The sequence below is a fragment of the Rhagoletis zephyria genome, unplaced genomic scaffold, assembly GCF_001687245.7.
Source record: "Rhagoletis zephyria isolate East Lansing unplaced genomic scaffold, Rhagoletis_zephyria_1.1 Rzeph_scaffold_00871, whole genome shotgun sequence".
Taxonomy (NCBI): Eukaryota; Metazoa; Arthropoda; class Insecta; order Diptera; family Tephritidae; genus Rhagoletis; species Rhagoletis zephyria.
Window position 1 is genome coordinate 74,346 of NW_016157955.1, and position 51,225 is coordinate 125,570.

General features: G+C 33.1%; 2 protein-coding genes across 3 annotated transcripts in view; both read right to left on the bottom strand.

The window, feature by feature from the left end:
* Window positions 1–732: 732 nt before the first annotated feature.
* Cpr62Bb (Cuticular protein 62Bb) lies at window positions 733–13,716 on the bottom strand. Of its 2 annotated transcripts, XM_017614630.1 has the most exons (6): window positions 13,655–13,716; window positions 13,344–13,533; window positions 11,867–11,963; window positions 11,544–11,747; window positions 10,859–11,035; window positions 1,385–1,452 (listed from the first exon to the last, which is right to left on the bottom strand). In XM_017614630.1, the coding sequence occupies exons 2-5, from the start codon at window positions 13,431–13,433 to the stop codon at window positions 10,899–10,901; spliced, it is 528 nt and encodes a 175-aa protein (XP_017470119.1). In that variant the 5' UTR covers window positions 13,434–13,533; window positions 13,655–13,716; the 3' UTR covers window positions 1,385–1,452; window positions 10,859–10,898. The 2 variants fall into 2 exon arrangements, with proteins under 2 accessions (XP_017470118.1, XP_017470119.1); XM_017614629.1 differs by lacking the exon at window positions 10,859–11,035 and having other exon boundaries at window positions 733–1,452.
* A 36,025-nt stretch (window positions 13,717–49,741) lies between these two features.
* Cpr62Bc (Cuticular protein 62Bc) overlaps window positions 49,742–51,225 on the bottom strand; it is a 7,930-nt gene continuing 6,446 nt past the window's right edge. The window contains exon 3 of the mRNA XM_017614631.1: window positions 49,742–50,508. Within this exon, the coding sequence (XP_017470120.1) occupies window positions 50,140–50,508 (369 nt within the window). The 3' untranslated portion in view covers window positions 49,742–50,139. The remainder of the gene's footprint in view (window positions 50,509–51,225) is intronic.

Genomic DNA, 51,225 nt, shown 5'->3' on the forward strand with positions numbered 1-51,225 from the left:
AAAAATGGCCTCGAGCTCATTATAAAATTGTTGAATATAATTGTTAAATGGCCAAAAAAATAACAAAAAACAAAGAAAGAGTATAAAGATAAAAACAAAGATAAAGGAAAACAGAATAACATACATAAATGTAATTGGAACGAACAGGATAGAGGTAGGAGTCTAGATAGAAAAAAGACAAAAAGTAAATGTAACCTTAAGCAAAAGTAGATGTATGTTTGTATATATGTATATTGGTTATGAGATAAACTGGATATGTAACGTAAGTTTCACCATTCCAGTGTGGCCGAGGCGCACTTACTTTTTATGCTTTACCCTCTAAAATCTTCTCTAATAAAAGCAAGTATAAAATTTTTTTACTGAATGGCAGGCTTATCATTAGGCTATTACGAAAAAAAAAACCTGTTAATAAAACATAATTGAAATTTTTGATTTTTTGCTAACCTGAACTCGTACCGATTTATGATTAAAGCTTTAACTCTGCACAACTTCGGGTCAGAACGAAAAATATAAATTATATATTACAGCCACATTTTGTTTTCGATTTCATACGCGGTATTGCATTTCGCGGTTATTATTGTTTTTGTTGGTACAAATGTTACGGTTACCATGTTTCAATTTTGTACATTTTACATATTACATATTGCGTATACGCGGTGATGTGCTAAGTATATTTAGGTATTTCCAGGATCCAGCGGAAAATTTCAATAATATCGTGTTAAAACTCATTAATTTTTGAGTATTTATTTTATGTTTTATTTGTTACAAATAAAAAATTACAAAAATGCTACAACGTAAATCATCTTCTTCGCTTACATACATACGTTCATATAAATAGTTTTTTTTTTTTTTTACAAGAATGGTGGACAACATTTTAAATCGAATGCAGTGTGTATTATTTGTTAATTAACTTGCAACTAAGTAAATATTTGAATCGATAATTATCATATGCACATAAAAATTTGCAACAATATTGGATACTTAAAGCTTGCTCACAATTTATATTGTACAACAACCAATAAAACAAATTACATTAAAAGCAATACAGACTTATAAGCTAATTTGATGGATAGTAGCGTTTTATAGTAGTTTCAGTTAAAAAATATGTGTGTATTAAAAGCATTGGCGATTAAGTGGAAGACAGGCAGTTTAGAAAACGGAAGGAGGACATGAAGAGTCTATGATGGTTAGCGTAAACTTAACGCCATCCCTTTAATGATGCTGGGAGAGTTGTACTCTGCTCTAAAATGCTGGCTGCGTGCATTTCGTTCTTTCAGTAGTGGCCACCATAATGACCTCCATGGTGTCCACCGTAGTGTCCTTCGTAGTGGCCATTATAACCGGCGCCGCCACCATAGTGACCACTGTATTGCGGCACATATTCATACTGAGCACCGTGACCGTAATCATCGTAATCGTAATGGATGGGTGCAGGGACGTATGGTTTGGGAACTGAAAGTAAAAAAAAGAAGTTAAATTTTTTGTAGTAAGTTTGAGAAAATGTTTGATGTTTGCTACACTCGTAGTTTGGATATGTATGTATACATCATGATTCAATAACTAAAGGTTTGCTCACTAGTGACATTCGAGTTTTGAAACTCCCTTAACTCCCTGACAAAAGCTTAGCACACACACACACGAACCCACACAGTGCCTTGCTAAGGGAGCCGAATTTGTTAAGAGGGAGAGAGCCTTCTGAGCAGGCCTTTTATTTTTGAATCATGTGTGTACATGTGTTTTATTTATATATATCCTATAAAACTTCGGACTTATTTTATAGTGGAAAAAGTTGTAACCCGTTATGAGCTCAAAGAAAGAGTCAGAACAGAGCATATTTTCCTTCACAGTAGGGCATTCCAATACGAGTCCAAGTTAGTAGTCATATTAGAGTCTGAAATATGACGCTTTTCTGAGTCTTAAAAAAATATTCTTTATAATTCTGATTATTGATAAACTTCTTTGTGAACTTTGTTACTTTTGTTCAACTCTGAATTTATGACACCAAAAGAGTCCGAAATGAGTCAGTTTGTTTGACTTGTCTCTTAATCATATTTATAACGAAAGAAATACTCATTTTAGACTCATAAATTCTAAACACTCAGAAAATGTTTAAAGGGTATGTACATACAAAAGTAATTGTATATACGAATTCTTGGATGTACATAATTACTAAGTTCAAGAAATTTGTTTACCAACTTCAAACTTTTTGCTGTTTGATGTACAAATAGATATGCTATTGAAATGCGCAAATGTCAATATTATTTGGTTACTTCAAGTTTTACATACATACATTTCTATGCACACAAATACTTTGCGCGAATTTGTCCCACTTTTTTTTAGCTCAGTTCAGTTACACTCGATTTGGCCTATTATTAGTTGAAATTTATTTGCCTATTTTTTTCAATTGCATGTATTTTTTGCTGCCGTAAATGTGCATTACTTTACAAATTTATGGATGGTTCGTTTGTCAATTGCTTACATTGCGCAGTCAAAATATCAGTTGCTTCACAAAAACAACAATAATATGTTCGTTAAAACTAAAGCAATGTCATCAATATTAAAATAAACTCGAAGATAAACAACTTACATGGTAGCTTTCAGTTGCCGTAAACAGTTAGTGTGGTAAGAAGCATTTTATTGGTTGTTTTGCTTTTAATATTTTTCTTGTACGTTTGCAGAGAAAGAGGAAAGTTTTTTTTAACCAAATTTGACCATAATGGAGATTTTTTTTAGCGTCACTCACTTTTTGGCTTTAGTTAAGTACAGAATAATAGCCGTATATGTAAGTAGGATGCTCCTGATAACGTGTCGTTTTGAAATTAAGCCTTTCCAAAACCATTTAATTAATATCCGTATTGTAGTAGTTCATTTAATTTAATTGCATTTAATTATTTATCAGGTGGCAACATAGAGGATGTCGATGTCAATCTATAAGCAACCTTATTTATATACATATGTTTGTATATGGTTCAATCGAATTTAACTGTTCAAGCCGGCGGCAACCTTCTTTAAAACATTTTGGAAAGTGATCTTTCTTTGATCTATTTTACCTAATCGATAAAGGGAATTTAAGTTTTAAAACAGTGTGGTTAGAAATCCTTTAAAATCATTTCAATATTTTACAGAGAAATATTTTTGGCCCATGAAATTGCAGTCGCTATTGCATATGTATGTATATATGTACATTAGGGTGGCCCAACATCGCGCACGAACAGCTCAGTGGGTTGTTTAGTGCTTTTGTGCATTCTATTTGATGTTTTTCTGTAGGCTTGTGATACAAAATTTTGAAAAAATAGGGTTGCCAGATATTTGGAAATTTAAAATTATTTAAAGGTCAATAAAATATTTAAGTTTCTTCATCAAAACTAAAAGCGTTCGAAGATAACTAAAAACATTTTTGAACGGAGTTGCCACCTTTCAAAAAAAAAATAGAACAATTTGTATTAAAAATGTAAGCCTATTTGATACCACAGCATGGGTATCACACGAAAGGAGTATGTACACACACGCTTTGGACTAACATGTTTTTAAATAGGGTTGCCACCCATCTGTTAACTAAGATGAGGTAATTATGAAAGTTAAGTGAGATGCTGCAATATGCATTTTGCACATGCGATAGTTTGGCATGGTGCTAACTCTATCCAGAAATATGTTGGGGTCAAAGCTTTATTTTAATAAGTTTTGTTTGAAACTTATAATTTACTTAACCGCATGTGATTTAAAATTTTTTTATTATAGATAAATGGCAACACTATCCAAAAATATATGTGAATTGGAGTATATATTTTCAAAAACCTTTGCTAGGAGAGGATAAACCTTCCATTTTATACCCTTAATGTGGCATTAAGTTAGCTTAAATTTTTAATAACCGTTGTTTTATTTTTTGGAAAGGTGACAACCCCGTATACATATTTTTTTTAAATCTCTTCAACCGCTTTTAGTATTGATGAAGAAACTTAATTATTTTATTGAGCCTTTAAATAAATTTAAATTGTTAAGTGCATATCTGGCAACCCTATTTTTCAACATTTTTTACCACATACCCACAGAAATAATCGAGCAGAAAAATAAAATAAGCACATCTATTGAAATTTTCTTGAGTGATGTGGTTATGAAAGCATAAAATAACAAATTGTTGTACATAACAGATATGATCATCGTTTATTAAAACACACTTAGTAGATCTTTTAAGATAAATACGTATCATAGTGTTATTTCATGAAGTCTTTTGAAGGGTAATAGTCTTATTCGATCAAAGTATATTTATTTTTAACAATTTTATAGCAATTCTACGAAAAAATGTTTTTTTCCTATTTTTTTTGGGCCACCCCGATGTACATACATATACTATGCATATACATTTAATACATTATTACCAAAAAAATAATTTAGCAGCTTTTATATATTTTGGTGTGTATTAAGAATTTTTACAAAGCGGCGTTTCAGTGCAGTATGTATTTTATAATACAACAAATCGAAAGACTTAAGCGACGAACTTTTCAATACAAATATGTAACTGCATCTGTTCGGCTAATACGTAAGCAAATATTCAACGCCAACATTATACGATTTAGTGAATGAGACTATTCATACAGTCATACCTACTTGTTGCTATGCATGTGCAAGCTTATTTACAACAATAATAAAAAATGTACTATAATTATATGCCTTCATGATGTGTTGGCCTACATAAGAGTACATAAGCATATGCATGCAAAATATAAAAATTCCCATGCTACCGGGTGTAAAACCATAAAATGGACCCAACATTTCGTAGCGTATGGGGGAGTAAGTTTCAAAGATTGTTAAATGTAGCAACAAATGACAACAATACTACAATCATGTTGAGCAAAAGTTACACAGCACCAACAACAAATACAATAGCAAAAATGGAAATATGCCCTCATTTTGAATACAACACACTTGCTACAAAGAAAAGCAGCCATGTGTGCGGCAACAGGGCAACTTGAGATGAAATGTGGAAAACAATACTCCCATTTTTTAATCTGGGATTTCATGAATGACATCGCTGGCGTCACAATTGATTTATTTTGTGAATTTATTCCCCTCTCCATACTGAATAGTTACTGTAGTTGCGATTTGGCGTTTCTTAATTAAATATATGTATGAATGTATGTAGGTGTAAAGTAAGTGTTTAGTGCCTTTTTATTTGATGGTAATGACAGGGCAATATTATGAAAATGGTATGCAAATTTTGTTGTAAGGATACAGCGAGCAATAGGGCGATAATAATTTTGTGATTTTTTTACGTTATTGCGTGTTATATAAAATATGGCATCATTTGGTGTTACAAGTTTGAGACAACTGATACTATAATAACCTATGACTCCACTTTTTATTGGGATGTATAAGATACTTTCCATTTCAAGACAACCGGTCAGGCGCGGGCACGATTTTTAATTTTGATGAAATTGTAGTTTATTGTTATTGGTCCACATAATGACACCCGTATTTTTATTTTGCTCGAAAAAAATTGTTGGCCGACTTTAAGCTATTTTGTTTTTTAGATAAAAATCGATATCTGGGCAATTTTTTTCCAAATGCCCACAAATTTGTTAAAAATAATGGACTTCAACTATTTATATAAAATTTATTTTATTCCAAGAAAATAATAATAACAAATAATTATCACTCGTGTGAAAATTATTGACTACATGGTAGTAAGAATAGATATTACCACAAAAATATATTTTTTCTAAAAAAAAATCATATCTCCGGAAAAAAGTACCTACTAGGGATTCAGCTCGATTGTAGCTCAAAATGCATATTTTCTTGTGAAAAGAAATGAAAGAAAAGAAAATTAGGTTTTGCAAAATTTAATTTCGAAAAATTAAAAAAAGTTATCATGAACAGGTCTTGGTATCACTTTTTGGAAGCAATTAATAAAATATACGCACAATTTTCCATGGCTTAAAAAATAAATAAAAATACTTCTAAAGTGTAAAACCATTCTAATCATCACTTCAATGCAAAACGACGCAACTGGTACTAGTATGCGTGGAGCCGTATTAAGATTTATAAAATTTTAATTTTAATACTCTGCGGCACGCAAATTAACTGCTAAATCTTCTAAAATGTGAATAAATGGACGAAGTTGTCGACAAAAAAGCGTCAGTTATTTTTTTTACTAAAAATCTCTATACCAGCTTACTAAATTACGTACGCATTTCACTGCGAAATAGTTTACAGAAGATGGGTTTTAGTTGTTTTAATAGCCGGACTGGAACTCTTAGTGAATAATTCGATTTTGGTGTAAATTATTTCATACATATCGCACACGATCCTTAAAAGTAACAATTTGGCATTTTTGAAATTATGAACTAAAAATGTGCACAGAACCTTTCAGCAAATTGTTCAACAAATGTAATTGTTGTTGTAATTTATTGAAAAATCCTAAAGTAAAGTCCCATATGATTAGAATGTGCTGAGAAATAGTTTTTCGCATTTTCTGCCGACGGGTAATTTCGAGTTGTCCCTCTTATGAAGACGGTGTGCGATATGTAAATAAATACACTCCCTGTCATATTTAGTTACAAACGCTCCATATATTGACAAGTTTAACAATTTATCTTCGTTTTATTTTATTTTGGCTAATTTTTATAAAAATCTAGTTCATTCTTTAACAAATACCGAATAAACCTAAGTCCCAAACTATGTGCAACATTTGAAAAAAATTCAACAAACTTTCGTAAAAACTTCGAGCTTTTTAATTAGATTTCTTAGAAAGATTTTGAGAATGCAGTTTTGTAGCCCATTAAATTTTATTGCAATGAAGTGCAAATTTGAAGTACCTAGGATTTAGCGTTGATTATTGGAAATTTCTTTTGTTGACTTTTGTTGACAGTATGAGTCATTTTCTTCTACACGCAAAATTCTACTCCATAAATCGGAACTCAAAAATGGATATCGCCATTTAAAAGATCGTATTTAGTTTATTATAATTGCATTTTTAACGCAACTTGACACACTTTTCAAATATGAGATTTATTTATACGGTCTACGATATGTACATATTAAAGTTTTTGTTCTTCTAAAAGACTCCAGATATTTTTTAAGCGAATAAAAAAATTTGATTTTTGAATAATCTTCAGCGGTGCAACCTCTAAATATATTCAGCAGAAAATTTCCTGATACATATGTATGTATTTGTTGGGAAGAAAATAACCGCCAATTAGTGCTCTATTTTATTCATTTGTAAACAAGTGAAATAGTTCTTTATATTTCGATAATTTTTACCTTTAAGTGATTCTTTTGAAGTTTCCTAAGGAACTCTTAGCAAGTTTTTCGAGAAATGTCCGCGGGTTTGGAAATATTAAAATCTAAATTTACAAAACCATTTTGATTATTATTCCAAAATTTATACTCAGTGCTGTCTCACTTAATAGCAAGGTGAAGTGATTTAAAATTGTGATTACAATTTTATTCAGAAGAAAACCAATAGAAAAAAATAGATATGAAAAACCAAATTTAAAGTTAAATATCTCAGCATACCCATACCACATGACTACAAATATCTTTACACATATCGTAAGTATTATGTAAATTTTAAAGCCAAAGAATAAATGTGCCAGATGTCTTTTATTGTTCTGCCATTTGGTATATGGGTTGTGTGAAAAGATTTTGTTTGTGTACAAAAAAAAAATACATATATTCGTTTTTCATAGCTTTGCAGCAACTTAGGTTGCCACAATTTTTTAGCTTAGTACTCATGTTTTTTTATTTTGTAGTTACGCGTCCATTATTTAGTACCTTTGCGAATTGCTACTTGTTGCTAATTATAGATGGTTTCTGTTTTATTTTTATGCTAATATGGGAACTGAAAAGCTACGAGTTAATGGAAACAAAAAGATTATGTAGCATGAAGTAATAAGGGTATATGGCTGATACGTAGATAAGTAAGTATGTTTGTACATATGTATGTATGCACAACTGACTGCTAAGTCAATGGACAGGGTAGTAGACGATTAGCGCAGTGTGTGGTAATTTGCTAACTGGCGGCTTCAGTATGCACTTTTTAGTTTTCTAACTCTACCGACGATGCACCCGGCAATATCTAAATATCTAAGAATATTTTCATGAATGAAATCACTTTGCAAAGAAAAAAAGAAAATATAATTTTCTTCAGCGGATTAAAAGAGGCAGTAAAATCGGTATTGAATGAATAACTTAAATTGAATTTTAATAAAAATTTGAAGCAAGTTGGCTGAAAAATTAGCGAAGAGCGAATACATTGAGGCGTATGAATATGACTACATTAGCGATTACATTAACTATTCATACGGACTAATACATTAGTTTGGGTAGAGCGACTTTAAATAATTTGCTTTGACTTGCAATTCAGAGTTATTTGTCTTTTCCAAAGTATATTATTGAAATTTGTTCGCTGTCAAACAAATGTTTGGTTAATGTAGTTTCTTACACGCTAAAATCCTTATGTCCTGAAACGTTTTTACGATTTAAGGAATCTAGAGTATTTCCCCTAGGGAGTATATAAAAGTGCTTTAATATTAGAGGGACCAATTGTTTTAAGCCGCCTTCGCATGGTAGATGACTTTTCATAAGAAGCTTCTTCATGGCAAAGGTTTCAAACCCTCTCTTTCGCAAACAAAATTTAATAATTAACTCTCACTCTTTTTGTTCAATTTAAGCGTCGAACTTAAAATTTCTCACTCCATTCAAGAAGAAAACCAGCTAAGATACTAATTTACGACATTAAATAAAAGTTATTTTTAGATTTAGAAATATGAAAGAAAGAAATTTCATAACATTTTTTCGAATTTTCTAACTTTAGTATATAATCCGCATTATTTAAAAAAAATTTTTTTGTAATTTTTTGCTTTGCGAATAATAAAAGCAAAGTTTGCGTGTTATTTCGTGAATAGAAAAAACCTGTTACTTTTCGTGATTTTTCTGGTTTTTCTCGAGGCAGATTTCCAGATTTTCTCGTGACTTTTTTCGGTCCTTTCGGAATTTTTGTTGACTTGTTTTTCCAGAATTTCAAACCGTTTAGGATATTTGTTGACTTATTTTTGGACCTTTCCGAAATTCTTCGGGACAGTTCGGAATTTTTTGAAAACTTTTAATTTTGATGATGTATACAACCAAATTGTGATTGAAAACTCAGTGCGGCTCTCTTTTATAAAACGATAATATCAAAAAATATAAACAAACGATTCAAAATGCAAAAAAATTTTATTTTAATTTGACGTTATAGTATATGTCTTATGAAAGCACTGTTAAATTTAAATTTATGTTTATCTTATGTAACTTTGCATTTTATGAATGTTTAAAAAATGTCGAGCTCTCACCCCGAGAATAACTTAAGCGACATTTTTTCAAAACTATCTTTTGATGTGAGAAATGCATCTAGATGGTGTAAAATTTTGTTCGTTTAAAAACAAAATGTCGCCCATTTTATTTTCGCGGTAAAGCCTCGCTATCAAACTAAAATTTGCAGAAGACCTCCTCTGCGATGGATCAGGTTGAGAAACGATTGGCGTGCTTTATTGAACTTGATTGAATTTTCTTTCTATCCATTTACAGCGCCAATCAAGAAGAAGTAGAACCATCAATATTGGAGAAAAATCTGTTAAAATCGAAGTTCTTTCTAGAGGCAAAAAAAATATTATTAGTCGGCTGAGATCTGCGGTGACCAAAAAGAACTATAGGCATTTTTTTGCGAAGATATAAAATATTTTCCTAGTTTAGATATTAAAAAAGTTTGTAAGAAAAATGAGAATTAAAAAAAAATATTAAAAAAAAAACTTATATGTGCCTCATCAATTTGGCAAAGTCGGGATCCCATGCGAATTTATTGATTTGAAGTCAATTTTGAAACTTCACTGGCCAGGAGAAAAAAATTATTTGCTTTCAGATTCTTGCAAGTTATAAATATATGTACATATTTGCATTAACAACAAAATCAGTAGTATATTTTTTAAATTGATGGCCATTCTCTGGCAGTTAACTTTTACCTTGCTCCGAAAACAAATAGCTGCTATATGTGAGTTAACTTTCCGCTGTGAAAAAGGCCTCACTGCATTCTATTTCTTTTGAAAATATTGGTGTAAGTATTTAAGAAAAAAGTAAATTTAAATTGTTTTATTTTTAAAAGGTTCAAAGCAAAAAACATCATCGAAAAATAAAAATCGGCCGTGGAAAGACTCAGATGAAATCAGTTGTAGGTAATAAAAAAAACGTTGCCTTTTTATCAAGGAAACAAAATAAATTGATTTTTTTAAGGCTAAGGCAGAACTCGGTTTCTCGTTGTTCTCTTGCGTGAGTCAGAATACTGAACGACAGTAAAATTAATTATTGCGCACATCCGGTGTCTAGTTCAATTAGAACAGTCAATGAAGCAAATGCAAAGGTACCAATAATTGAATTGAAATGTATGTGTATGTGTCTGTATGTACGCTTGTTTTTATGAATGCAATTCGCTTAGAACAATGCACTTCAAAAAGCAATATAGAATATTGTGATGCTAAACCGCAGACATAAATATCATGCCATAATCTGGACTAAATCTTTGCATATTGCACCTGACTGGCTGACTAATTATTGTAATTGCTTTAGTAAGTAGTATTCTATGCAATTACTTATGAATGCAGTGTGGGAAAGTGTGTGAGTAATGCAAAAATCTGTCTCATTATGTAAGATGTCGGAGGTAAAAGTATGCATCTACTTAATTAGATTTTACATTTTACAATGGACGTATGTATGTACACAGATGCTGCTGTATTTATGCCTAAACATTGGATTGTCTATACTATACTTGTATGTATGAATGTATGTAAGTCTATGTACGAGTATGTATATTGTATTTTATGTGATTTACTTTGTTGTAGGTGTCTCAGTGCATTTGTACTCATCCCAAATTAGCAATAATAATTATGAGCATCGCAATCATCATCATAGTCTGCATAACCATCGTCTGGGCGAAATCTGAGCACTTGATTATTGTTGATGTGGGCGTGGCGGCGCAATAACTTCACCATGCGATATGTGTCAATGCCTGTGCAGGGAAAATTATGAGAGCGATGATGTTGTTGTTGTTATAATGCTATGTTATTGTTGTCATTGTTATTATGATATACAATACATAAGTCTTGCAGACAACAGAACGCAACCACAACTCTAAGATGCGAATTTGTTTGAGAAGAGTAAGTGCAAGAGAGGTAGAAGAAAGCCAACGTATTGTGACTTGATTTGAAATTTTGTATACAATACTGGAGAATTAGAGGTACATATGTACATAAGTGGATACATATTCAGTGAATAGATAAAATGCATTGCTACATATAAGGAAATGCGAAAGAGCAATTAATTTAAATGCAATAGGGAGAGTGTCAAATTCGCGGTTGCCAATGGTTCAGAAAGTCAACAAGGAAAAATATACAGGGGCCATATAGAGGAGCCATATCTATTTTTGGGATGCAAAAAATGTTAAATAGGTATTGCTTTGCAAAAAGTTCCATGTGGATTTTAAACAAATATATATGTATGTAAGTATGTGCACTTACCGTACGGCGCTGGTGCGGGTCCTATGGGCGCTGGCGCTACATGTTTCACCACTGCAGCCGGTTCGTAATGTGGTGCGGGAACGAGCGCTTGCGCATGTACTGTGGGCCCAGATTTAGTTACCACTGCGTTGAAACCATTTATCGCATCGGCAGTGTAGTCCACAGTGCGAATAGAGCCATCAGGTTCGACGAGCGAATATTGACCTATCGAAAAAGAGGATTTTGAACAAAAAAGTGTTTAAAATTTAAACAACTATTCACAAAAAAAACATGTTGAAAAATAGTATGGGAGAATCGTGATATTTAAATGCTAACGTTCATACCTTTGACAACGTCGCCATCGCGTGTTTCATGTTGTGACTTCACGTCGCCAGTTGTGTGATCGGCTACACCATAGTTGAAGGCGTATTTGGGATGGTTCTATCAAGAAGAAGAAGAATTTTGCGTTATGAAATATTTACTCTTATACCTTTGGCTATTCAAAAATTTTGATAATAACACAATTTTTGCTTCGTTATTTTAAAACCAAAACATCTTAGTTCGGCCTAAGATTAAACAAAAATAAAAAAAAATTTATTCAACTTGTATACTAAGGTGCTTCCTTAAACTAAAAAAACTCATGGATTTTGAACGAATTAGCTGCGCATTTTTTCCGTTTCTAACCCAAAATATTTAACAATAACCAAAAAAGTTATACAACTTTTATTTATACTGAGTATGTTTTGCTAAAGGAGGAAAAAAGTAGATAACGGTATTGTTCAATAAATTAAAAAAAATTATAAGTACAAAAAAAATAAATTTTAAAATTTCTATTATCAGAAAATATAAAAATATTTTATGCCCATCTTCAATACTTAAATAGATTCTATTTACAAATTTACTGAATAAATTTTAATTTGCTTGTTGAATTGGCTTCCGAGTTTTTTATTAGTGTCAAAAATATATTTTCATATACAGTACCGAACAAAAGTATTGGCACAGTGAACTTTTCGCAATATATACAAAGTTTTTTATTCTAATTTATTTTCGATATTTTTTTATAAAAAGATAGTTCATTTTACACCAAAAAACATAAAAATCAAATCTCTAAACTTTGTGCAAAATTCAGAAAAATTCAATAAATTTGCACACTGATATGTAACTTTCTACTCAGATCTTTTAGAAAAATCCTAAGTATTCAGTTTTATAGTCCATTCAATTTTAATATGACAAAGTGCAAGTTTGAAGGCGCTAGAAAATCGCGTTGATTTTTGGTAAATTTTTTCACGCAAGTTCTTCCATATAAATTATATTCGACAATTATTTTTTATATGGAGAAAATAAGCAACACCTTCCACTAAAAAAAATTGCCAAAATTCAACGCGATTTTCTAGCAACTTTAAAATTACATTTTGTCATATTTTTCTAAAAGATCTGAATAGAAAGTTAAAATTCAGTGTGCAATTTTATTGAATTTTTCTGAGTTTTGCACAAAGTTTAGAGATTTTATTTTTCTGATTTTTGGTGTAAAATGAACTATATTTTTATAAAAAATTATCGAAAATAAATCAGAATAAAAAACTTTGTATATATTGCGAAAAATTCACTATGCCAACACTTTTGTTCGTCACTGTACATTTAAATTTTGATTTATTATAACACGAAGGAATTTAATTTCTTAACCTTAGTTGGATATATAAATTAAATTAAGGCATATATTATTTATTATTATATATATATTTTTTTAATTTCATGTCCATGTCATGTACGCTATGCCACTGCGTATACGTAACAGTATTTCATAAATTTAGGCACACTCACATAATAATCCAGTGCATATCCTGGTCGGGCTAGTGCTGAGCTTGCGCATAACACAATCGTTAACACAATTATACACTTCAGGCTTGCCATCTCGATTATAATTCGTATTTTTTTTTTTTTAATGCAGGTTCACACCAAAATTGCACTTTTATGTTGTAAGGATAGCCTTTTGTGAACTTTTTAAGAGCTTCTAAAAATAAAAGAAACGTTTTGTTTTAATAAAATTTGCATTTACACAGTATGTAAATATCTATGTACATATCTATAATTTATATGAATTATTTTTGTTTAAATTTAGAAAATATTCGCACTTTTAGTATTTCGACGGCACCACTGATTTGCACACTGCTAAGTTGCCCGGAATACTGTGCCGATTCTAAGATCAAGTTTCCATTAAATACGCCAAACAAACGCACGACGGCAAAGAAAATGCGCCAAGTCGCAGCAGAAAGCTGTCGGCCACAGCATAGCGCCGCCGACAACGAAGTGTTGTGCACAGCCGCAAGCTACAGTTTTGGCGCTGCTCTCGGCGACGATTGCTGACTTTGACGTCGCGTCAATTTCTTATGGGCAACTTACGCGTGCGTTCTATTGTGTACTGTGCCGGTATTGCCGCTGGCTGAGGTAGTAGTACCAAGCGGCTTGCTTAGCTTACGCACCGCTGGCGGTGACCGTTTGTCAAGCGCTCAAGCGTGGCCATACGCTCTCAGTTTGGACGCAATTCTGCAGGCGCTCAACATCACCATTAGCATATGGTATTATTCACCTCGGTGGTATGGTGAATTATGCGGAGACTGTTTTTCTTGCAGTTTAGCTTCTGCGCTGGCTGCTTTTGCAATTTTGACATTGTTGTTGTGGCAACATTTATTGCGATACGCTAGCGGAAAGGAGTAAGGGAAGCGGTGGACATATGAGATCTATAAGACGTTGCTACATTGTTTATGAGCATGGTGATATTTCATCGCTGCCACTGCGTCGCTGCTGGCGCCGGCGCTGCTCTACATATATGCACTATATGCAACATTTTTAATGGCTTTATTTGTATGACAACATCGGCTGGGTCATCGCGCACATGTTCCTTAAGCCTGCTTGAGCGCGAACTTAAAGCTGAGGTTACTTATAAAATACACAGAAGCACAAACATATGTACAAAAGTAAGTATGTAAATACCTTAGTTATTTCGGTTGACATTGGAAAAGGTGGCACCATTTCATCGCCAGCGGTTGGTAATTGATTAATGTTAATTAAGCATTTGGGAGCAGATTTTTGTTTGGTATTGATGAGCAGAGAACTTCCCACAAAAGTTGAACAGAGACATCATTTATTTGGACATACGTACATATGTATGTACGTATTTATTTACATATGTAAATAATCTATTCAAATGTGGAAGATGGGGGATGACTTTGCAGGTCGTAAGCAACTGAATTTGTATTCTGATTTTGAAAGGGACAATAACTATTTTACACATTTGCTGAAAGAGGGTTACAATAAAAAATAAAACAAAAATTTAGTTAAGTATGAAGAAATAACCACCACCTGTTGCGTAAAAATGGCTTTACCGATTACCAGTAGCTCACTAGAACAAAATATTTATTAATTTTCACTATTTGCAGCTGTTTTTCTCGGGCTTTTGATTTTTTTTTTGGGCTTATGACACTTTTGCAGCAAATATGCGATATCCCGGATACCACAAACTCTAAATGTGAAGAACAATTGGTCTTAATAAGGAACTTATCGTCACTAGACACGGATAAAGACGCGCTAGTATTTTGATGGCGACAAAAGAACGCGTGAAAAAAATTTGACGTAAAAAGACGCGTACAAAAACTTCGGCGAAGAAAGAGGTGTCCAAGGCCTCTTTGGGGAATTTACATATAGTTACACATGCAAACAGAGTCGACCGTGAAAATAAATTCACGCGTCTTTCTCCGTCGTCAATTATTTTTAGAGCCTTTCTTCACTGAAGTTTTTTTATGCATCTTTTTTCGCGGTCAACTTTTGAACTCGCGTCTTTATTCGTGTCTATTGGCGATATATTCCAAAAGAGTTTTATATGACTCTGCATGTAGACAGATGGTTATTGTTTTCTCGTCCATTTCATGATGAGTGCAGGTCCTCCACTAATTTATGCTTTTAGATCTCAATATGTTTTCTTCATTCAGAGCTTCAGTTAGTTAATAGCTTTTTGTTGAGCAATTGGTCAACAAAAAGCAAATTTATATAGTTCTATAAAATTGAATTTTTTGAGAAATAGTGCATTTTCTTCCGATGTCGGATTTGTCTTTATTAAGATAATTAATGCTCTTCAGTGATGCGGGTTCGATCCCTGCTGATGGCTAGAAAAAGAAATCTGCTGAGGAGATGTGGTAATCTTCGATATCGCAGCTGTAGTTTCTACGGCTTGGACTTTGTTGCCTTTTCCAGTCTTCATCAAAAGAAAAAAAATCGTGGAGCAAAGCTCAATAACACTATTAAAAAAAAACTTTGTGTTTAATTTTCCTCTGTTGAAAGCGGAAATAATCTATGCAACGCTCTTCACATAGACTATTTTAATATACAAATTGATTTTATAAGCGCCTTTGCCAGATTGTTTTCATTGTGATTTTTTATATTAAATGTCACATTTTAAAAATTTTTTTATGATTTTAAGTGTTTAAATGAGGTTTTTTTCTCAAAAATACGATTTAATAAAGTAAAAAGAATTTCGCAGACGTGTAAATTTTGGCTGGGTAGCAGTCCCGATTTTACTGAAACATTCGTTGCGTTCATAAAATTAGGCAAAACATTTAGATTATTATTTACTTGGCCACTTCATTTCATAAAAGTTTTAAAAGTTTTATAATCTCATGTTGTGCACTACTATAAGTTCCTTATAAAACTTCCAACAAACAATTTATAAACTAATAAAAGAGCCACATTTTGCACTATAAAGCCCTTCCGGGTCCCTTTTGGTATTATAAGGGTTTTATTGACTGTTTAATAGAGCAAAATTGTTTAGCTTGCTTTTTAGTTTTGCTTGAGTAAACCACTATAAAACCCACATAAAACTTTGTGTGTCAAAAATCATCTATAGCATGCCCAAATATAATAGTACCTTTTTAGTGTTTTGTTAGTACCTTACTGTTGTTTGTGATGGAAGGCATTTTTAGAAAAATTACGATTTTTAGCTCTGTTTAATGCGAATAACTCTGGATATGCCATCTTGGTGGTTAATTACTTTTAATTAAGTTTGAGTGGAAATATTGATAACGCTTCTCATTTTAAGAATGAAGCTAATTTTAAAGTCTTTAAAGAAATTGTTATTTTTTGTTATATATACATATTGTATGTATTTAATATGTATATGCATATGTACATTAGAGTGATCGAATTTTTTTTTTCCAAAATTCATAAACGCTACTTCGAATCATTGTTATTTGCAATAAAAAAGGAAACGTATTTTTTATTTTGAAAAAAAAAGTTGTGTTAGAGGTCGCGCTGGTCGGTTTAAAGAACAATGAACATGTTAGAATGCTGCAGTATTATTGGAAAGCAGTTTCTCAATTACATAACTGTTTCGGGCAGTTAGAATATGCCTAACTAGTCCCCAAAATATGCTTTCGAAAAGAGGCTACTAAAATTAAAACGTTGATACTAAACGATTTACGCATTGTTATCTGTTGGTAATTAAGAATCTGTAGTTAGTTTTTCAAAATTCAAAATGGAGGATCCAAAATGGCGAATAATTTTTATTATTATTTTTTTTAATTATTGCATTTGTTCGAAACTCGGAACCTGGGAATTTTTGGGGTCGCTGATTAAGAATCCGATGAAAGTTTTTAAAATTCAAAATGACGGATGAATTTTGAAAATCTGACATCAAATTCGCAATCACCAACCCCAGAAGCCCACTGGTAATGAGCTTCAACCCTTGATAATGCTTAAAAACGTTCAGTATCAAAGTTTTAATTTTAGTAATTTTTTAGGAATTTGATCGCCATATTGGATCCGCAATTTTGAGTAAAAAAATTATAATTTGACTTGAAATTTTTTTTTTATATAACAGTTATTGACGAATTTTATTTATAAAAGTCACCAATTAAGATCAGACACCGACTTTTATCTTTTAGGTCATGCGTATAAAAGTCATTATTATTTTTCGTAGTTAAGAAGGTGTTGGAGAGCAATAGTTTACTACGACTTATACAAACGACCTTTATAAGTATGATTATAAAAATAAATCTCACTGACTCATTTATATTGATGACTTTTATAAGTAAATATCTTCAATAACTGCTATCTAAGACACACAGCTATTATCAGATTGTTTAGATAAAAATATAAAATAATTGTTATTTTGGATTTGTGAATTAAAAATCAGAAAAAATGTTAATAATTAAATAAAAAAAAAAAAAAATTTTATTTCTTTTATTTTTTTTTTTAAGTTGTAACTTATACGGTCCCTGATCTTACATATGTATACTTTCTTTCATCATTTAAGGGTATTTATCAGTTCACAAATTTTAAGCCATTTGTTTACTTCCAGTGATTCTCGCTTCCTCACACTTCAGAGAAAAAATGTACGCTCTCCTTCCCCGCCAATTGACCTTGAAAGCATTTCAGCAATACAGAAACCAAGTAGCGACAGTCAATGAAAAACTAGCCTTCTGACATGTGGTTACACTGGGCCAGTAGTTTATCAAACCCCAAGGGGTCATCAGTTTCCAACCACTCTGGAAGACCAACTGTGGGACGTGTTCACTCACAACAATAACAACAAGGTCAAGGTCGACGCGTAAACGAAAATTCCATTTTTTAATTAAGTTTCATGCTCTTTGTAAGGGAACAAAAGACTTAAGCAGCGAACTTCACTTGCGTTCGCTATAGCATGTGCTCGTAAAAGTGTTTATATGTATGTGCCTATGCCCGCTCTAGTTACTTTAATTCCTGAACGCGTATCTAATAAGATTAATGAAATGTCGAAGTTTACTTTCTAATTAACTGCTAATCAATTCGATTATGATGCAATGTAAACAATGACCCAATTCAATTACTTGTACTGTGAGTTACTCGTACTTCTAATCTAATTGAGCGTTAAAATTGCATGATTAATTTGAATTCTGACAGACTTGCAGCGACTTAATGGAAAGTGGAAATGTAAAGTAATTTACTAGCCTTTGTATGAGTGCATGTTTGTTTGCAAGCGATAAACATGTTAGTAAATAATTCATCTCATTTAGCAATAAACTGCCACAAAAATAGAAAGCAATACATTTTTTAAATTTATTTAAAATATCATACGAGACGCTATTAACGAGCATCAATTTAGTTCTAGTTTGTAAGTAGTAATAAGTTTTGCGGTTATATTTAATTTAAATTGCACTCTTAACTTTGGTTTCAGTAGAAGATATTTATATCTTCAGTCATACACGTATGTGCTTATGTGTACGTAAACGTTTGTATGTGCATTAGGTGGAATTCTTGTGGCTTTGCTTGCCAAGTTCGTTTTTAATTTAATATAGGGTTTACATATTATAGGTCTTCGCGGGCGCTCCTGTGCGGTTGATGATTTGCCTCCCACGGTGAGGGTTCAAGGTTTTAGTATCATGATACACCATTTGCGATAGTTTCTATGCCACCGATTGGTGGTGTGGCCTGGTGTGGTGTTGTTGTCAATGTCACCAGTAGTTCTCAATTATCCAAACTAACTAGATATTGGAAATAGTGTGAAGAACGTTGTAGCAAACATACCTTTTGTGTTGTGTAACAGAGTGGCGGAGTAGAAAATTAAGCTACAGCAGAAATTGTGCAGCCTTATATACATACTAAAAATAGGTATAGCTTTAATTATGAAATCAGTGAAGCCAAATTAGTTGGACGTATTTTGGATACCAAATAAAGCAGAAACAAATTTGTGAAGAATTCACACTTAGTGGGGTTTACCGATCTTAACTGCATAGGGAAAATCTCGAGCTTGTAGTAATGATGGTCTTTGGAATGAGAATACACCATCCGCTGAACCAGACCGACATTATAGACATACCGTTCGTCATCTCTCACCCCTTGAATCCCATTATCGTTGTTCGTAACAATTTAAAGGAGTCGTGATAGATATAGTCAAATATTTACGACAATGCTCCGAATGCAAAAGGAAATCTATTATGCCGTGGCTATGCGTTTGTCCATACGTAAATCTGTCCGCCAGTGTTCACGATAACTCGAGTAAAAATTGAGATATCTTAACGAGACTAGATACGTGTACTTTTTTCGGGCGTAGGATGGATGGTATCGAAAATAGGAAAAATCGGACATTAACCACGCGCACCTCCCATATAACGGTAGTTTGCAGAAATACGAAAACTGAGATATTTTAGTAACTACGGCAGCTTGTTCACTCAAAATAAATGTTTACAATGATCTTTAAGCCGAAAATAACTAAGAATATTATACATTTTTGAACAATGGGCGCAGCCCCGCACATTTATGATTACATGTGTATATCTCGGTAGCCGCTACACCAATATCACCCAAACTTGTGACAGTTGTGGGTCCTGGCAAAATATATTAAATAAACGGCTAAGCAAATTTAAAAATCGGACAATAATAACGCTTTAATCCTATACAATGGTAATTTAGAGAAATACAAAATCTTCAATAATTCCCATCGGTAATTCGTACTGCTTTTGGCGGGACAGTTCCAATTTGAATGAAATTGTCCCGCTGAATATTTTTTAAATGTCGGAAAGTATAAGTGTCCGGAGTTTTTATATATTTGTACCGATTAAACCCCGATTTTCAGTATTTTCTTTATTAAGATAATATGAGTCTGCCTGTACTCTGAACCAAAAACAATTTCCCCTTTATCTTTGATTATGTTTTATTCCGACTGTCGCTACATTGCGGTCTATCACTCTTGTCCGATTTTTTTTAAGGTTGTTACAATTAAGTTTTAATTAAATTTAAGTTATAAAAAATAATATTAATCTCGGTTCTAACAAATACGATATATTTAAGTCAAAATTTCAAACGTTGTCCAAAGTTAGCTAAGTTAGACAAAGTTTCATCAAAATGTTGAAAAAGCCCAATACAAGAATGGAAGTAAAGGTTAGTACGTACATAGATAAAGAAAAGACAAAAGTAAAAATAAAAAAAAACAAAGATGCGTAAGGATAAAGGCAAAAATGAAGATCAAAGTAAATATTAACACTTTACTTATATTAGGGCAAAGGTTAAGGGGAATATAAAGAAAAAGATGAGGAAGAGGATACCGATAAATGTGTAGATGAAGATAGAGGAGCAAAGATTAAAATAAAGGTAAATATAGAGAAAAGGATATGGATAGAGACATAGAGATTCAATCTAAAAACTATTTGGGATTTTAGAGATTTTCGCGATTCTCGGAATTCATCGATATGATAATCGATATTTTTATCGGTTTTGTTATCGATATTTTCATCGATTTTGCTATCGAAATTTTGATCGATTTTGCCTTCTATACCTTCGGAACTCACCGATATAATAATCGACATTTTTATCGATTTTGTTACAATATTTTTGACAATTTTGTTATCAATATTTTTTATCATATTGTTATTGGTTTGGCTATCGATATTTTATATCGAATTTGTTATCGATGTTTTTGATCGATTTTGTTATCGATATTGTTATCGACATTTTCTATAGATTTCTTATTCGATTTTGTTATCGGTTATCTATCGATTTTGTCATCCATAGTTTTATCGATTTTCTAACCGATTTTGCTACCGATAGATTTCGCTATCGAAGTTTTTTTCGAATTAGTCATCGATTTTGTTATCGATATTTTTATCGGTTTTGTTACCGATATTTTGTTGGATGTTACTATCGATTTTGTTATCTATAGAGTATAAAGATAAATAATGAGGATAAAGGCAAACAGAATAACTTTAATGTGTGTAATTAGAACGAACAGGGGCAAAGGTAGGGATCTAGAAAGAAGAGAAAAGATATAACTTTAAGCAAAATCTGAGATGTACTATGTAGATATCTGTGTTCATAGACTGGCTTTAGTATAAGGCGGGATTCGCAGCATACGATTGCGAACGACTCACTGGCGCCAAGCCGTTGAATTACTTTCAGCGAATAAACGTGCAAAAAATAGTTCCAATACTAGTAAGTCAATATTCTTATTAAGTCTCATCAAAAAATTCCTTGTCTTTTAAAGGATAAAGGGAATGCCGCATTATACTAAAGTCAGCTTCTCGACATAAGCTACTATACCATACGAACACAGATATTTAACGAGATAGATATTTCACGTAAGTTTCACTTCTCCAGTGTGGCCCAGGCGCGCTTACTTTTTTTCTAGTTAGTAAGCTGTATTTTTGTAAAAAAATTAAAAAAAAAATTTTAAACAAAGAAAAGTAGCCAAAATTTGCCAAATTTATATTCTCGCCACCGTATATATTGTGTTATAAATTCTTGCGTTCATTTTTCATGTTTTCTCTTTGATTTGTTCTGTATTAAAAGATGTTTTTTTTTTTATTCTAAAAACAAAATTGTATGTTCGGATTCGATGCTTTAGAAATGTCCGGATTTTTGTCCACAGAAATCTATTTAGTTACCGTAATTATAAACCCACGCAAAATTACTCTAGCTGTAATGATTGTAATAATTTATAGATAATCAATTTTATTTGGCAAAGGATAAAGTAGTAAAAACCAATAACTTTGCTTGAAATACCACTTTACATATTTTTACAAGCTTTGAATCTAATTTGAACCATCGCAGTTAGCTGGATGTGCAATTTATTCCTATATACTTACATATTTCCAATTTAAGGTAGCTAACAATGAGCAACACAAAAAAAGTCTATAAATAGAAGCGGACTTCGACACATTTAGATTTGCGGCCATAAAAACGCTGCAACTTAACAAATAATTATTATTGCGCGATATTCGCACGAAGTGCATGACTTGTAGAGCATTTACATTTGAAATCTATTGTAAACATTTTGAAAAAGAGTCCACTTATTTGCAGATTTTTCATTGTCAAATGCAAGTTGGAAATTTTTATTGATGAACAATTCAACTATGACACTCGGCAATGGGACGAGTAAATTGGCTGAACAATTTAAGTTTTGCAATTTGGCAGCTATCAAAATTTGTAATTGGAGTAACGTGGAAAGAGATGCGTGAATTGTAGTTTTATTATTTTCGAATCGCTTGCTAAATAAAAATTAGCTTTGTCAATTTGAGAAATGAATGATTGCGATTGGACCATTGGTAATTTGTGGGTTGAAATCAAAAATGTCTCAATCTCAATTTGTAAAATGTAATCACTGTTAGGCAATTACCTTAAGGTCAATGTATTTTAGCGAAAAAATAAAAGTGTGAAGACCGTGGGTGATTATGCTGCACGCAGCACATATGAGTGAGTGTATGTATATATATAAGTAGATATTATTGTTGCTCTTTTTGGGAAATACTTATGTATAATTTTGACCAATGAATGATCTGCGTGAGCTTGCAAAAAATAGTTCTTAATCCGATTTCCATTTCAATAGTTTAATTAAAATGTATGTATTACTTTGTTAGGCCAATTCAAGCGTTGGTAGCAATTTTTTATAGAGTTCTTAGCTATGATTCGTGGATTGAGCCAATTATTGAGCAAGTAAAAAATATTCCCAAAAAGGCCGCTGGCTAGCGCACTCGTTGTTGATTCCTAATATCATGACATAATACATTACATATATGCATATATTCAAAATAAAAAATTATACATATGACGTACACAATTCCACGGTGAAATATTTTGTTTGCAAAATCGAAAATTATTCGTAATTTATTTACAATATACAGTGCCTAAGTTTTTACCAGTAAACAAAGACTGTTTCTAAACACTAACAGAAAAATTATGAAAGTCGAACAAAAACTTGCCCACAATAAATGTTGAGGATTTTTTGGCAAAAAGTATGTATGTGTACGTAAGTACATATTTTGGTTTTTAATAAACAGATGGCGCAATATTTATAACCTAATCGCGCGTATGTACATATGTAAATACATACACACGTACATATGTTGATAGCGGTTAATGCGGATCTGTTTCTATTTTTTAGTAATCTATGTATGTCTAAACACATTATATACATATGTACATACATATATGTATGAACACATGTATGCATGAAGTGAAACAACACTTAGAAAAAGACCAATCCAAGAATAAAAGTAAAGATGAGTACGTACATAGATAAAGAACAGGATAAAGGCAAAGGTAAAAATAAAAACAAATACAAAGTTGCGTAAAGATAAAGGCAAAAATGAAGACCAAGGTAAATTTAAACACTTTACTTATAAAAGGGCAAAGGAGAAGGGGAATATGTATATGAAGAATATGATAAACATAAAAATAAAAAGAAAGATAACTATAGAGAAAAAGATGAGGATGAGGATACCGATAACAGTATAGATGAAGATAGAGGAAGAAAAATTAAAATAAAGGTAGTTTTAGAGAAAAGGATATAGATAGAGGCACAGAGACTTCATCTGGGAAGTATTTCGGCATTCTAGAGATTTTCGGGATCCTCGGGACTTATCGATATAATAATCGATATTTTGACGGTTTTGTGATCGATATTTTTATCGATTTTGTTATCGATATTATTTCTTAGTGTGTGATTTCGTTTTTGACTTGGATATGCTCTTAACCATACCACGTATTTTACGATTAAATTTAGCCTGCAGGTCGAAACGAAGGCGCTGGACTGCTCCTTTTTTTATAAACGGCAATTGTTGCATGAAAAAACAGCAAAATATCGACGGCAAAAAATTAAAAGAATAAACGGTAAGTTTTGGTTACATATTGTTGGTTATAAGAAAACTCTATGGTCTACATGGTCTGCATTCAGAGTCAAACAGTTCGAAATTTAGACGAAATTTTTGGATTTTTCTAAATGTGGTATAGCCATGGATAATAGCGAAATTTTTATGGCGCTAGCTCAATAACGCCTGGCGCCACCTGTGGTGTCAACGCACTAGCACAGCGCAATAGCGCAGTGTACACAGTGTATTTAACGTAAAATAATCTAAGATTAGAAATACATTCGGCCAAAGTAAACTGCACTCGTAAAAACACCGCTGTAAAGATTTTCTACCCTACTATGAGTTTGAGTAAGGTATAACTCAAAGTTAGTTCGTGTTGGGAAGAAAAATGTGAAAATGTTTTCAAAACTTCGCACCAAACTGACCTGTGCCAAATTTTCAGTGCCAATGCTCAACAGTTCAGCGGAAAGTAAAACGAGCATGAGCAACGAAATCATTGTTGTTATTGCACTCTTCCCTTTTCAAATGATAAACAGGCGTGAATAATTAATTAGTTACAGCTGGTTTTCGCACATTTGACAATTGCCGGAGCAGATCTAATAAAATAAAGTAGCTATAGTAATTGCCGAGTGATGACCGCAATAAGCAACCTGATGGGCAAACAGCTGACTACGAATGTGTGTTTATGTACATATGTATGTATGTCATTAAGTTGGTGTGTAGCAGTTACATATTTTCTGAGATTACAAAGCTGCTCGTCGGGGCGTTGCGTAGCTGTGCGACTTGAGGGGCTACATGCTTTTGATGACTTGTCTTACATGCGTTTTATTTACGAGATACACAATAGTTACATATCCAAATGTTGAAGCGCCTAGCGCTACTAATTCATACAATTAACCCTAGTTGCATAAGTAACTAATACACACATAGATTTTCACAAATTTTCAGTTATGTGTGTATATGTATATTTCTATGTTATATATGAACTTACTTTTCAACAGAAAGGTAATTCGTAACAGATTTATACATAGAGTTGATATAAGTATAGTATAGACATGCTTTATTCAAAAATGTTTTGTCAACGGCCCACACCTACGAGCGCTCAGTCAAGTCATAATTATTACATACCAACTCCTAGAAATGGGTTGTGCGCTAGGATTGCTACCCGCCTACTAGAAACCACTTCCACTATTTGTGGCATTTTTGGTATTTGTGGGCATGCACCTGGAATGTCCGGAAAGGGCCAACATTTGCATGTCTAACTCGACAAAAGACGCCCGGTAGAAAAAAAAATTAACTCATTGGTTACCAGTAAACATAGTAGAAAACGTGGTGGAGTCTGAACAAAATGTTGACATAAAATATTTTCCTGGTACACTTAGCGAATTTCGACCGTTCAAAAGAAAAAAGTTTTTAATCACTACCTAATTTGAAAGCTTACTCTGAGAGGATTTTAGGGTAGTGAAAATTTTTGACTCGGCGAGTTCTAGAAATAGTTAAAATATAAATAACATTTTCATTTAAAACTGGAATATTAATCGCAAAATATTGAGGTGTTCTGGATTAAGTGAAAACAGGAATATCTAGACCTGCCAGGGGGACACTTTAAAATTATTAGTGCTATTCGCCTCTTCTTACTTACATTTATGAACTGACGTATTTTTTATTAATGGGCGTTAAAACTGAAACGAGAAATAAAGTTCAACTAGAAAATGTGACATTTTAAACAATTTCCCGAAAAACAAATAACCAACTCACTGAAATTGTATTTTTTTTTACTGTCGCTTGTCGTTTTTATATTGCCCGCGACTTCCGAGTAATGCTTTGCGTCCTCTCTAGGAATCGTGACCCACTGTTTGAAAAACACTGTCTTAGAAAATTGTTATTGATTCTTGCATCAATATATATTTTTTTTTGAAAAAGAGGACAGAGCAGTAGGGCTGCCATACGTCCCGGTTTTCCGGACATGTCTTAGTTTTAGACTGTTTGTCCCGGTATCCCGGTTTTCACACATACTTCCACGTTTAACGCAAAAATGTAGCTTGTTTAATTTTTGTGGAATTTTACTTAGTATTAATATTTGCTACTACTCTGTAAATATACAATAGGGGTATTCACGATCCGGTGCATACTATCTAGCATGGTATATAGATAACATAAATAGCATGATTGTTGTTGTTTCTTGTGTTCAAACAACAACAGACAGTATGCACCGGATCGTGAATACCCGTAATATAACATCTTCGAGTTATAAGAGCAGAAGCACCTTCCATTTAATTTATGTCCTGTTAATTGTGCGTCTAATGGATTTTATATGGTTATGATTTTTCTACAATTTAAAAGTCTATGGTAGCCAACGATATGCCTTGTTTTAAAACAGCGTAAAAGCTGCATATTTTTGAAGAATTATAAAAAAAAACTCGCAAGGAGGCATAACTGTATTTTACTTTTCTACTAACTTAGGTGTTCTTGTTAAATGTTACCCTTCAATGTCCTCTTTTTAGTGTTGCTTCGGATAGGGCAATGAATTTGTAAGTACATATGTGTGTAGAAACGAAAATGCAGGTACTGCCAAATTATTGCAAATAGCCTCCCAATATTTATTAGAGAGGTAAGGTCCAAAAGAAAATCCAATTGCTTATCAAACAAAGTTTTTTTAAAACCATTCAGATTTCACTTGTGATAATCTGAAATATATATGAATGTAGGTCGAAACAAATGACAGTACTTGGTTTACTCAATACTAATTTTTGCTCGCTGATTTTGTATTCCATTATTTTTTTCTAATAAGCCAAAAAAAAAATTTTATACAAAATTTTACGTATAATTTCATTGTAAAATGCATGATTTTGACCCCAGTTTCAAAAATATTCAGAAATTATTTTGACTCGAATCATATTCGGCAAACACATAGATATGGCCAGATGTCCGGAACCGTGTACTTTTGCGTCACTCTCCTTCAAATAAATTTTCTTTAAGTAGTTAATTTTACTTTTTATGTAAAGCTTGGGCCATATTGATGACAAATTTTACGAGTTCTTTTAGCTTATATACTTTTTTTCATTTTAATAAGGTAATTTTAATTTTTATAAACGATCAAAGTTATTAACACAACAAACACTTTTGGTAACTTTGGTAATTTTTTATACCCTTGCGCACTTATGCACAAGGGTATTGCAACTTTGTTTACATAACGGTTGTTTGTAACAGCCAAATGAATCGAGATAGATATAGACAAATGTATACATAAACGCCCAGAATGAATAGAGAAATCGATTAAGCCATGTCTGTCTGTTCGTCCATCCATCCATGTAGACGATAACTCGGACAAAAATTAGATATCTCAACGAAATTCGGTACGTGGTTTGCCATTTTTCCAAGGTGCACCCTTCTCATATAACGGTATCTTCGAAAGATGCAAAAACTACGATATTTCAGAAAATATTGGATCCAAATTTGTGAAAATTAGTATGCTAAGTAGAATTTCGGTACAAAATAATAGTATTATGAATGATGAAATGCTGTATCCCAGTAGCCCCTTCACCAATCCTAACAGAATTCGGTACGAGCCTGGCTTAGGGCCCAGCTATAGGGATATTGGAAAAATATCGATGCATCGAAAATGTCGATGTTTTGCTTCAATGCATCGAAAATTTTCCACTCGATGTATAAATAGTCGATGTATCGATGTATCCACGTTTTTTGAAAACTGACATTTTTAGTACATTGAGCCGTCGTTCCAGTTTTTCAATTCCACAAAAAAGAGAAGTGACTTTGACTAACAACAGAAACGGTTCGAAAAAGTCCCGTAAGAAACATAATTAGCTCAATTTATTTCAAATTTTGTACAATTTTGCTAATAATATAATTTGTTGTGAAATATTATCTGAAAAATCCTATGCAAATTGATGCATTGATGTATGCCCTTCGATGCATCGAAAAATATCGAATCAAAGAAAAACATCGATGGATGTATTTTTGCCACTGGCATTCCCACCCAGCTATGAAATATGTTCAAAATCTTTGAAATCGGGCAATAACCGCGCCTACCTCCCACATTACGGTAATTTATAGAAACACGACTTTACTAAACGTAAGGCAACAGAACTTTTCACGTATGTTCCTACAAGAGGTTATTTTACTCATTTTCCATTGGAATATAATATAATTTCGAGGTGGGCTGGGAGGAATGATGACTTTTTCTCACAGCAGATTTCGTGCGGGTTTACGAATTAGGATTGTTTATGTTCATCCTACGTTTTTTTTATACATAAATGTATATATATGGGGCGTTCCATACCAAAACGGCCGAGGTTCATACTTCATGTGTTTCATTTGTTTCAATTCGATTTAATAGTTTTCCAAATATCTCGAGAACGGGCAAGGAAAAAATTTGTAAAAAATCTCACATACACACATCAAAATTCTCTATGTAAAGAAATATTAAATTTTTTTTTTTTGAAAAATTTTTGAAATACAAATTTTTTCTAAAAAAAATAGGTTTTGAAAATATGCCATCTCAAAAAACAATTGAAAAAAATCACAATGATAGCTCTGAGTATTGCGCAATATTTAAGTATAGTGTTATGGGGACCACTCTACAATAATTTGGGTTATGAATTTTTTTACACCGAAGTTCAGTAAAATGAGTACATTACAAATTTAAATTTATGCTGAGGGCATTTTGAACTTTTTTCTTATGGAAGAAAATGAGCAAAACCGTTTTGAAAGAAAATCACCAACAAATTAACGGCGGTTTTGCAATCGGTTAAAACTTGCACTTTATTATACTAAAATTGAATGGGCTATATAACTGAATACTCAAAAAAATTCAGAAAAAAATTTTTAATTTTGTAATGTATCCATTTTACTCAACTTCGGTGTACAAAAAATCATAACTCACATTATTGTAGAGTGCACCCCGTAATACTATACATAAATGTTGCGCAATACTCAGAGCTACCATTGGAATTTTTTAAAATTTTTTTTTGAGATGGCATATTTTCAAAAACTAATTTTTTTTATAAAAAAATTTGTGTTTGAAAAATTTAATATTTCTTTACATAGAGAATTTTGATGTGTTTCAAAAAATTTTTATGTGGAATATTAAAAAAAAAAATTAAATATCTCCTTTCATAGAGAATTTTGATGTGTGTAGGTGTGATTTTTTCAAATTTTTCCCTTGCCCCGTTCTCGAGATATTTGGAAAACTATTAAATCGGTTTGTTTTTGTTTTTGTGCTGTTAAGTTCTTTAAAAATTTATTAATCATTTATTGCATATTTATGTTTATGCATCAACCCTAAAAATGTTAAACAAATAAAACACATGAAGTGTGTGTGGAATACAGTCAGCTAAATGTTAATTACTTTCTAATGAAAAATGGTAAATACTAAATTAATTTTGTGATAAAATTATGGACATTGTGTGTGTTGTTTATCAATTGAAAACTAGTTTTCAATGATATTAAAATATTAGAATGGAATAATCAGAGAATAATTTTAGCGATAGCGTTTAACAGCTATTGAGTGTCTCAAATTACAAGTTTTAGGTTTGTGTTGACATTGCAGTTTTTTATACTTAACATCGCCGTGTCACTTATTCTATGGAAATAAAAACACATAATAGATACCTGTGCACAAGAAAATCTAAACGCTACTTTAATTGGACTGATTGTTATTCGAGTCTACTCAAGAATCGCTGACATTTATAGTGACTGCATTGTTGATGCACATGCGCTAGCTGACTTTGAAAATCGAAAGTCATGCAAAAATGCAAACGGAGTGACCAGCACGATCAGAAAACCTCTTGCAATGAGGAGCCAACAAGAGCATGATAACCGGTGCAGCGTATCTTCATCTGCGTCGAAAGTGGCTACCGTATGCGTACGACAATAATGTCATCAATTGCAAAGATATGTAAGTATCTGCATGCATATACCACATTAGGGTGTCCCCAAAAAAGTAAAGTCGGAATGCCATCAATTACATATACATATATGTATGTGGGTATGTGCATTAGGGTGGCAAAAACAGTCGAAATTTTATTGCTCTCACCCGCTACGATTGTTCTCTGTCGAAAAAATATACCCCAATTGTTTTTTTTAGATCAAAAAATATTTAGAAGTCGCTCAGAACTTTCCATATATTTTATACGGATAACAGCCAACTTTTCATAGAAATGGTATAGAATTCTTGAAAATGAATATTCTTTGATCAGAAAACTTCAGTTCTCTTCGGAAGACTTCCAGCAATAATACAAAATTATTTATTAAAAAATTTTTTAATACTAACGATTTTTATTTGTCCCCCAATTGCATTTTGTTGGGTTTTTGGCGGACCTATAAAATATTGCTACTATAAAGAAATGGTTAAATAAGCGATTGGGTACTATTATTTGGAGTCTCCTGAAAAAATATCTATTTTCAAGAATTTTATACCATATCTACAAAAAGTTGTTCCTAAAATACATGGAAAATTTTGAGCGCTTTGAGCGACCTCTAAATATTTTTTGATAAAAAAAAAAAAAGATATGGGGTATGTTTTTTTGGTGTAGAACAATACAAGGGGGTGCAGCATAAAAATTCCGACTTTAATTGTTCATATTAATTTTAGGACCACCCTAATGTACATATGCGCCAGTTGTGCTGTTTGAAGCTAAAAATACGATATATGTATTTTATTATTCACGGCATATATCATGTCTGCATTTACATTCTATGCAATAATTGATCTTCAAAGTCTAACAGTTTTTCTGAGTAGTAAAATCTAGTTTTATACATAGTTTTTTTTTTTACACTGAATGAAAACCAATTCAAATGGTTAACTACTCATTCATGTTCACACAAACACTTTATATTGAATAAAAGCTTATGCATACAGACTTACGCTGAGCTCCTAAGTACATACATTGTTTATCTATGTAAACATTAAGGTGGTCCTTAAAAAATCAAATGAACGATTTTTTTAATCCACCCCCAATCGATAGTACCACGGTTACAGATTTCTCATATAAATATAATTGGAGAAGGTTAAGGCGTGTCGCACAGGGGCGGCCAAAGTTCAGATTCCTCTATAGACTCAAAAAATCAAAATGATTTTTTTTACATTTAATACCCAAAATTTCTACTAGCATAGTCCAAGATATCACATATAAATTTTGGTCCCGATTGCCTCTATGTAATATCTTCGACTATAGTAGTATCGATTTCGGGTATTAGATGAAAAAAAATGTATTTTAACTTTTTTAATCTCCATAGAGGAATCTGAATTTTGTCCCCTGTGCGACACGCCTTATCCGTTTCCAATCGGGTCCAGAATTTTGTATGTGATATCTTCGACTATAGTAGCATCAATGTAAGGGTTGAGGCTTAGGAAATCGGATTTAAAAATTTGCCTGCTACATTTAAGGACTACCCTAATATTTTTGTACTCGCTAATCTCGAAAACTATTGAACGGATTTTGATGAGATTTTCTCTAATATACTCTATATCGATAGGATAGTGACTTTTTTATTACGAATTTTAATAGGCTGGCTCCGCGCAGTTCGTTAGATTACAAAAAATGAGGTGTCAAATAAAAGGGATTGGCACCTGTTAATAAAATTACTATATTCAATCATAATAAACATAGGCATCATAGTCCTACACTGTCATTGTCAAACGAAAAGACTTAGTCTCTAGATGTGCAAAAATTTATAAGCTTTTTTTGAGTAGGATTGCCACCTGATAAAATGTGCGGCCGCTGTGGTGTAGTGGTTGGCAGTAAAAACAGCTTCTCATAAAAATACAATCGCTGTTCGGAATCGGCGTAAAACTGTAGGTTCCTCCCCTTTGTGTGACAACATCAAGGCGCATGCTACAAATCGGAGAAGCTCGGTCAAACACTAACATATGTTTATACATTATCTCGAGAATTGCTACACATATTTGGACGAGATTTTGCTTAATATAATCCGTATCGTATTATCTTTAGTACATAGAATTTCTATAGAGTTGCCATCTCTCTAAAAAATTATAGGATCTGTTAGTTGAAGTACAAAATGTGAGATGTGAAATGAAGAGGCTTGGCCTATTGATGTTCATAATTTATTATATTTTGAATAGGGTTGCCGCCTGTCTAAAAAATTATAATGTCCGTTCGTTGCATTAGAGATCATTAGATTTGCAGCGCGTGTCGAAGCCTCGCGCATAGCAATTACATATTTCCTTAACTGGCCGTTGAAACCCTGATCTTCCCATTCTGCCCAAGAAATGCTTCGTTTGGGCCCTAAACAGTTAAGAAATTCTTACAAAATACATATATACAAAGTTAATAATCCCACATAGCTTTAACCACGTACACAAGTAGAAGTCCTAAAAAACAGTACATTCCTATTTCTTATTTTGAAATAAAGAAATATTTAGAGGTCGCTCAAAGCAATCAAAGTTTTCCATGTATTTTATATGAAATTTATTTCGTTGAAATGGTATAGAATTCGTGAAAATCAATATTTTTCGATCGGAAAACTCAGGTTCTCTTCAGGAGAATTTCAGTAGTATTACTCAATTGTTTATTTATACATTTTTTAATACTAACCATTTGTTATTGGTCCTCTCCTTGCATATTTAGGGGTTTTTGAGGGTTTCTGGCGGACCTAAAAATTATAGTTACTATAAAAAACTGGCTAAATAATCTAATGGGTATTATTAATGAGAATCTCCTGCAGAAAAACAGAGTTCGAAATATATTCATTTTTAAGATTTCTATACCATTTCTACGAAAAGTTGATTTTTCTCCATATAAAATACATGGAAAACATTGAGCGCTTTGAGCGACCTCTAAATATTTTGTTATTCCAAAATAAAAAAATATGGGTATATTTTTTTCCAAAAATTTTTATTGAGCTTGAACCCGTTTTTAATGAAAAACTTATTGTGGAAAAGCAACAATAATTAGAAAAAAAATGGTAGAAGTGATAGCTATTTCGGAAATCACCACATTTTCTCATCAGACTTCTTTCAGTAGGATTCGAACCGACGATCCCACTGACTCAGCCAGTTACCTACGCACTGTGCTAAGTTCGTCTTGCGAATTCTTGTTGCTTTTTTCCACTATTTCATTTGGTATATTTTTTTAGAATCCTAGGGGGTGGTAGCATAAAAAATACGATTTTACTTTTTCACATGCATTTTCGGACCACCCTAATTGATAGTTTCTGCGTGCCTTCTATGTATAAACCGCGCGTCAGTTTTATTCGATATGCCATGATTTTTGCTGTACTATTATTCTATCTGTTAGCTGTAGTAGCAAGAAAAGTCACCAGTGATCCATTATGTTACATTTAGTACAAACATATACACACACTAACACACTACTTGCCTTTTCTGCCATCCACAATGGCTGAGCTTTACGATTGATTTTCATTTGTATACTATTTTCAATGCGAAGCGTATCTGGTATTTGGATTTTAATTTATTTTCATATGAATTAAGATATAAAAATATTTGATGCTCGTTGCGGCAATGACAGGTCACTTCCAATAACATAATTGAATTATTTTATTTTTGTCATAGTGCATACATACATGCATACACATGTGTTCAAATAACTGAAAGACAATCACTACATTACATGCGATAATGTTGCTATTTATTTACGAAGGCTCAGAATGGATTTGAAATTTTATTGGAAATCTCTGTTTTGTTCAAAATGTGAGATGTTAGTTTTTCGTGTGAAACTGAAATTTTTTTGTTAAAATAGATGAAACTATTTAACTAACATTTTTTAACTTTTATACAAAAAGTTTAGTGTCTATGTTTTTATATTGAAGGATTTGTGAAGTATGTGTGTATGAAATTAATAGGCAAAAACTGTTGGGTTTTAAAATTTTCATTGAAACTAAAATACAGGATTTTAAAATTACATTACATCTTGAATCTTATACAGTGTGTAAGTTTTTTTGATTATGGTGTTCTCGTTTTCCTAAGCCGAACTCGAAATATGACAAATAATAAAATGTTGGCTACCTCCAATATTTGAGGTTTCCGAAATTTTAGTGCTGCAGGCGCAAATTTTCACCAAGAAACATCAATTTTACAGAGGCAAAGGGTGTATAACTTTTCTAATACATAATCTAAGTGATTAATATTTAAACTACCTCTAAAGGTATGTTGGTAAAATAATTTGCGAAATGTTTGTATAGGCTTGAAGTTTTTTATTCATCAATGCAAGTGAGAACTTCAGCAATTATTTGCACATTATAAACTCAATGTCTTTAAAAAATACTCGTAAGATGGTTCTAGTATCTATTTTAGCCTATCAACAATCGCTGAAATGCGCATCAAAATATACGTACATAATTTATTTCATATCTTCCGCCGAAATGTTTTGATTTGAACAGCCTAAATATTAACACAAAATATATAACTTTAATAGATTTAGTAAAGTAGTAACTTATAAATTTAATTTATTTAAATTTTGGCCTTGGTGTTGTTGGTGGTTGAATTCATCACAATTTTGATACTGGCGCACGCAAGTACGCTTGGGTATTTTAACTTTGCCTATGAAACGGTAGTTTAAATACGACTACCGTAGTCAAAACGTATTTTTATGGTTTTTGAATTCCGTATTAAATTCAGGCATACCACATTGAAAAAGCTTTAATTTCTCTTATATCTTTTATCTACGCTTGAAATAGCGGTGAAGCAAACCATTCTCCACACATTCTGTTATGCCCACTAGGATTTTCTCCTAAAAAGATGTCCATCGATATAAAACTCCCGAGGATGCTGCTGCTTCAATAGCTCAGACTTCTATGATCCTAGAACATTAAGTTCTTGCAACTTTTAAATATACACATTTTTGTATGTCTTGTAACTATTAACAAAATTTTGAATTTTTTTTACGATAAATTAAACATTTCAGAACAAGGATTCTTATTTTTGTCTCAAATTATTCTACCAAGACGCCAATACTAAAAAAATTTGGTTTTACGAGTTCAATGATTTATTTTACGTTTTTCATTACTTTGAATGAGCTAATGCGATTATTTACCAGCAATTATTTCTAGAGTATTTCGTTGAAAATGTGCGCTGGTTACATAAAGATTAAAGATGGATTATACGAAAACAAACTGTTATTTTTTTATTAATTTTAGAACTTCCTTAAGGAACCAAGCGCATTTAAATTTAATTGCGATCAGTTATTTTTGATAATAAATTTGTTGCCATAACTGAGCACATATCATTTTCAACCATCTTCCTTCCGGCATATTTTAATTTGCATGCGGAAAATAGTTTGAAAATTCCCACCAGCAATAGACTGTGCGTAAACAAATGGGCGAATAACTAAGAATCACACAAACTGGTGACCTTTAACTGTTAAACTTGCCAGATGCTAATCACATGGAATGTGTTACAAATTAATTGCCGGCACGCAGCGCTACACTTGTGAGAGTTTTGGACATTAGTGGGTGGGCAGTTGGGAAAAAAGCTGAAAACAAACCAGGTAGTGGTACACAGACAAGGAAATTGATGTTAGTGAAGCCAAGAAATACAATTTACATTTTACGTTTTGGGAGATGGAAACTCAGTGTAGATCTGCTACGGCAATTTTTTTTTTTATTATTTTTTACCATCAGTTGCATTTATACGCTCCGCTAATTTTCGATGTAGACTTAAGAGCAAGCAAACTGTAAGAAATATAGCACAAATTAACAACATTATGGATACAAACATACAAATGTATGCTTAATTTGTACGAATTTGTTCAGTGAAAAGGCCGTGGTGAATAGGAATGCTCGTAGATACGACGTGTGGTGAAGCTTATGAACCGGAAAGCGTTTACTTGCTTTTATGAGTGATAAATTTTGTTACAATATGCCGGAAGAAGCCGAAAAGCTTTTTTGCCAAAACATTGTGCCCACAATGCCCTAAACATATTTATGTACGTATGTATGTATGTATTCAGTTAAACAGATTTGCATATGCAAACAATTGTTTGTGCGGAAGTTTAAAATCGGTTGCAGTCAGACCGTAGAGCAGTTGCTATTTAAATGTGTACATGTTTTTAAGCGACTGCTGCGTCAGTTCACAAAACTGCCAAATATTCTGCATATGTATGCATGAATGCGCAATACAAAATGTGTAAAACAATCTCACGTCTTACAATTCCAAATTAACCTACTCCGATTGCACTGATTTTACCAATTTTCAAGTACAAATACCACCAAATGTCATTTAACTGCCGTCATTGCCACCATTACCACCATTACCACTGCCATCACCACCATCATCATTATCATCAACAGCAGCAGCATGGCATTTATTGAAGCCACTGTCAGTAGCGTTGTTGTTGTTGAAGTGTTCTCGAAGATTTGGTTATTCAAATGTTTGCGGTTCTCGACGGCTTTGACTTTGCGTTGGCTGCATTTTCTGCGGCTATCGAGTTAAAGGCTACTCGCACGCTCGACTTTCGGGCAAGTCATTGATGTTTGGCTGCAGAAGTGGCGCATGATCAGTGCGTTACATACTAGTACTATGTGCATACATACATACATATGTACGTACGTAATCAGCCATTACGCTCTAAACGTTGTAATAGTTATTTTTATGTTGGTTTTCAGCTGATTTATGCACTTACACACTTACAATGAGAAGATAGACGTTGGACCAGAAAAATGCTGTCTAAGATTTTTTTTTTTTGCTTTAAAGTTAGTAGCGTTTTGCTATTGTCGCAACTATTATAAATAGTTAATTGTGAATAAATAGCAGAGATATTTACATAAATATGTGCACCGTTGTAAGTATGTGAGTGCATGTAATTAGTAATTATTTTAAGTACCCCGTCGGAATATTTAGTGCTTAATTTTTTTGCTCCAGTTTGTTCGAATTCGTTCGAAGGTTTTCTGTTGCCCGCCAACTTACGCCCATTATTAGAAGCCACTTTAAAGAAAGTATATATAAAAGTATAAAATTAAAGAATTACTCCTGAAGCTTGTTCATTAGTTTACGCCACCTAGCTCTGCATCTCTAAAACTCGTTAACTTTGGAAAATTCCTAACATTTTTTGGTGACCTATATAGAAAGTCCGCTGCTTCGAAAGCAAATGAAAAAATTTGTGAGAACAAAAGAGGAAAATTTTCTAAGCCTCTGCAGGACCTCTAAAAAAAAATAACCCCTATTCTAGTGGCGCAATATTTAGCAGTTTTAGTTTTTGTTCATAAACTGTAGAAATATTCCCTGCAGGGAAGTTTTTTTCATTCAGATTCTTACAAAAACGTTGAAATACAGCTCAACTACGCGAATGAGAATGAGAATGAGATCAATGATTTTCGCATGAATAAAGAAAAAAAAATTGCGCAAGGAAATTAATATCTTAAGGCCGACTAAAACTATTCACAACATACTTAACAAACGTTTTGATAAATTTCTGGGGCGAAATTATATGTATGTAAATACATTAAAAGAAGCACATAAGATAAACATAAAATTGTGTGCATCATTGCAAATTTTCAATTATAAAAACAGTTAAATATCTTTTATGGTGATTTGATGTTTAGTCCTCGGATCGTGCGTATGTCTAAAGCACTGGAAGCGTGCCTTCCGTCGATCACAACATAATCAGTTTGGTTTCGCGTTTTAAGATCTGGAGGCAGCCACGCAGCTTGATGGATATTTTTATGCCAGCGAAGTCAATCAGCTTAAGGGCCGTGTTGACCAACTCTGGTTAACACCAATCACCAATTAAACATCGTTGCCGACATTACTGACTGATTCCATGCATATTCATTAGTTGTGTTTATTTGGGTTATCCAGCTCAGTGTCATGATCATTTCTCACGGAAATGGTCTGGATCATTCTTATTGGAGTTAGCAGCACTAATTTTATACTATATGTATATATCTTTCAAGTCAAAAAAAGATTTACAAAATTTTAATGATGGAAAGACGTTCTCTATCCAAATCCCAATGGATGATAACATGTTTTTCCATCTTTGCTGGTGGCGCTTACAACCTTTCTCGACAAATGAACCCAATAAATTTAACAATAAGGTTTCTTTGATTGTTCATCATAGGTCATTTTATAAAACATTGGAGAAGTGCTTTTGAATAATCTCCAATATGAAGCTTGAGCAGTGAAGAGAACAAGCGCAGTTGAAAATTTGGGGAATACAAAACCAAAATTGATATTAACCCAGCTCCTTCACTTACAACGTTTTTCCACATTACCGTTTCTGGTAATATTTTTTTAATACCACTTTCCCATTTCTTCCTGAATATTCTTCCCCACTATTCATCAGCCTCTTATTTATCATATCATTCCAATTTTCGAAATGTACTTTACGTTTTTTGCCATTATTGCACTTTTGCATTACGCCTGTTCATTCTAAATTGGCCATGGTCATCTGCACTTAAAACGTTTTTCCACTCACTACATACTTTGGAGCGTACGTTTAATGTCCGAAAACTGATGGAAATTGAGAAATTTCGCGACCTTATGATACGCGAGAGTATTTTCAACGGTAATCTGCGAAGAAACTAGTTTTAAGTAAATTGGCGCTTACAAAGTTATTCGCGGCGACCATTCAAATATTTAGCGCAAAGGAAATTTATTTGAAGCAAGTTTAAAGAAGCAATGGCTGAATATATGGGCAAATCTAAAAAACAGGTAACCTTGGTGTTATTTAGCGTTATTTTCACTGTTGCAAACTATATCAAGCTGGTTGCTTTTGGATATAATTCATTGACGTATACTTGAAGCCTCAAAAAAAAGTTGGATCAATTTGCTACATAACTTTTGAATTATAAGTGTTTAAATTAAAAAAATAATAATAAGAGGGGCAAAATTAATTGTGTCATAATTTATGAAGCACACCATATTCTGATTTGAAATTTAATGAGCATTTAGCACTTATGTCTCTACTTCATATGTGGTAGGTAAGAGAAGTGTGCATTAAGAAATAACGAAATTGCAAGTAACTCAAAGTCTGTAACTTGACATTTCACAGTTTTCAAAATTTTCGGTTTACCACGTATAGTTTTTGAAGCATTTAATTTTACGACATTTTTAAGTACTTATTGTATTCTTCAAACAATTACGAATAATTTGCTTTCAGAATAAAACAACTTTTAAAGATAAAATATTCTGCGATCTTGAGCATAAGTTTTATTCCAAAAATATCTTAATTAAAGGCACATTTGGAAAATACGTCGAAACAATCTAAATATTTTAACTACTACTAGGCCTCATAACGTTGCATATACGAGTAAAATGCTTCAAAAAAAATGTTCTATAGAAGTGTGTGAAAAGCCCTGATTTACTACTTTTAATGATGCTCCTTCTTGTAGTCAGAATATTTCGAGCGTGGTATCAAATCAAATTTTTTGTTTAACAAAGGCTCTGATAGTTGCTTTTACTTAATTGGAGCCTTCTAAATTCAATGACGTCCCAGTTTTGTCCGATTGGCTCCATTTTTCGAGATGGCGTTACTTGAAACTTTGCTTAAATTTTAACTAATTTGTAAAAAACAACCTCAGTTTTGAAGATATTTTACTAAAATTTTGCACACGATTGTATTTTTACCTTCACTATCTCATACAATCATCGAAATCGGTTCACTCTAAAATCTAGCTCCCATACAACTGATTGTTCAGAGACGCTGTTTTGCGTTATAACTCCTCCAAATAAGCAGATATAAATTTAGTATAGGCTCAATTGATTATATATATAGCACGCATGAAATTTATTAATCAGATAAGAAGTTAGAGTTATAGCGCAAAAACACATATCTGAGTAATCAGTTGTATTGGAGCTATACGTTAAAGTGCACCCATTTCGATAATTTTAAGGAATAATTAAGTTGATATTAAAAAACCGTTATGTGCAAAATTTTAGTAAAAATAACTTCAAAGCTGAGGGAGTTATTTATAAATTAATTAAAATTTAATGAAATTTTCAAATGCCGTTATCTCGAAAACCGGAGTCAATCTGGTAAAACGGGGGATGTTATTGAACTTAGAACATCCCAATTAAGTGAGTTTAACTTTCAAAATCTTTTCTAAAAACTTACAACTTGAACAACGTAATTTGAACAAAGCTTATTCTTTTGTTTTCTATTTCATGTTTATCCCTCGCTTAACTTTTGAAGCACTTGATGAAAATGAATTACACGTATATTTATCGATTTATCAAGAGAATATGAATAAAATGATATGTAAAACATAGGTATGCTCACAAATTTAAAAATAAAATTTTTATTTTGGAGAGTGTACCTATTTTTCAGATTTGCCCATATGTTTGTGTATATTGCGTTTGCGTGCAAATTTTTTATCCGGATCCCGATCATTGCTCACGGAAACAAAGGAGTTGCGTCGGTAACGTCGGCAACGATGTTTAAATGGCGATTAGTGTTAACCAGACTTGGTGAAAACGGGCCTAAATCCATTATCGGACATTTCGTCGTGAAGGCTGAAATGATGACGAGTAATAGCTGTAATGACGTGATACTGGTTTTTGACTTATATTTACTTGTAAATTTCAAGTTTTTAGGGAGTGAACAAATGTGTACCTAAGAGCTTTAAGCTCAGCACTCATCTTGTGAAATGAATACTTAATTAAAATCTTCTATCTGTCAATATTTTCCTGTTATCTCATCAGCTGTGAGTAGCGTTGGATTGTCAGAATTTAGTATTTCTCTAGTAAGTGAGTGTGGCAGTGCTGATATTTTCTGTCGCCCTTTCTTATCCGGGGAAGAATAGTTGACATTTGACAAAGGCCCGCTAAAAGCAAAAACAAAATACAAGAAATTGTGGTATTTGCTGAATCGATACCACCTTATATGAATTTGCCTTCCACGTATTCATGGACTTTATCACTGTTTTATTTTTTTTTGATAATGGTCATTTTTCAACATACCTACATATATAATACGATACTAATCCAATCCACCGAACTAGGTAGTTTTAAGGCAATGACTGTATTAAGTTTGAGTGGAATTAATGAATGCATATGATAACCATTTTGAAATTTTACAGGAGATGGAAAAAATCGGCATGTTACAATAATTTTTTAACATAAACCGAGTCTGTTGTCAAACACGCTATGTTGCCGCTGTTACGACACTACACCGGGGGGTCTTAATAATTATTTTTGGTTTTGTTTTTTTAACTGAACATATAAATATTTATATATTTCATAAGTTGACTAGTGTTGTACACTTCTCCACAAGCCTCCGTCCACTTTTCTCGTAAACACGGCAGAGCAGGAAATTTTAAATGTTTTGTAGCTGTATCCTTACAACTATTCCGCTTGTTGCATCATCGACGAAAGCAGCAGTTAATTTAATGTTGGATTTTTTTTTGTGAACAAATATTTAAAACTGTTCAACTGTGATTTATAAGCAACTTTTCATAACTTTTCAAACCAAAAATATTTTAGGATTAAAGAACAATAATTAGCCTTATCATGAGTTTCATTTTCACCGAACCGGTTCACTTTTCACGTTTGGTTTACATGTATTTACTAAGGGCGGAATACAAATTTTCGGGTGAATATTTTTTCAGGCGAAACTCAGGATAAGGTAGAATATGCCTTAAAATAATGTTTAGCCCCAACTTAATTCGGTCTTCAAAGGGTTAAAGCCTATTATAGACTTAAAGAAAATTGGTACTGATATGATGCAATGAGGAGTGGACCCGAATGGCTAGAGATAAAGACTTAGACGTGAGTGCTACTCAACACTCAGGATAGAAGACCACAAACTTTGCAGAAAAGCTTCTATTCTGTTGAGCCTGAAAACTGTTTCAGGGCTAGGAAATGGATTTTTCTTCCAAAGTAAGGTTAATTATCTTCACTTCTTACTTTAGGAATTTTTTCCTGTGCTCCAATCTGAGATATTTTTAAGTGAAAATAATTTGGGATGTGGGAGTTTACGTATCTGTAGTGACGGCCAATCTGCGGTCAAGACATTGGCCAACAGCATAACTACTTCTAAACTGGTTCCGCAAGACAAGGTTCAGCTAAAATTATAAAGAATTGGATTTACTCTGGGTTCCAGGTCACACGGTAGAACGTGATACATGCGCGTATACAGGTTTGCGCCCCCTAAATTCGAAAGTTTCATTGTAAATTTCTTTCTATGAATTCATAATCAATTTCCAATTAAAAAAATGTATGCAATAAATTAAAACTTTAGGGGTCTTTACATCCATTTCGGTGGTTTGGTAAACCGCTGGTTGTTACTCGGTAATTTTATCAACTGTGAACGTCCTTTTGAGCTTGCTTTTGTTAGTCTGATATATTATGTTTATAAACAGCTTGTTGGTGTTTTTTTTTTATATAGAATATACAAACTGTAGCACAAAATTTAAGATCTTTACTCAATCGCATCGGAAATTTACTTAAAAAAGGTGAAATAATTATTATCTTTTAATATTTTTTACTTAGTTGGGGTACTCACAACGAGGGGGTTCGCAAAGTACCAGCAAAGTCATATTATGAATTTTCACCGTGTTAAAAAATAGTTGGTTGTGGTTTAAAGTTCTCTTAACCTTTATTTAAACTTTTAAAGTTTACGACATACAACACTACGACACTTACGACACCGTTGTGAATCCCTCAAGCTTGTACTTGAATTTAGGTATAAGTATGCTTAGCGTTTACAGAGGTTTCGTAGAAAAAACATAAAGAAATTATCACTAAAACAATTTATCGATTTGTAGAAGACCCTGGAAGACTATTACTTTCTTAGCAAGAAACAAAACTGACTTCAATTCTCATGTAAAACTTTAAGATTACCGTTAATTTCTTAATGATCCAATGATGGGATCGAAACCAAATTAGGAAGGGACAACCTCTGAGGTACCACCTTTGCTTAAAAAAAACAATTATCGAAATCGTTATGCGGTAACATACATAAAAAGATATTTCGACGAATAGGTAACCTCCTCCTTTTTTTGAAGTCGGTTAAAAATATTGAAAAATTACGATTTTGGTGTAAACACAAAGTCACATTTTAGAACTTGCATTCAATTAAGGTGACCAACAAATTGTTATTTTAACTCTTCCGTAAGTTCATAGTAAACTTCATGTTTAATTGTTACAATAACAAGTAATTTTTAAGAAAAATACACAACCTACTTAAATTATCGTAAAAACATTTAGAATTAGCGTTAATTTTTTCATAATCGAATGATCCGATCTAATCCAACTTAGTGTGAGGCCTCCCCTGAAGCACCTCCTTTTTTAAGTCGTTTGAAAAGAGAAAAAAGAATTTCAGCCCCCTAAATTATGCTTTGCCTACGCCCATGACGTCATAATGAAATATCTGATTAGTTGGCTAAAAGGGACTCCGATCAGGTATTCTTCCATCCGCAACCAATTATATCACTCCCAACTTATCAATCGAAGCCACCTTCAGAAACTGGGTGAACCTTTTTGCTTTTTTGTTTGTTAGAAAAAATGGAAAAAGCAACAAAGTCTTAGCGGTAGTTGTTATAGCTACTATTTCGCTACATCTCCTCACCATACTTATTTTTCTAGACTTCAGCAGGGATCGAACCCTTTTTACCGATGTGCAAAGTCATAAGCGCTAACCACTGAGCTATGCACACCCCGTAAACTCTTGTTTCTAATTCATTTCCTTATTCAACCTACTACTATCAAGTGCAGCTGATACCCTGCTGAAGTCTAGAAAAAGAAGTCTGATGAGGAGGTGTAGTGATCTCCGGAATAGTAGCTATAACTTCTACCGCTTAGACTTTGTTGCTTTTTCCATTTTTCCTAACAAACATAATCCTGGTGCAAAACTCAAAAACAATATTGAAATACTTTTTATTTCAACTTATACCCAAAACGGATACTAGCATAGGCGAAGATATAACATACATATATATTTTGACCCAAATTGGGGTCGGTTAAGGCGTGTCGCAACGGGGTCAAAGGTCAGATGCCTTTATGGAGACTCTAAATTTTTTTTTATTTAATACCCAAAATTGATAAACCTAAAGTCGAAGATATCACTTATAAATTTTAGTCCCGATTGGAGTCGGTTAAGACGTCTTCATGGGATCAAGTGTGACACGACTTAACCGCCTCCAAATGGGGTCAAAATATAAACATGTGCGATATCTTCGCCTTGGGCAGCAAAAATCAGTTAAGCAGTTTTGCAGAATGACGATACGCGGTGTTGTACTTTAGACGATGATATGTACATATATAAATATTTAAACATAAATACAATAATTATTATTGTATGCCTGAAAGTATGCAAATTTTAATAGTAACGGAATGTGCAAAATTGTGAAGCCGCTATAACTTAAAATAAATTTAGGCTTGCTTTGCCAAAAAACATTTACTTATTTCCATGTACATTTATATATATATTTGTATGTGGCTATGAAAAATAGCAAAGCCCTGCAGGAAAACTATCGCTTGTGGATTTATACATTCATACTTACTTACATACAATATTCCAAGTCGCTTCTAATTTAATAATTGACAGTAAGTAGGTGCATAGATGTTGAGAAAATGTGGCCATTTTAGTTTGAATAGATCGAATTGGCAAAAAAGAGGTCGGAGTGGGAGTTTAATTGCGGCTAAACAAGACCTCAAGATTGAAGTTAAGAGGTTTCATAAATATAAATATAATATATAAATATTTATAAGGTGTGAAGACGAAAAGTTATGTGTTAAACATTTATGAAATAATACTTCATTTTTGACTTCCTTTATTTTCGTGTGGGGGTTTGGTTTATCTTCAAAGAATTCTTATCTCTATAAATATATTTAGAAATGGTCCATATTATATAAATTTAATTGTATGATGTGTAGTTTAAAATAATAAATAAATTTTTAGAATTTTTTATTTCAATTTTTCATTATGTAGAGTTCAATATTTGCTATCGATAGAACGACAAATATGCATTGTTTTTTCATACACCTCGAAAACAAAAGTTTGTTGCTGTTAGCTATTTAGTCGGGTTGTAATTTGTTAAAAGAAATACTAAAATAAGAACACTTTCTTTTTAAACACTCGATTAGCCGGTAATAAATACTTTTAGATTTTTGGCTTCAACGTTTAATTTTTTGTACTGAAAGGGTTAAGGTGTTTTATTGCCAAAAACAAGTTTTAAAGAAAGACTTTCCGAATTCACAATGATTGTACCAGTCGGTCGCGGTATAAAGGCTGTTTATGATTGTGAAGCAAGCATCCAAATGGCGATGCTCTGTAATCAATCTAGTGGCGCGCTTCGGGATGAGCTTCGACTACTTTTCGGATGCGTTATGGAATAGTATCTATATGTGGGCAATAGTATACTTTGTACATATGTTTGCATTGCTATTTAAAGACCGAAAGACTGCCCATGTATCACTAAACTGGAAGGCTCCTACGGCAATTACACACTTTTTGTTTGATTTCATTCATTTTGCTGGATTTAAAATCATTTGGCAATTCATTATAAAATTTTAGTTCTTTTTAATACAAGTTGGGCTTATCTCATTCAGTTTTATAAGCAGGTGTGTTGAAGTCATTCCTATTTCGAGTATTTTCGGAATGTGCATTATTAACTTATACATGTGTGTACTTATTGTTGGTTTTCAAGAAATCGGGCAAAAAATATCTGATAGATAGAATCTCTTATTATGAAAAACATGGTTGGACAGTATATAAAATGTGCATCAATTCGAGATCTAAAAACCACAGTCTTGTTTATAATAAATTTTGATTCCAATTGTCGAAATTCGACATTTTTTGATACATTTTTGAATTTTGCTTGTCACCAATATTGAATACCTTATGCGAATGACGATTTTGAAGTCCACCACCAGGGAATTTACAGGAAAACTTAAAACCGAATTTCTATAGAAGCTTTCGAAATTAGTTCGAGAAAGGAAGGCCTTAATCATACTATCCTCCGCTCACCAGTCTTTTCCAATATTTTATGTGTGGTGAACAACATGTTTATGGTGAATTTACTACGTCTAAAGCCACTCTGAAAAAGTCCAATCAGTTCGTTAATGGGAATTTATGCATGCAAATTAACGGCTCGTCACTACCGTACTCGCATATTTATTTTTACGGCAAGAAAATATTTAGATTCATTTCCATTTTTTCCGCCGGGTCGAAGACTCAGGGTTTTTTTTTCTGATAATTTCATGTCAATGGCCCAAAACACGCGATAGTAATTAGGCATGAACAATTTTTGTTTTTTCGTGTCACCCGAGATGAATAAAAGCAGTGCAGAAAAATGTTATTAGTGTAATTTGACGTTGATTTGCTCTTGTGTGTTTTAGTCCAATTTCTGTCGCAATAGTGTTTACCGTTCCCATCGCAATTGTGTTTACCCGACTGAATTTCCGATTGAAATGGATCAACAGTTCGCCCCCGTCAGCCCGTTACACGCTATCCGCTGCAATTCTGTTTACCATATTAGCTTTTTTATTTTTCGATGATATTGTTATTCATCTCCCGTCATAGTTGGGCGGTGGGATATCGATTCCGTCGCACTCGTCTATTGACTTGGGTTGATTTTTTTCACTGGTTTCAGTGATGTTACCATTCAGGAGGGTGGAGTAGTATTCCTTCTCTAATTTAAGTATGTTAGAGTCATCGGTCTTTTGCTCGTCGATTTTTTTTTTTCATAAGAATTCGCGTTTACCTTGTATTGCTCCTTCAGCTAGGTTGGTGACTCTCAGTATTGTGTCGACTGTTAACCTACATTTCCGAAAACCATACTGTGCAGCAGAGAAATAACGCGTAGTATCGATACAAATAAAGAAGTGCGAGTATTTTGAAGGAGAAAGATAGCGCATGAAAAAAAGCTTACGACAAAAGATGCGTAGAAAAAATTCGGCGAATAAAGAGGCGTAAGCCTAGTTGACGCCGAAGAAAAATACTCAAAAAATAGCTTTGTACCTGCCGAGAGCCACATCAGCATAATTCCACAAAAACTATTTACGGCACTGTTACGCCCACAAACATAGTTGACCGAGAATATAAGTTTTCACGTCTTTCTTCGATGTCGTCTATGTTAAGATTCTTTCTTTGGGTTTTTTAACCCATATTTTTCATGGTCAACTTTTGACTTCGCGTCTTAATTCGTGCCTAATGACGATATGGTCTCATAGAACGACACAGATGATACACTCCAATAACTTACCTAAAGCATCAATCAATTACAAGTGGTCGTACCAGCCTCTGTCAGCATAATTCCACAAAAACTATTTACGGCACTGTTACGCCCACAAACATAGTTGACCGAGAATATAAGTTTTCACGTCTTTCTTCGATGTCGTCTATGTTAAGATTCTTTCCTTGGGTTTTTTAACCCATATTTTTCATGGTCAACTTTTGACTTCGCGTCTTAATTCGTGCCTAATGACGATATGGTCTCATAGAACGACACAGATGATACACTCCAATAACTTACCTAAAGCATCAATCAATTACAAGTGGTCGTACCAGCCTCTGTCAGCATAATTCCACAAAAACTATTTACGGCACTGTTACGCCCACAAACATAGTTGACCGAGAATATAAGTTTTCACGTCTTTCTTCGATGTCGTCTATGTTAAGATTCTTTCCTTGGGTTTTTTAACCCATATTTTTCATGGTCAACTTTTGACTTCGCGTCTTAATTCGTGCCTAATGACGATATGGTCTCATAGAACGACACAGATGATACACTCCAATAACTTACCTAAAGCATCAATCAATTACAAGTGGTCGTACCAGCCTCTGTCTTTTTATCTACTCGGAAATATACCTTCTTGCAGGCATCCACTAAAAACTTTAGAAAATGCAGATGGAGTTATATTCACCGTCCCTTTACTGGTAATGTTTGGCATACCACCAGGGCCGGAGGCCATGTTGTTTCTTAAACGTTTGGCAGTGTGAATTTCAATAAAGAAATCTCTGTAATTTTTCTTAAACGTATTTCAGTTGACAGAATTCAACAGAAGCAGGTCCAGTGATTCAAAAATTTTTTTGTCTAGACACAGCCATGTAGCTTTATGGATCTTCTTTTTCTGCAAGCTTGTCCTGCAGAAATCATATATCGGGCCCGCAGAGTACGTCAGTCTCAATTCGTTATCGGATGTTTCGTCGCGGAGACTTATTTTTCCGACCATGGGGCCAAATATTCGTTTCATAATAGCAACTCAGATATTGAAAAGCCGTAGCACCACTTTGATATGGTGACGGAAGCAGCGCTGGTAGGTGCACCTCAAGCACTGATAGAAGAGATCCGTGGACGCCTCATTCTACTCTTTCATCGATGGGTGCGCGCAAAATCTATGTGACTAATTTACCATTACCTAATCAGGTATTTATTAGAGAAATAAATAAACAATGTTGATAGTTACGCACTTTTGCTATACCGCTCAAAAATTGTAATGGAAACGAAAGAAATGAAACCGTTGTTGTAATTGTTTTAATGTTAATATTGTATTCTTTAATTTACAAATTAAAAATTTCCAAAAGAAGGCATTGTTCTAATATTCCTAACTCTCGTCGGGTAGTGTCAAATTTGAAAAAGTATTTCAGTTTCCTCGTCTTATGCTGTAAAGGTTGTGGTGTCGTGCTATAATTTTTGCATCGAAGTAAAAACTTCAGTTTCTCTTTTTTCAGCCAGTTTCCTGACATTCTTGTTGTATTGCTTGATTATGTCGCATGTCTCTTCGTTATATTTAAACTTGATGTGTTGATAAAATTGTTTCATGTGTATTGTTGTGAATGGTTTTTCCTTTCCGTTTTCTTCGGATTTGCTCACCGAAACTTTTTTTTATATATGATTGGACCAAGATTCTATTGAAATTCTATGCTGGGTTTTTGCTTTCCATCAAAATCCAGCAAACAATTTCACTAAGAATTTGGCCACTGTAAAGAAGCGATATACACTTATATATAAAGCGCGGATGCGATATATTGCTGCTACAGTCGATGTTAGAAAATTAGATTTGTGAAACGTTTTGTCAAATAATAAATAAATAAAAGACACATTTTTGATTTTTAAATTCACTACATTTTTTATTTATAGCATTTTTCGCATGTATGTATGTAATCACTTAATATTTAACGCAAATACAAAAAAAATATTATACAATTAGAATAAAAACTTGCAAACATTTGTTTAACAGAGATAACATGTCCACTATTGAGAAATATTTTATATTCCATAGTGTACAGGTATCTCTCACATATGTTTGCATTCAGTTTTTATATTCTTACGGACTTCTTTTCTATTTGCCGACTTTTTACAAATTCTGCCGCTTGGACTCTTCTCTTTTATATGCGTTTTTAAGGTACAATATTGTCGTTTTACCTAACTAATTTACAGAAGATTAATTATCGTGGCAAGTGGGAGTATTCTTTGAGCTTAAGTGAGCCTGTAAATCTAGTGAGAGAGTGAGTAGTTGAGTAAATGACTGAGTGGAAATGAGTAAGTTTGAAGGTGGGTGTAGTGGCGGTGATCAGCAGCTACATATGTCGATTATTTCATGTATTCGCATTTAAGAGGTGGTGAGAGAAATGAGAGATGCCATGGAAATGTTTACGGGGACGAAAAGAGATCTAAGTAATATTTACAAAATACATAAGGGTCTATCACTGATTCGACGGACATATTTACTCGTATGAATGGCAGTGTTTATTGGCAAGATTACAGGTTTGCATGCATTAGCTTTAGAGAACGATAATGAAAAGAGCAGATGAAGTTATAAAAATACGAGAGTATTGAAAGCATATGGCTGTAGAGTATGTATTGTGAAGACATTTATGAAATCCCTATTTACATACACTGCGCTTCGGTGCCGAAATATCGGCCGACTTTGGGTTGATCGATAAGTAATCGCGATTTTATGATACACCATCTCGCCCTTTCCACTTTTTCTCCTTTCACTTATTCGGTCGTCATCGTAGCATGGGATTTTCAATGTATTAATATTAGATATTCGTTAATAAATAAATTCTAACGCTTGTTTGTTTGGAGTGGGGTCAGGTCCATTATTAGCGTGCGTTCATTTCGCTATCTTAGTAGTGAGAGACATGGGCGTGCGCATCGTGGGTGGCATATCCGTAGGCGGCGGGAGCGTGATGCGCCAATGATAAAGCTGGAGCGGCGGCAACATGGTGCGCAACTACTGGACCATGAGAGAGTACGGGAGCGTGCGCAACAGCAACTGGAGCGGCATGATGGATGGTGGGGGCGCTCTTGGAGACGACGGCATTGAAACCGTTATGGTCATCGGCGGTATACTCGACAGTGCGCACCGAACCGTCTGGTTCGACGAGCGAGTAAGAGCCCTTCACCACATCACCATCGCGAACTTCGTGCTGTGACTTCACATCACCGGTATGTGAGTCGGCAACACCGTAGTTGTAGTGATATTTGGGGTAGGCCTGTCAAAAGATAAGAAGAAGATTGAAAAATATTATTAGAAACATTTTATGAAGCAATAAAACAAATAAATATTTAATTATACTAAGCTTTAAGCTTTAGGAAAGCTTCAAACATACATATGTATGTATATGTATGTATGTGCTAGTTGACGTAACTTATTCGCGTGTTTGGTTAGTCAAAGTGTTTGACGGCTCTAATGCATTGCCCAACGTGGGAATCATTCATTACACCTCTGTTCGCTGTCATGCCGGCTGTTGGCTTATGACTCAACCCTCCGAACAGCTATAACAATGACTTGCCACATTAGCGTTTGCGCCCGCGTTAACACGTCGAACTTGCGAAGGTCAGCGGCATCGTGTGAATGAAGTCGTGTTCTCAGCACTCAAATAATGCAAATGTTCGCAAGTACATTCAAATGCCATAGCGCTTTAGTATGGGAAATTCACTTTTTGGGGCGTTGAAGTAATTTAATTCAGGCAAAAGGTGCTGCTGAGAACATTTTTCAGTGCATTTTTTTTTTTTTTTTTTTTACTATTTAATTAAGTAAAATGTTGCAATGTCCAAATTACAAGTTTTCATTGTAAAGGGTGATTTTTTTGAGGTTAGGATTTTCATGCATTAGTATTTGACAGATCACGTGGGATTTCAGACATGGTGTCAAAGAGAAAGATGCTCAGTATGCTTTGACATTTCATCATGAATAGACTTACTAACGA

Coding starts and splice junctions, on each gene's coding strand:
- Cpr62Bb (XM_017614629.1), bottom strand. CDS start 13,433: ATGGCAAGCCTGAAGTGTATAATTGTGTTAACGATTGTGTTATGCGCA. Junction 11,964..13,343: donor GATATGCACTGGATTATTAT/GTGAGTGTGCCT, acceptor TCTTCTTGATAG/AACCATCCCAAATACGCCTT. Junction 11,748..11,866: donor CGATGGCGACGTTGTCAAAG/GTATGAACGTTA, acceptor CTTTTTCGATAG/GTCAATATTCGCTCGTCGAA.